The 70,237-nt window shown below is 34.3% G+C and overlaps 2 protein-coding genes across 2 annotated transcripts; both read right to left on the reverse strand.

The window, feature by feature from the left end:
* Positions 1–24,839: 24,839 nt before the first annotated feature.
* Positions 24,840–27,117, reverse strand: LOC116144358 (protein ACCELERATED CELL DEATH 6-like). Its single transcript, XM_031429810.1, has 4 exons — positions 26,754–27,117; positions 26,259–26,615; positions 25,613–26,133; positions 24,840–25,394 (listed from the first exon to the last, which is right to left on the reverse strand). Exons 1-4 carry the CDS (start codon positions 27,115–27,117, stop codon positions 24,840–24,842), a joined length of 1,797 nt encoding a protein of 598 aa, XP_031285670.1.
* Positions 27,118–60,257: 33,140 nt separating this feature from the next.
* Positions 60,258–61,735, reverse strand: LOC116144359 (uncharacterized mitochondrial protein AtMg00810-like). The gene is made up of 2 exons (XM_031429811.1): positions 61,632–61,735; positions 60,258–61,176 (listed from the first exon to the last, which is right to left on the reverse strand). Exons 1-2 carry the CDS (start codon positions 61,733–61,735, stop codon positions 60,258–60,260), a joined length of 1,023 nt encoding a protein of 340 aa, XP_031285671.1.
* Between the last annotated feature and the right edge of the window lie 8,502 nt (positions 61,736–70,237).

The raw sequence follows: 70,237 nt of genomic DNA on the forward strand, positions 1-70,237 counted from the left end.
AATCAGAATTGGTAAAGAAATTCACAATTCTTTGATTTATACTAAAGAGCAATATCTGAAATCTGAAGGGAATAAGAATAAAACCATGTGTCGGTATTTCCGACAATGTTGAAGTAGTAAATAAGCAACCCTTTTTAAAGTCAATAAGCAACCATTTTTAAAATCATTCTTCCATTTATTTTTTGCCACATCAATTGGTATTATATTATATTATACAAGATATTTTATAAAATCAAGAGCTTAGTTTTAGTATTTTTTGTTATGAGTTTTATATGAAATTGTATTGCATTTATCGTATCTTATTATGTTATCCATAGCTGGGAAATTGAATTCAAATTATTCCACTTTTCATTATTTCATGAATGATTTCGAATTACAACTATAAGATTAAAAAAACTATGGGAAAAAAATTAAAAAATTTTTTTATAGTTATTTTAGAAGTTAAGGTGAAATCCACGTTACACCTGTCCTACATGACAAATCATTTTATTATATTTTAAAGAATAATTGCAATCATAAGGTAAGAATAAATTATTTGAATTCAAAAGGAAAATTGATAAGCACTTTAATAATTAAAGAGAAAAAGAAAAAGAAGAATAAATGAGAATTGGTAAAGAAATTGGCAACACTTAGATTTATAGTAAAGAGCAATATCTGAAATCAAAAGGGAAGATTTAGATTTATTAAGACGAGAACATATTCAAAGACATAAATTTCATTAAAGTAATTAAGTTTAGGTTATAAGGGTAAAATGAGAAATTCATATGTCAAATCAGTAATAGCTTTGAATTGCTCAAGCTAGTTTTTTATGTTTTAGACCATCTCCAATGATGTTCTTTATTTTAAAGAATATATTTCATATAAATAAAGAGTATATTCATTAATTTCTAAATATAAATAATAAAATTTTTATTCAAATCCAATAAATTCTTTAAATTTTAGGAGAGATAATACGTTTTTTTCAAGAAAGAGATTTAATAGGAGAGATAATTAATAAATACAATGCATATAAACTTGTAATTTATTAATACGAATTAAGATAGAGAGTGAAATTTGACTTTCTAGATATAAAGAACTAAAGTCACTTTTTAATTTATATTTAAAGAATAAAAAGTTTATTGGACTCTTATTTTTATAAATAAACTCTTTATAATAAAGAGTTTGGGTCATATAAAGAATTAATTAGAGATGCTCTTGTAAGATAAACTAATTGTCAAAACTTATCAAACATATTCGATCAAAGACCCAAGAACAAAACCCAAAGAAGGGCATTGTGATTATAGATAAGAGTGGTATTATTAAAGAGCAATGTTATGCTTACTAGTGAGTCATACAAACAGACAAAAAACAAAGGAAGAGTAATCATTTTATATAAATTTTGCGCAATTTTTGTCATTTATATAATTCAGTTGTAAGCAAAACATTATTAATTATTAAAGCCCCATAAATCTTTAACTAAGCCCCAACAATACTTTTTTATAAAAGAGTAGATCTATTAGCATCCTACAAATGGACTAAAGAAACCTAGGGTGTGTTTGGTTTATTATTTTGGAAATAATATTTGATAGTTGAATAGAGTGATTATTACTAGGTAAGATTTAAAAATTTACCGAAAAACCTCATAGGTTTGCTAATTTAACTAAACACCTCAATATATAAAATTTTTATAAAATAACAAAAACATCCCCACCCACCCACCCATAGTACCAGATTCCGGCCACCACCGTTGGAATCTGGCGTTACGATGCAAATTACGTGGATCTGGTTGGACGTGCGTCGATCTGGCCATCAACGGTCGCAAAAGACTAGATCTGGCCATCAGCGACAGCCAAAGATATGTCTGTCATTGTCAGTCAACGACGGCAAGATCCATAAAGCCAGATCGATTAATTATCCTCCATTTTCGATTGTTTTTAGGCTGTTGAGACAGATTCCGACTACCACCGATGGTGGCTATTGGAATCTGGCAACTATGGGTAGGTGGGGGTGTTTTTGTTAATTTTCAAACTTTTTTCTGGGGGTATTTATGAAATTAATAAACTTAAGGGGTCTAAAAATACTTAAAAAATATATAATAGTATTTCCTAAATAATTAAACAAACAAATATTTTGGGAATAGGATTGGAAAAATAGATAGAAATATTAAACCAAACGCACCCCTAACTTTTTAATAAATTTTAAAATGACAAATTTAACCTTATATTAAATAATTAAAATTAACTTTAACTTCCTATTTTTTTTACAAATACTTTAGACATCTCACTATTATCGTAGGAACCCAATTTTTTTTTTTTTTTTTTTATGCTATAAAGAATAAAAAGATAATTTAATGGACGAAGAAGGTTTGCAATAGAATCAAGTTTGTAAGTTTTTAATTGCTTCACGTCTAAATTTTTTTTATTTTTTTTATAGTATTGGTAGCTATTTTATTATATATATTTTTTGTTTTGTTAAACTATAATATATTCTTGGGATTACTTGTACAAATTTTTTTTAGCTTTAATTTTTATTGAACTTTCATTTAAATATCTAAAATTTTATTTAGGAAGAAAGATGGTGGCGGTTTATATCACAAGTGAAGGGAATGAAATGTTAACTGTTTTAAAATATATATAAAAAAAAAAAAAAAAAAATGAAGAGCATTTATGGAATTGATGGAGTTTCATAAGGGAAAATAAATGTAATTTTAAAACTTTCAAATGGGGTGTCTTAAGAAATGGGGCTTTTTTAGTCCATTATTGGGGTGCCAATAGCTCTACTCTTTAAAAAAATATATTTTAAAAAAAAAATTAATTACCAAAATGACATTTGATCTTTTAGAAGACCCAAAATATTAAAAAGCTCATTCTTTCTTAAAACTTTACCTTTTTTTGTTTAATTTTGTATTAGGTTCAGAATTTTAAATTTTATTTTTAACATTAAAAATTTTAAGTTTCATACAAATTGGACATGAAAATAGTGTTGTTGTGTGTGATTTTTCCACCAAGCTCGGGCTACCGCAAGGATATAGCTCAACTATAACGATTGTCCGACCCAATATAAGCTCGTTGAAATTTAGCTCAACCCAATACAAGCTAGTCGCGAACAACCCGAATGATTATTCAATCAATTTCCAGATAACTTTTGATCCTAGATATTGTAGGAATGACCAGATCAACAGCAATCTCTGCGCAATCATAGTGTCCAATCACGAGAATGTCGAAATTGTAGTTCAGATCAATTGTAATCCCTTTATTTTCGCTCTTTCATTTGTACAAACCTTGTATATAAACCCCCTCAAATGATGGAAAATGAGCTACAAACTTTCACAGAATTCTCACTATAAGCTCTCACAATAAATACAAGAACAGTGGATGTAGGTTCAAGAGTTTACCTCGCCGAACCACTTTAAAAATTCTCTTTGTCATTTACTTTATTGCATTCAATACTTGTCTATCGCTGATTATCCGTAATCACGCACACATCGGTTTTGATCCCGCCAAGGTTGATCGGATCACTCTACTTGGTGCAGATTTTTGTATCAACATTTTTCATAGCCAATACCCCCCACTTTTTCACCGCCTCAAGTAAAGGTGGTCGATGGCCACCAAATATTTTACAACATTATTAGTATTATTATTGAATTTTTTTTTATTAAATGCTTTTTTTTTTTTTGTAGTGCTTTTTGAATCTTAAGCATGTTTAATATAGAATTTATAAATTTTTTATGTAAAAGACTTAACAAAAAGAGAAGCTCGATAGGAGAGTTTTCGATAAAGTTGTCGTGAACATAAAAGAATGTAGGCTTAGAGCTTTTTTTTTTTTTTTTTTTTTTTTTTTGTCCTCCTTTTATGCTAATCGATTTTGGTTCCAGTTGAAACTTAAACAATCTAAAATGTTTAAGACATAAGATTTGTTTGCTTTTCAAATTGATCATGTCTAAATACAAGTTTCCATAGATTATTTTACTAATTTTATCCTAATATTTATTATACTAATTATAGGTTATAATTATATTCATATATTAATATTCAATTTCAATAATCATTATATCAATTGACATAGTTTAACATTATTATTGATTTCATTTATATATATATATATATATATATATATATATATTATATATATATATATATATATATATATATATATATATATATATATATATATATATATATATATATAATTACTAATTATATACATTATTATAGGTTATAAATTGCAAGTATTTTTGTCAATTTATGAAGTTGTGTGTGCACATTCATTTATGATGTTTGCACATCTATTTAATTAAGCACAATCATTTCTGTAGTTTACACTTGTCATGACACTTTGCATTGATGTGTGCACATTTCCTTAATCTGGTTTTATTGTAAAATATGTGGACACATTAGAAGTCAGATGTGTAAACAGTCATCTAGTTAAACCTTAGTACAAATGTCGAATTTTCATTGGTTGTTAGAATTTTATGACTAAAACATGTATGAGTGGTCCAAATAAAGGTGTCAAATATTTCAAATGTGGTCTTGGAAATTTGTTTTGCCTTTTCAGAAGTGATTCTAGCAAGTAGGTGAAAAGTAAGACTTTATCGGTTGGTTGTCTAAGGATTTCTTGCGCAAGGTTTCTTTATAATTTTCTTCATTCTTGCATTTACTGTTTGAACCTAAATATTCCTTATGTTGTTCTTTGAAAATACTTAGAGGTTTTATTCATCTTAGGTCAAGTTCCATTGTTGCTCAAAGTTCTTATCTAATCTTGGTTGTTTGAGTGTGTTGGAATATGGTTCCATCAATGAAAGCTTGAAAGGATTTCAAGTTGTGGAGTTGAAGGGTGACTTCGACATTAAAGCTTAAGTGGAGCTCAAGCCATTCAAGAGGTTTTTTGGATTCAAGCAAGCTGTGGTAGAACATTGGATCATCCGAAGGGCGGAGTTAGAGTGTCATGAAATAGGGAGAGTTTTACATTTGTTTATGATTAACTTCAACTTTGTAATGAACCATGAATGTTTGTTATAATGGATTTGCTTCGTTTAGACTAGGTCCCATGGATATATATATGTTGTTGGCCGAACTATGTAAATATGCTTGTGTGCTATTTTATGCTCATGGTTGATATGATGATTATGTTGAATAACTATGCCCATAAGCACTAATGAACACAATCAATCTTTTCTGCAAACTTTCAAGAATCTTGAAATGAGCCATTGATTGTTGAAATCTGGTGACTAAAAATTTATTTTATGAGTTTTTATAACAATATTAGTATTAAAAAGTTCATCTCTAGATGATATATATATCAAAGATGAAAAAAGTGACGTTTGACCAAGACTTGATGGAGAAAGTTTTGGTGACAAAATGTCGTTGCTAGATTTAGGGGTGGAAAAAGTTGGAAACCGAACCGAATAGAAAAACATGATTGAAACCGAACCAAAAAAGTAGTTTTTTATTGAAACCAAGTCGATTTCGGTTTGGTTACTGGTTAACCCCTCAAAAAATTCAGTTAACCGTAACCGTTTTTTTAAACCATAGATTGTACAATGGATTGTACAAACTGGTATACTAACTTAAAGTATAGTACGGGTATCATGTGTATAGTACGAGTACTATGTGTGATTTTAACAAAGGTTAGTACATTGGTTAATAAAATCTGTTACGAGTACTATGTGTGATTTTAACAAAGGTTAGTACATTGGTTAGTAAAATCCGTTAGTACGCACAATATTATTCATAACAAAAGACCTAAAATAGTAAAATCCCTAAAGAGTAAAACCCTAGGTCCCTAACATTCAACTAAGTGTCTGTGTGCCGCCTTCAACTTCGAGTGAGAGACAGAGTGGTACAATGCTTACACCGAGAGTCACCGACTACCGTCGATTGCCAAACGGCAGCTGTCGATTCACCGACAAATCGAAAACATCACCAGGGGTTCCTCGATTGATCACTGATTCCCTGATTTCCAATTTTCAACCTCCGTTATCATCGCGTCTTGCTAACATTTGGGTGACCATTCTTCAGATTTTCGATTTTCGATTCTTCACCTGCCGACTGCCGCCTCCGCCGACTGAGCAATGTAAGTCGAAAGTTTTAATAAATAAAGGTTTCATAAAGCAGTTGTGAATCCCGATTGTGTATGCTGGGAAAGAATTCATAAATTGTTTGTGAATTGGTCGTTTGCTTCGACCTTTGAATCTATGTTCAGTTATATATCTAAATGTTTGTTTATATTTGAAATATGATCAAATTAGACAGATTTTTATTTTGATTCAAAGTAAGAACAATGCATCTGAATAGTTCGTTGCAAACAAAAAGGCCGGATGTCTTTGGGTATTATTGATTACTTGTTTAAGATGAATCAATGTCCAAAAAATCAGTGATGGAGAGTTGTTAGTTTATGACTTTATGCACAAATATTATATGCAGAAAAGAAGAGAATTTTGCGGAAGAGGGAGAGGGCGGGGATGGATTGGGAGTGTTTGAGAGGGAGAATTTAAAGGGCGAAGAAGAAGAAAAGAAGAGAAAGAGAAAGAGAAAGAAACAGGGCGAAAGAATAGAGGTAAGGAGATGAAAACATGATCTAAAAAACAGAATATTTGTTTTTGGATTGGTTACTGGGATTGTGGAGAAAGATAGGAGAGGAGTTGAACAGTTCTTGTTTAGAAGAAACTAAGTAAAAGTTTAATCAAGAATTGAGATAAAAAAGATTTAAAATAATGAAAGAGACATGAGAGATTAAAGAAGGAAGTGAGAAAGAAGAAAATAAGAAGAAAGCTTAAAGGCTTGCGTAGTGAGTGAATTGAAGGACAGAGACACAGATAATAAAGAAAAGAAGATTGTTGCGATGGGGATCATCTCTCATGACTTGTTGCTTCTATTCTTCTTATTCTTTTCTTTGTAGAAAATTAGTGAAAATTTTTTCACAAGTAAGCGTATTCGAAAAGCACTGACTTTATGTCATTTATGACTCTTGTTACACAATCAAATTATTCAAATCAGTATCATCATTTGTACTTTCTAAAGATTGATCTTAGTACGAAAAACACTAGAAGGAAGAAGATCAAGCCAATGAAACAAGTGGTAATGGCCAGCCCTAAAGAAGGTGCTAACACTGCATATGTGCCTGTAATAAATGCAATTACCATTGCTCCCATGGCAAATATGGTGAGAATGAAGGCAAAAAACAACAATAAAAAGAACAGTTCCTCCAACTTATAGATATCTTTAAAGGACAAAAAAAGATGGATAAAAACAGCAGAGAGGGAGAGGGTCATGGCAATTGTATCCGTTATTATAAACGCTTGAAAAGCTGAATTTCTACCTAAAATTGCGGTGCCTTGGTTTGGTCCCTTTTCACTATTATAACCACCAGGAAAGGTGAAAGCCGCAGCAAAGGTTACAGTTGCTATGAGTGTAGCCACTACCAAATGTGATGCTCTTGTTTCCTTTTCGTCTTCTGCAGATAAATCCTCAATTTTTGTTCCTTTTCTAATGTGGATTACACCATTCGGATATTGATTTCCTTTACCAACATCTTTGGACAATTCTTGAATTTCTTTCTGTAAACATTGATCATTATACGTTAGAATATATACATTCTTATACATTATCCATATTATAATTTTTTGAGATATTAACTTGTGATTTGTTTTTGCGAAATGTTCACAAAAGTTTATTCTATTCCTCTTTTTGAGATGAACCATTTATGAATTTCTTAGTTCCATCTATATTACTTTTATAATACTAAATTAAGGAGGCTATATTAAATTTACCTCAGCTCAAGTAGCCGTACTTTATTATGTCTGACCACTGACATTTTGGTGTTGACAGCCTTCCTGTCCGCCAATTATTAACCAATGGAAAGATCTACGATGGCAGCTGCCCAGATATGGAACGGAGTGTTACCTTTTGCATCTTTCTTATTTAAAGACTCATTATTAATGAACTCTCTAGAAGATGTTTCAAATCCTCTTTATTTAAACTAAGCATGGCAAAGTGAAGAACATTCCAACCTCTATCTCCTCCAATTCGTAACATTCATTATCCAAATAATTTTTTATACCATATGAATTTGATTTTCTTTTTCTAATAATTTCAATCAAACATGTTTTTTTCTTAAATTTTTCTAACTTGTAGAATATAAGATTGTATTTAATTGTAAAATTTAAGTGAAATATTCATTTGGGTTAATTGGAAGAATTAAAAAGTTAAATAATAGAGTGATTTTATTGGCCTCCATTTTTTATCCTATTGACCCCAATCTAAATTTACCTCATTAATTTTAGACATATATAAAACTATAATATTTATATGAACCCCACCTATTCAAATATAGCCATTTTATTTATATTTCAATTCCACATATTACACTTTTCAAATCTACGTTTCATCCATATTCTTATCCATTACTTTACCCAATACTCATCACTTAAAGAAACAATAATCAGTAACTTCTTAGCCAAACTTAAAAAAAATTATCACTACATTACAATTGTAAATATAGTTTATTTAAAAATATATCAAATAAGATGAACTCACAATTAAAAAATGTAGAGAAGACAAACATAATCAAATTAATTAGCTTATCTTTTATGTCTTATTTAATAATTTTCATAAAGATAAAATTGAATTAAAGACCAATAGTAATTAGGGAAAAATAACATTACTCTATATTCCGTTATAATGTTTTTTCCTCAATGAAATCATCATTTTATAGAATTTTCTAGTGTTTGAACTTAACCAACTTACATGGACAACACTCGACGATTACCAAATGCCAAATGCAATACTAGTTTTATTTTTTTATTTTTTTTAACAAAAAACTAGAATTGTTGTAGGGTCAATAAGATGACTCTAAAATTAAAAACAAAAAAGATTTTATACTAAAATGTAAAGAAGACAAACATTATCAAATTAAATAGCATTAGCTTTTATGTCTATTTACTATTTTTATAAAGGATAAAATTTTAATTAAAATGTAATTATTGGATAAAAATTGGAAAATTTTGAAATTAAATCAACTTACTTGGAGAACACATGATGACTGCCTCATGCAAAGCCGTTTTTCCACTGGGTCCTTCATGGGCTGCTGTTGTGCAACTTTCTAATATTTGTGTCACTATTCTGTTATATCCTCTGGCGGCAGCAAGATAGAGTGGAGTTTCCCCCAACTATTAGCCGAATGATGAAAATCAGGGTCTCCTTCCTCTGTTAATATTTTTACCACATCGAGCGTCTATTTCGCACAGCCTCATGCAATGCAGTGTTTTTTTCATAATTGGTCATCTTCAGCATCCCCACTCAGGTTTTAGCCCACTCTCAAATCTATCTCTCGCTCTTATTTTCGCGCGTTGAATAAGAGTTGCACTATAGTAGAACGGCCGCTTTAGCCGCACATGAAGTGGAGCATCACCTTCCGCATGACTTGTAGTAATAGTGATGGACACATTTCAAGTATTTGTGTCACGAATTCTGTTGATACCTTTTGGGATTTGATGTTGATATGCAAGATTGTATCCTTGAGAATTTGTGTGACAATCTGCTGAAGCTCAACATGTGGCGCTCTAACTCCTTGAAAGTTTCAATATTACCTCAGCTGCAGCGTCGAACAATTTAGGATCCATGTATAGGAAATGTTGAGAGGACATAATTTAATTATGTGGAGAGTAGAAGTCGATATGGGTGATATAGACTTTTGAGTGTTGTTGATATTAGAAGAAGAGGAACTGAAATAACCATAAATACACGCCATCATCTACATTTAAATAATTTATTTTTATATTTTATTAATTAGTAATTCGTTGTATTAATTTTATAACGTGCCAATAAATACAAATATTCTCATTTGATTAAATTATCTTTACCTTTTACAATAGTTTTAACTTTTTATCACGTTTTAAAAGTATATATAAATTAAAAAAAATGGTTAATTATTGGTGCTTTTAGTAATTCCTTAAGGTTCAATGTTACCCTTTCTGCAGCCTTGAATAAATCCACATTTTTTTTTTTTGTTGGTTAAAATAACGAGTGACATTCTCTTGATTCTGCACCCTCACTCATGTTATTGGTAACACAATCCATTATTGGCTTGATAGATCTAGGTTTTGGAGGAGGAAACTATTATTATAAAGATGGTACGTATCTTATATATTTATCATCACTCAACCGATTTGGAGTTTCTTTGTTATTCCATCGGACCAAGATCCTCTCTTGACTGAGCTCATCTCTAAGCTTTCAAAAGCTTTTAATTGGTAGTTACAAAAAAACCCTAAACCCTAAATAAATAAACACATAAATGTCATGAGATCCTTAAGCTGGTCATCTCAGGTTAAGAGATGATCTTGACCTCAAATCATAATTATATAAGATGCTTGATTCAATATATATAATATTTTCTAAAAATCAAGTGCTTATTTTATTTATTTTTTGTTGTTAGTTTTATTAAAACTGTTTTGTATTTATCATAGTTGGGCGCTACTTGATCGGGTCGGTTAAAAACAAAAGGTAAAATCATAAGAAAACTATAAAAGACTAAAATGGGAAATGGATAAGACAAGCATAAAAACTGTAAGGGGAAAAAATTCTGAAACAAGAATGAACAAGCAGTTGAGTAAAAATTAAGCAATTGTATTGGTATGAAGAAAAAATCTTTAGGAATCTTTCAAAACTTCTTCCCAGTTGAGTTTAATGGAAAAGAATGGTATTCTTAAATCTTTAGAAAAACTTAATATGGTATAGAAGCCCGAATTCAATAAGTGTATGGGAAACTTTAGTATGGAAAGATAAAAGTTAGAAGGCAAGAATAGAGACAATTCTTCTTTTCTGCTTAGAAGTAATTTTCAAGGAACAAATAAATTTTTATATTCTTTTATTACCATGTTGGAAATCAACGACTTCCAACGAAATTGTGGCATGATTTAATTTTAAAGTAAACTTTTTAATAAATATAAATATAAAACGATATGATGAAATTTATAAAATAATATTTGTATACTTATAATAACTAAATTATTTTTAGATGGAAATTCTTAGTAAAAGTTGTTTGATTTGGCTCAAAATTATAGTTTGAATCATAGGTGATAATGAGAAGAAATGAAGAGGTGTCTCTACCTTGTCTTGGTTCTGTACATTATCAAGCTAAATCAAGAAGTCAAGTCCAGTTTATATAAATGCTTAAGTAGTTAAATGATAGTCTGTCAGCTTCTGTTGACATAACTGTTAAGATTAACAGAAAATACTAACGGTAATTAGTTTAGCAAGTTAAGCTTAATCAAGCTTAAGAAATGTGATTTTTTGCTTTGAAGTGTTAGAGGTTGGGATGAGGGGAGTTTGGTATTTAATTGAATAAGTTGGTTGTATGGGTATAGGGTTGGGAGAGTTGTTTATATATATAACCCTTTATTTTTTGCTAATTTATGAATTTCCCTTAAAAAATAAACAGATCAATTACAAACAAATATACAGTTAATAGTCATAAATAAATAAATAAAACTTCTTTTAATAGTCATAAAGGATGGGTACTGTATCTTATATATTATACCTCACTCAACTGGCTTAGAGGTTTCTTTGTTAATCCAATCTGACTCATCTTATATAGTGTACAGAGCCCAAAAGAATTTCCAGTCACTGTCTTCCATGTCATCTCTCTTTCAACTGAGCCTTGACAAGCTCCTTGACATCAACAAAATGACTGAAGCTGATTCTCTTTTGGTCTGAACTCATCTATTAGCTTTCAAAAGCTTGTAATTGGTAGTTATAAAATGTGAATATACTAAACAAAAAACTCTAAACCATAATAAATAAAAATTTATAAATGTCATAAGATCCTTAAAAGTTAAAAGTTCAGGTGATCTCAGATCAAGAGAGTATCTTGATCTCAAATCATAATTTTTATAAAATGCTTGGTATCATATTATATTATACTAGATATTTTCTAAAAAACAAGTGCTTATTTTTATTAATTTTTTGTTGTGAGTTTTATATAAAATTGTATTGCATTTATCGTATCCTATTATATTATCCAGAGTTGGACACTATCTGATTGGATAAGGGAAATTGAAGTCAAATTATTCCTCGTTCCATTATTTAATGAATGATTTTGAATTACAACTATACCATTAAAAAAATATGGTAAAGAAATTAAAAGCTTTTTTTAATTATTTTAGAAGTCAGTGAAACCCATTTGACACCTATCCTACATGTCAAAGCATTTTATTCTATGTTAGCAAAGAATGATTGAAATCATATGGTAAGAATAAAGTATTTGATAATTAAAGCGAAAAAAGGAAAAGCACGACAAGAATAAATCAAAATTGGTAAAGAAATTCACAATTCTTTGATTTATACTAAAGAGCAATATCTTAAATTAGAAGGGAATAAGAATAAAACCAGGTGTCGGTATTTCCGACAATGTTGAAGTAGTAAATAAGCAACGCTTTTTAAAATCAATAAACAACTCTTTTTAAAGTTAATCTTCCATTTATTTTTGCTACATCATTTTGTATGAAAATCTTTGTAAAATTTCTTTGTAACTGTAATATTACTCTTTTAAAGTAATTAAGTTTATGTTATAAGGGTAAAATGAGAAATTCATAAGTCAAATATGGAGTAATAGCTTTGAATGGCACAAAATAGAGTAGGTATATATTCTTTTGGTTCACTATTCTGATACTTTTTAGAATAATATTTTAGAAAAAATAAAGTTGTTATTTTTATAAGAAATGTAATTGTTAATGTTTTGAGTTAAATAAATTAGGATTGAATTTTAAGAATATTAAAACAAACACATTTTTTTATTTTTAGGATAAAATAGTAAAATATGATAATAGAAAAATATTGAAACAAATGGAGCCTCGTAAGTCCTGTCCTAGGCTAAGTCCCAATTTGTGGCTTGGGAAACCGGGGATTTTTTAGGTGTACATGCAAAAATAATATAATATCCATGATATAAGGAAACTGTACTAATAAAAAAATTATTTGACATAATAAATTTTATCATTTAAAATATACTTTTATTTTTAAATAAAAATAAAGATCCTTAAAAGCTTAAAGTCATTCTTCCATTCATTTTTTGCTACATCACTTTGTATTTATTAGCTTTCAAAAGCTTGTAATTGGTAGTTATAAAATGTGAATATTCTAAACAAAAAACTCTAAACCATCATAAATAAAATTACATAAATGCCATAAGATCCTTAAAAGCTTAGGTGATCTCAGATCAAGAGAGTATCTTGATCTCAAATCATAATTTTTATAAGATGTTTGGTATCATATTATACTATACTAAATATTTTCTAAAAAATAAGTGCTTATTTTTATTAATNAAAACTTTTTAATAAATATAAATATAAAACGATATGATGAAATTTATAAAATAATATTTGTATACTTATAATAACTAAATTATTTTTAGATGGAAATTCTTAGTAAAAGTTGTTTGATTTGGCTCAAAATTATAGTTTGAATCATAGGTGATAATGAGAAGAAATGAAGAGGTGTCTCTACCTTGTCTTGGTTCTGTACATTATCAAGCTAAATCAAGAAGTCAAGTCCAGTTTATATAAATACTAAAGTAGTTAAATGATAGTCTGTCAGCTTCTGTTGACATAACCGTTAAGATTAACAGAAAATACTAACGGTAATTAGTTTAGCAAGTTAAGCTTAATCAAGCTTAAGAAATGTGATTTTTTGCTTTGAAGTGTTAAGAGGTTGGGATGAGGGGAGTTTGGTATTTAATTGAATAAGTTGGTTGTATGGGTATAGGGTTGGGAGAGTTGTTTATATATATATAACCCTTTATTTTTTGCTAATTTATGAATTTCCCTTAAAAAATATACAGATCAATTACAAACAAATATACAGTTAATAGTCATAAATAAATAAATAAAACTTCTTTTAATAGTAATAAAGGATGGGTACTGTATCTTATATATTATACCTCACTCTCAACTGGCTTAGAGGTTTCTTTGTTAATCCAATCTGACTCATCTTATATAGTGTAAAGAGCCCAAAAGAATTTCTAGTCACTGTCTTCCATGTCATCTCTCTTTCAACTGAGCCTTGACAAGCTCCTTGACATCAACAAAATGACTGAGGCTGATTCTCTTTTGGTCTGAACTCATCTATTAGCTTTCAAAAAGCTTGTAATTGGTAGTTATAACATGTGAATATACTCAACAAAAAACTCTAAACCATAATAAATAAAAATTTATAAATGTCATAAGATCCTTAAAAGTTAAAAGTTCAGGTGATCTCAGATCAAGAGAGTATCTTGATCTCAAATCATAATTTTTATAAGATGCTTGGTATCATATTATATTATACTAGATATTTTCTAAAAAAACAAGCGCTTATTTTTATTAATTTTTTGTTGTGAGTTTTATATAAAATTGTATTGCATTTATTGTATCCTATTATATTATCCAGAGTTGGGCACTATTTGATTGGATAAGGGAAATTGAAGTCAAATTATTCCTCGTTCCATTATTTAATGAATGATTTTGAATTACAACTATACTATTAAAAAAATATGGTAAAAAAATTAAAAGCTTTTTTTAATTATTTTAGAAGTCAGTGAAATCCATTTGACACCTATCCTACATGTCAAAGCATTTTATTCTATGTTAGCAAAGAATGATTGAAATCATACGGTAAGAATAAAGTATTTGATAATTAAAGAGAAAAAAGTAAAAGCACGACAAGAATAAATCAGAATTGGTAAAGAAATTCACAATTCTTTGATTTATACTAAAGAGCAATATCTTAAATTAGAAGGGAATAAGAATAAAACCATGTGTCGGTATTTCCGGTAATGTTGAATTAGTAAATAAGCAACCCTTTTTAAAATCAATAAACAACTCTTTTTAAAGTTACTCTTTCATTCATTTTTTACTACATCATTTCGTATGAAAATCTTTGTAAAATTTCTTTGTAAGTGTAGTATTACTCTTTTAAAGTAATTAAGTTTATGTTATAAGGGTAAAATGAGAAATTCATAAGTCAAATATGGAGTAATAGCTTTGAATGGCACAAAATAGAGCAGGTATATATTCTTTTGGTTCACTATTATGATACTTTTTAGAATAATATTTTAGAAAAAGTAAAGTTGTGTTGTGTTATTTTTATAAGAAATGCAATTGTTAATGTTTTGAGTTAAATAAAATAGGATTAAATTTTAAGAATATTAAAATAAATATATTTTTTGGTTTTTAAGATAAAATAGTAGAATATGATAATAGAAAAATATTGAAACAAACAGAGCCTCATAAGTGATATCCTAGGCTAAGATCCCAATTTGTGGCTTGGGAAACCGGGGATTTTTTAGGTGTAGATGCAAAAATAATATAATATCCATGATATAAGGAAACTGTACTAATAAAAAAATTATTTGACATAATAAATTTTATCATTTAAAATATACTTTTATTTTAAAATAAAAATAAAGATTCAATAATTACAAGAAAAATAGGCTTTTCAGGTGATAAGGACAGTTTTTGGACTGCGTATAGTAAGTAACACAAGTTTTAAATTTGGCATCACAAAAGGTTTTTGAAATTTAGGCGGGATTTTTCCCACAATTTTTTTTTTTTTTTTTTTTTGAAAGTATGTAATGCGACACACATTCAACTATGTCGCAAAAAACAACAGTATATATAAATGTATCATTCTCTAACAATCTAAAAATTTATTTTCTTTATTACTTCTTTGTCTCCTCTTTCTTACATTATTTTTAAAAAAAAAAAAAATCTAAAATCTAAATACTTAAATTTTAATTTTTTGCATTTATGTTTGGTAACAATTTACTATATTTTTATTTATAAGTGTATATTTTATAGTAATATCAGTTCTTTAATTTTGTGTTTTGCTGTCAATAGAAGATCTTTTGAAGATCAAGATTGAATGATGGAGTTCAGAACTTTGGTTTATGTTTTTTTTTTCTTATGTAAAAAAAGGTGTCATAAAACTCATAATTTCTAATTTTGTATTTAGGTATCTTTTTTATATGAATTAATAAGTTTTATAAGAATTTTATTGTATTCACATAAACAGATGTCGAATCTATAATAGCAATGCAAAACTACATGACCAGGTTTGTTGTAGAGTTGGTGAACTAGTTTGCCACGACCACGACTACCACCACCAAATTTGCCATGACCATAACCTCCTCATGAAGAAAATTGAGAAGTAGATTGGGAAAACTGAGGAGAAGGAGGAAGCTTTGTGGCAGCATAAAGAGCTAAGCTGCCATGTACATTAGAATAGTAAAGAGACTGTTGTCTAGCCTATCAATTCTCAAAGGCTTGGCGTTGAGCTTCTTCTAACGTAAACGATCACAACGAGAAGCCATAGAGGTCAAATTAACCACAACATCAAATTCGGGCCCCAAACCACCTAAAATATGCAAAATAAAAAACTTAACAGTATCTGTTAAGCTTGGCGTAATAGCAGCTTAACAAACTACTAATTCCTTTACTGACTAGACACACACATCTACCAAGTCTAGCAAGATGCTTGGTATTATATTATATTATACAAGATATTTTATAAAATCAAGAGCTTATTTTTAGTATTTTTTGTTGTGAGTTTTATATGAAATTGTATTGCATTTATGGTATCTTATTATATTATCCATAGTTGGGCACTATTTGATTGGATAAGTGAAATTGAATTCAAATTATTCCACCTTTCATTATTTAACGAATGATTTCGAATTATAACTATAAGATTAAAAAAACTATGGGAAAGAAATTAAAACCTTTTTTTTTATAGTTATTTTAGAAGTTATAGTGAAATCCACATCACTTGTCCTACATGACAAATCATTTTATTCTATGTTAAAGAATAACTGCAATCATACGGTAAGAATAAATTATTTGAATTCACAAGAAAAATTGATAAGCACTTTGATAATTAAAGAGAAAAAAAGAAAAAAAAGAAAAGAAAGAAGAATAAATGAGAATTGTTAAAGAAATTGGCAACACTTTGATTTATAGTAAAGAGCAATATCTGAAATCAAAAGGGAAGACTTAGATTTACTAAGACGAGAACATATTCAACGGCATAAATTTCATTAAAGTAATTGATGAAACTTTTCTTTTGTCACAAGGCAATAAGAATAAAATCAACTTTTACTTCTTCTCTTTTGTCCGTATTTCCGAAAAAGTTGAAGTAATAAATAAGCAACCCCTTTCAAAGTAATTAAGTTTAGGTCATAAGGGTAAAATGAGAAATTCATATGTCAAATCAGTAATAGCTTTGAATTGCTCAAGCTAGTTTTTTATGTTTTAGATAATCTCAAATGATGTTTTTTATTTTAAAGAATATATTTCATATAAATAAATAATATATTCATTAATTTCTAAATATAAATAATAAAATTTTTATTCAAATCCAATAAATTCTTTAAATTTTAGGAGAGATAATACGTTTTTTCAAGAAAGAGATTTAATAGGAGAGATAATTAATAAATACAATGCATATAAACTTGTAATTTATTAATACGAATTAAGATAGAGAGTGAAATTTGACTTTCTAGATATAAAGAGTTAAACTCACTTTTTAATTTATATTTAAAGAATAAAAAGTTTATTGGACTCTTATTTCTATAAATAAACTCTTTATAATAAAGAGTTTTAGTCATATAAAGAATCCATTGGAGATGCTCTTATAAGATAAACTAGTTGTCAAAACTTATCAAACATATTCGATCAAAGACCCAAGAACAAAACCCAAAGAAGGGCATTGTGATTATAGATAAGAGTGGTATTATTAACGAGCAATGCTATGCTTCCTAGTGAGTCATACAAACAGACAAAAAACAAAGGAAGAGTAATCATTTTATATAAATTTTGTGTCATTTTTGTTAAGAGTAGATCTATTAGCATCCTACAAATGGACTAAAGAGACCTAGGGTGTATTTGATTTATTATTTTGAATAAGATTTTGGAGATAGTATTTGATAGTTGAATAACGTGATTATTATGAGGTAAAATTTAAAAATTTACCAAAAAACCTCATAGGTTTGCTAATTTTAACTAAACACCCCAATATATAAAAATTTTGTAAAATGACAAAAACACCCCCACCCACCCATAGTGCCAGATTCCGGCCACCACTATCGGAATCTGGTGTTACGACGTAGATTACGTGGATCTGGTTGGACGTGCGTCAATCTGGCTGTCAACGGCCGCAAAAGGGTAGATCTGGCCATCAGCGACGGCCAAAGATATGTCCGTCGTTGTCAATCAACAACGGTCAGATCTGACAGGAAAAAGACAGATCAGCAAATTACCGACCATTTTCAGTCGTTTTTAGGTTGCTGACATAGATTCCGGCTACCACCGATAGTAGCTACCGGAATCTGGCAACTATGGGTGGGTGGGGATGTTTTTGTTAATTTTCAAACTTTTTTTATGGGGGTATTTAATGAAATTAATAAACTTAAGGGGTCTATAAATAATTAAAAAATATATAATAGTATTTCCTAAATAATTAAACAAACAAATATTTTGGAATAGGATTAGGAAAATGGATAGAAATATTAAACCAAATGCACCCCTAACTTTTTAATAAATTTTAAAATGACAAATTTAACCTTATATTAAATAATTAAAATTAACTTTAACTTCCTATTTTTTTACAAATACTTTAGACACCTCACTAATATCGTAGGAACCAAATTNTTCTCAAGTATACATAAGATGATTAGGATTATGAGTGGTGTTATTTAAACCCCACTAATTTGTTTAAGTAAGCCTAACACTGTTAAACGAATCGAGCAGCTAGCAAGCCGGCTTGATTCGACTCAATTAAGGCTCGTCAAAGGCTTGGCTCGAGACGTTTGGTTCCAATTATTTAAGAGTGGTGTTATTTAAACCCCACTAATTTTGACCAATGAAAAGTGTGGGACAAAGCATGTGGTCTGACTGACTAACTGAGAAGTTTGGTTCCAATTATTTCGTCTTAAAAGATTGGGTTTCTAGCCTGTCAGTACTTGAACATATAGTTCTGAATTTTTGAGGAGGCACTCCACATATTTCCATGCAACATTTCATCTAGTAGCATTTTTTTATTCAACTTTATCTCCACATATTCTTATTTATTGTTGAATTAATTCCAGATTTGTAGTGGCCATATCTTATGTTTTTGGACTTTTTGTTGCTGGATTTGTTTGATTTCATCGGGAGTGTTTCATTAAATATCAATAAGAAAAGCTAACACCTTTGTTTTTATTTTGTATTATAGGTTTGAAAATAGATAGCAGTACCTCAAGCAATCCTACAGTTAAAATTATACTGGGCAATAAGCGTACCTTGAATGAGACCACTACAAATATGAAACACAGTGTTAGTAGCCTAAATAATGGTAGGCAAAATGAAAATCCAATTCAAAGAAAAAAGGGCTAAAACATCAGTGGTTTGGACAGAGTTTAAGGAGGTGGTTCTCTTGGGTGGTACAAGAAAGGCAGAGTGTATCCATTGCAAAGCCAAGTTGTGTATTAATGCCACCAGAAGCACCACCCAGTTTAATAGACATTTAAAATAGTGTTCAAAGATAATAGCTTCCATGAGGCAACGCAACATTACTTTTCCCGTTGTCGGTTCTGAAGTTGGAAAGGACCACTTGATGTATGAATAGATCCACTTATGTCCCCTTGAATTCTTTGTAAAAATGATGAGGATTCTGCACCAACTTTAGTGATGGATGGCTTAAGTGCCAATTTGCCTTGTGAGCAAGCAATAAAAGCACTCTTATTAGGTGACAAAATCTTCAGGTTCTTTAATGGGTGCCACGTGAGTTTTCTATGATCTTACACATCATAATAGATCTTGAGTGTCCAAGACGATCGTGCCAAATTTTAAAAAGTTCAGGATCAGCGAACTTCTGGTTCATAACTGCATAGACTTCAACATTCTTCAGGAATGTGTAATATAACACTGATGAGAAAGTAGGGAGTTTCTCCGGTACATGTTTTTAGCATGAAATATTAGCAGTGATGCATAAAAACTCTTAATCCTTTTCACTCAAAGTTTCGATGTAGTATCCATTGAGTCATATATCTTTGAAACTAAGAAAATTTTTTTCTGGATTTGTTAGAATATAAAGCATCATAATTTTTTTTTCTGGATTTGTTAGAATATAAAGCATCATGGATACTTAATTTAATTCTGCTTGGTAACACGAGTTTTGCTCTTCCGGAGCTCTTAATAATGTTTGTAGATCCTGATATGGTATATATTTTAGTTTCAGTAAAGGTTAAACCTGAGAAATATTTTCTATCACAAAGGATGGTGTTGTTGTTGCACTGTCTACTATACAAATGTCTCCACCATTATTGGATATCGATGTCTCAGTTTCAAAGTCCATCTTTCAATAGGCGTGCATCATTACACTTGATAAGCTCTTCGTGCTGATAACGTGTTATAACTTAGTGGTGCTTTTTAATAATAACTCAAGAAAGGTAAAGTAAATAATAGGAAAATAAATGAGAGAATTGAGAGATTCCTCAAACTTTTGCATTTATTTCAAATGAAAAGGGATAAATTGAATCAAAGGGATATACTTATTCGATTTTGGTTCCAGTTGAAACTTAAACAATCTAAAATGTTTTAAGACATAAGATTTGTTTGCTTTTCAAATTGATCCTGTCTAAATACAAGTTTCTATAGCTTATTTTACTAATTTATCCTAATATTTATTATACTAATTATAGGTTATAATTATATTCATATATTAATATTCTATTTCAATAATCATTATATCAATTGACATAGTTTAACATTATTATTGATTTCATATATATATATTACTAATTATATACATTATTATAGGTTATAAATTGTAAGTATTTTTGTCAACTTATGAAGTTGTGTGTGCACATTCATTTATGATGTTTGCATATCTATTTAATTAAGCACAATCATTTCTGTAGTTTTCACTTGTCATGACACTCTACATTGATGTGTGCACATTTCCTTAATCTGGTTTTATTATAAAATATGTGGGCACATTAGAAGTCAGATGTGTAAACAGTCATTTAGTTAAACCTTAGTACAAATGTCGAATTTTCATTGGTTGTTAGGATTTTATCTAGGACTGAAATATGTGTGAGTGGTCCAAATAAAGATGTCAAATATTTCAAATGTGGTCTTGGAAATTTGTTTTGCCTTTCAAAAGTGATTCTAGCAAGTAGGTGAAAAGTAAGACTTTATCGGTTGGTTGTCTAAGGATTTCTTGCGCAAGGTTTCTTTATAATTTTCTTCATCTTTGCATTTACATTTGAACCTAAATATTCCTTATGTTGTTTTTTGAAAATACTTAGAGGTTTTATTCATCTTAGGTCAGGTTCCGTTGTTGATATTGTTGCTCAAAGTTCTTATCTAATCTTGATTGTTTGAGTGTGTTGGAACATGGTTCCATCAATGAAAGCTTGAAGGGATTTCAAGTTGTGGAGCTGAAGGCTGACTTCGACATTAAAGCTTGAGTGGAGCTCAAGCCATTCAAGAGGTTTCTTGGATTCAAGCAAGTTGTGGCAGAACATTGGATTATCTAGAGGGTGGAGTTTACATTTGTTTATGATTAACTTCAACTTTGTATTGAACCTTGAATATTTGTTATAGTGGATTTGCTTCGTTTAGACTTGGTCCCATAGATATATATAGGTTGTTGGTTGAACCATGTAAATTTGTTGTGTGCTTTATTTTATGCTCATGGTTAAAATGATGATTATGTTGAATAGCTACGCCCACAAGTACTAATGAACACAATCAATCTTTTCCGCAAACTTTCAGGAATCTTGAAATTAGCCATTGACTGTTGAAATCTGGTGACTGAAAATTTATTTTATGAGTTTTTATAATAATATTAGTATTAAAATGTTCATCTCTAGATGATATATATATCAAAGATGAAAAAAGTGGCGCTTGACCAAGACTTGATGGAGAAAGTTTTGGTGACAAAATGTCTCTGTTAGATCTAGTGGTGGAAAAAGTTGGAAACCGAACCGAATAGAAAAACAGGATTGAAACTGAACCGAAAAAGTGGTTTTTTTATTGAAACCGGGTCAATTCGGTCTAAAAAAATCTGTGAACCGGTTTTTCGGTTTGCGTACCGGTTAACCCCTCAAAAAAATCAGTTAACCGTAACTGTTTTTTTAAACCGGTTTATAACAAAAGACCTAAAATAGTGAAACCCTAGGTCCCTAACATTCAACTAAGTGTCTGTGTGCCGACTTCAACTTCGAGTGAGAGACTGAGAGTGTGAGAGTGCTTACACCGAGAGTCACCGACTACCGTCGATTGCCAAACGGCAGCTGTCCATTCACCGACAAATCGAAAACATCACCAGGGGTTCCTCGATAGATCACTGATTCCTTNTTATTTATTTATGAAATTAATAATAATGTTAAACTATGTCAATTGATAATATACATTATTATAGGTTATAAATTGTAAGTATTTTTGTCAACTTATGAAGTTGTGTGTGCACATTCATTTATGATGTTTGCACATCTATTTAATTAAGCACAATCATTTATGTAGTTTACACTTGCCATGACACTCTACATTGATGTGTGCACATTTCCTTAATCTGGTTTTATCGTAAAATATGTGGGCACATTAGAAGTCAGATATCGGTTGGTTGTCTAAGGATTTCTTGCACAAGGTTTCTTTATAATTTTCTTCATCCTTGCATTTACGTTTGAACATAAATATTCCTTATGTTGTTCTTTGAAAATACTTAGAGGTTTTATTCATCTTAGGTCAGGTTCCATTGTTGATATTGTTGCTCAAAGTTCTTATCTAATCTTTGTTGTTTGAGTGTGTTGGAACATGGTTCCATCGATGAAAACTTGAAGGGATTTCAAGTTGTGGAGATGAAGGGTGACTTTGACATTAAAGCTTGAGTGGAGCTCAAGCCATTCAAGAGGTTTTTTGAATTCAAGCAAGCTGTGGCAAAACATTGGATCATCCAAAGGGCGGAGTTAGAGTGTCGTGAAGCAGTGAGAGTTTTACATTTGTTTATGATTTACTTCAACTTTGTAATGAACCTTGAATGTTTGTTATAATGGATTTGTTTTGTTTAGACTAGATCCCACGGATATATATAGGTTGTTGGCCGAATCATGTAAATATGCTTGTGTGCTTTATTTTATGTTCATGGTTGATACGATGATTATGTTGAATAGCTATTTCGTAAACACTAATTAACACAATCAATCTTTTTTGCAAATGTTAACTTTTAGGAATCTTGAAATTAGCCATTGACTGTTCAAATCTGGTGATTGAAAATTTATTTTATGAGTTTTTATAACAATTAGTATTAAAATATTCATCTCTAGATGATATATATATCAAAGATGAAACAAGTGGTGTTTGACTAAGACTTGATAGAGAAAGTTTTGGTGACAAAATGTCTGTTAGATCTAGGGGTGGAAAGAGTCAGAAACCGAACCGAATAAAAAAACAAGATTGAAACCAAATCGAAAAAGTGGTTTTTTATTGAAACTGGGTCGATTTTGGTTTGAAAAAAATCCGTGAACCGGTTTTTCGGTTTGGTTACCGGTTAACCCCTCAAAAAAACCAGTTAACCGTAACCCTTTTTTTAAACCGGTTTATAACAAAAGACCTAAAATAGTAAAATCCCTAGTAAAACCCTAGGTCCCTAACATTCAACTAAGTGTCTGTGTGCCGCCTTCAACTTCGAGTGAGAGACTTGAGAGTGTTAACAGTGCTTACACCAAGAGTCACCGACTACCGTCGATTGCCAAACGGCAGCTGTCCATTCACCGACAAATCGAAAACATCACCAGGGGTTCCTCGATAGATCACTGATTCCTTGATTTCCGATTTTCAACCTCCGTTATCATCGCGTCTTGCTAACATTTTGGTGGCCATTCTTCAGATTTTCGATTTTCGATTCTTCACCTGCCGACTGCCGCCTCCGCCGACTGAGCAATGTAAGTTGAAAGTTTTAATAAATAAAGGTTTCATAAAGCAGTTGTGAAGCCCGATTGTGTATGCTGTGAAAGAATCCATAAATTTTTTGTAAGTTGGTCGTTTGCTTCGACCTTTGAATCTATGTTCAGTTATATATTAAATGTTTGTTTACATTTGAAATATGAGCAAATTTAGACTGATTTTTATTTTGATTCAAAGTAAGAACTATGCATCTGAATAGTTCTTTGCAAACAAAAAGGCAGGATTTCTTTGGGTATTATTGATTACTTGTTTAAGATGAATCAATGTCCAAAAAACCAGCGATGGAGAGTTGTTAGTTTATGACTTTATGCACAAATATTATATGCAGAAAAGAAGAGAATTTTGCGGAAGAGGGAGAGGGCGGGGATGGATTGGGAGTGTTTGAGAGGGAGAATTTAAGGGGCGAAGAAGAAGAAAAGAAGAGAAAGAGAAAGAAACAGGGCGAAAGAATAGAGGTAAAGGAGATGAAAACACGATCTAAAAAACAGAATATTTGTTTTTGGATTGGTTCCTGGGATTTTGGAGAGGAGTTGAACAGTTCTTGTTTAGAAGAAACAAAGTAAAAGTTTAATCAAGAATTGAGATTAATAAGATTTAACATAATGAAAGAGACATGAGAGATTAAAGAAGTGAGAAAGAAGAAAAGAAGAAGAAAGCTTAAAGGCTTGTGCAGTGAGTGAATTGAAGGACAGAGACAGAGATAATAAAGAAAAGAAGATTGTTGCTATGTGGATCATCTCTCATGACTTGTTGCTTATATTCTTCTCATTCTTTTCTTTGTAGAAAATTAGTGAAAATTTTTTCACAAGTAAGCGTATTCGAAAAGCACTGACTTTATGTCATTTATGACTCTTGTTACACAATCAAATTATTCAAATCAGTATCATCATTTGTACTTTCTAAAGATTGATCTTAGTACGAAAAACACTAGAAGGAAGAAGATCAAGCCAATGAAACAAGTGGTAATGGCCAGCCCTAAAGAAGGTGCTAACACTGCATATGTGCCTGTAATAAATGCAATTACCATTGCTCCCATGGCAAAAATGGTGAGAATCAAGGCAATACCCAACAATCTACGGAACAGGTCCTCCGACTTATGGATACCTTTAAAGGACAAAAAAAGATGGATAAAAACAGCAGAGAGGGAGAGGGTCATGGCAATTGTATCCGTTATTATAAACGCTTGAAAAGCTGAATTTCTACCTAAAATTGCGGTGCCTTGGTTTAGTCCATTATCACTATTATAACCACCAGGAAAGGTGAAAGCCGCAGCAAAGGTTACAGTTGCTATGAGTGTAGCCACTACCAAATGTGATGCTTTTGTTTCCTTGTCGTCTTCTGCAGATAAATCCTCAATTTTTGTTCCTTTTCTAATGTGGATTACACCATTCGGATATTGATTTCCTTTACCAACATCTTTGGACAATTCTTGAATTTCTTTCTGTAAACATTGATCATTATACGTTAGAATATATACATTCTTATACATTAATCATATATACTAATTTTTTTGAGATATTAACTTGTAATTTGTTTATGCGAAATGTTCACAAAAGTTTATTCTATTCCTCTTTTTGACATAAACCAATTTATGAATTTCTTAGTTCCAACTATAATTACTTTTATAATACTGAATTAAGGAGGCTATATTAAATTTACCTTTAGCTCAGAGTAGCCGTACATTAATATGTATAGCACACTGACATTTTCGTTGTTGACAGCCTTCCGGTCGCCCCATCCACACACGAAATATCGACGGGCAACTACCCCGATATGACACGGAGTGTTACCTTTTGCATCTTTCTTATTTATAAGACTCCTTATTAATGAACACTCTCTCAGAAGATGTTTCAAATCCTTTTTATTTAAACTAAGCATGGCAAAGTGAAGAACATTCCAACCTCTATCATCCTCCAATTCGTAACAATCTGGACAATTGAAAATAATACTATTAATTGCTTCTTCATGCCCTTGGCTAGCTGCCATATGAAGTGGTGTCATCCTCCGATCTTTGTCACCAATGTAGGCAGTAGATCTATCACATTTTAATAACAATTCTACCACATGAGAGCTTTCCCATCGGCGACGATAATATGCAGCATAATGAAGTGGAGTCCATCCATGTTGATCAGTGACTTTTGTCAAGCTCTTCTTTTTCTCTAACATCTGTTCTACTGCATCTAAAACAACAAAATAATAAATTAACCACACCGTATCCAGAATAATTATTTTATACCATATGAATTTGATTTCTTTTTCTAATAATTTCAATCAAACATGTTTTTTTCTTAATATTTTTTTATACTTNTAAGACTCCTTATTAATGAACTCTCTCTCAGAAGATGTTTCAAATCCTCTTCATCTAAACCCAGCATGGCAAAGTGAAGAACATTCCAACCTCTATTATCCTCCAATTCGTAACATTCTGGACAATTGGAAATAATTGTTTTCATTGCTTTTAGATTCCCTCGGCCAGCTGCCATATGAAGTGGTGTCATCCTCCGATCTTTGTCACCAATGTAGGCAGTAGATCTATCACCTTTTAATAACAACTCTACCACATCGTTACCATAATATGCAGCATAATGAAGTGGAGTCCATCCATGTTGATCGGTGACTTTTATCAAGCTCTTCTTTTTCTCTAATATCTTTTCTACTGTACCTAAAACAACAAAACAATAAATTAACAACACTGTACCAGTTAGCTTTTATGTCTTATTTAATAATCTTTATAAAATTTTAATTAAAATAATAATTATTGGAATAAAAGTTTGAAAATTTTGAACTTAAATCAACTTACTTGAACTACAGGCGATGGCTGCCGCATGCAGAGCCGTCTTTCCATTGGGTCCTTCATGGGCTGCTGACGTGCATCTTTCTAATATTTGTATCACCATACTGTCATCCTTATATCCTCTGGCGGCAGCAAGATAGAGTGGAGTTTCCCCCAAATTATGAGCCGAATAATGAAAATCAGGGTCTCCTTTCTCTGTTAATATTTTTACCACATGGAAGCGTTTATGTCGCACAGCCTCATGTAATGCAGTGTTATTCTCATAATTGGTCATCTGCAGCGTCTCCCACTCAGATTTTAGCCCACTCTCTAAATCTATCTCTTCCTCTTCAGTTTTCGCATTGACTTGCAGTAGTAGTGATGGACACATTTCAAGTATTTTAATTTGTGTCACGAATTCTGTTGATACCATGTCTTCCCTTTGGGATTTGATGTCAATATGCAAGATTGTATCCTTGAGAATTTGTGTTACAATCTGCTAAACACACTGGTGTAGTGTTTGTCGTAAGCACTGCGACGCTCAAGTCAGTAAGACTGAATATGACTATTTAGTAATGGCTAAGAGAAGAAAGGGTTACTAGAAGTTTAGTCGAAGACTAGAATGTATTATGACGTAGGTTTATAACTCTTAAGAGCAAATATGTGGTATTGAGATTGAATGCCTAATGAGAGGCAGGACCCCTCTTTATATAGTGGTAACAGGATTTTCGAATCCTAGTAGGACTTTGAATCCGTAATGACAGAGTACTGCTAAATAGGAAAATCTCTGATTTACTTACCTTAGTAGGATCAAGAGTCCTAACTCACATAAGATACAAGATCTTGAGTGAATTAGGACAAAATCCAAATAAGAAGTAAGTGTATTAGGGTTTTAGTGAGATTTTGTCCCCCTAGAGGTTATCATGAACCAATGGGTTTATCCCTAGGTAGGCTAATGGTGATGTCCAACCTGGAGAAAGGCTGGTTTGGGCAGTGGGTTTGACCCATGACACGAATTATGTTGTAGACCCAACCAAGATTGGGCACAACCTTGGGCCTACATAGTAAAAGTTGCCTACTTGGGCCTGATAAGGCCCAAGATGATTTTTGACCCATACAATATAAAATCAAATAAAAATAGATATTTTTATTAACTTTTTGTTATGAGTTTTATATAAAATTGGTAGTTACAAAATATGAATATCTCAGACAAAAAACTCTAAACCACAAATAAAAAACAAAAGATAAGTGTCTTCAGATCCTTAAAAACTAATAACTAAAAAAAGATAAGTGTCTTGGGATCCTTAAAAACTCAAGTAATCTCAGATTAGGAGAGGATTTTGATCTTAAATCATAATTATATAAGATGCTTGGTATCATTTTATATTATACTACATATTTTCTAAAATCAAGAGCTTATTTTTATTAATTTTTTGTTATGAGTTTTATATAAATTGTATTGCATTTATCGTGTCCTATTATACTACCCATAGTTGGGCACTATTTGATTGGATAAGTGAAATTGAAGTCAAATTATTCCACCTTCCATTATTTAACTAATGATTTCGAATTACAACTATATGATTTAAAAACTATAGGAAAGAAATTAAAAGTTTTTTTTAGTTATTTTAGAAGTCATAGTGAAATCTATTTTATACTTTTCCTACATGATAAAGCATTTTATTTTATGTTAAAGAATAACTGAAATCATATTGTAAGAATAAATTACATGATAATTAAAGAGAAAATAAAGGAAAAACAAGACAAGAATAAATTAGAATTAGTAGAGAAATTCACAACACTTTGATTTATACTAAAGAGCAATATCTGAAATCAAAACGGAATAAGAATAAAATCAAGTGTCACTTTTTTTCCGAACAATGTTTGAAGTGGTAAATCAATCCCTTTTAAAGTAATTAAGTTTATGTTACAAGGGTAAAACGAGAATTTCACAAGTCAACTGTGGAGTAATAGCTTTGAATGGCTCAAATTAGAGCGAGCATGTATACTGTCTGATATCCCTCATATCCAAGGCCAAGGTCCCAATTTGAGGCTTGGGAAACCAGGAATTCTTTTCGAAAGGGTCGAAAAACTTTTTTTAGGTGCAGATACAAAAATAATATAATATTGATGAATTATTTAACATAATAAATTTTATCATTTAAAATATATTTTTATTTTAAAATAAAAATAAATATACAATAATTACAAGGAAATTAACTTTTGGGATGATAAGGAAAATTTTTGCACCTAACTCAATTAATTTGTGCGTATAGTAACACAAGTTTGAAATTTCACTTAGTTAAATAATTTTGAAATGTATAATATAATACTATACTTACAATTTAATCTCATAAATTTTCTCTCACAATCTTGACATGGTAGCTAGCAATTGATTAGTTCAAAAATGAGTCTCGCTTGCTCACTATGAGTCCTGTTACCCAATTACAAACTAACCAATTGTGAGCTATCATGTCAAAGTTGTGAAAGAAAGTTTATAAAGTTGAGTTGTAAGACAATCTTTATTATTTTGAAATGTATGCGAGATTTTTCCCACATTTTTTTCTGGAAGAAAGTAAAGGGACACACATTTCACTATGTCGCAAAAAACAACAGTTCTCTCTAACATTCTAAAAATTTATTTTCTTTATTACTCTTTCTCTCCTCTTTCTTACATAATTTATAAACATTCTAAATACTTAAATTTTTTTTTTTTTTAGTTATATTTGGTTAGGGGTGTATACGAATCGAGCCAAGTATCTGGATACTCGAGCTCGGTTAGTGACGAACATTGTTAAGTTTGAGTTTGAGCCAAGCTCGTTCGAGCTTGAATACTTAAGCTCGAGCTCGAGCTCGCGGGTATGGGTGGGTATTCGAGCACAAGCTTTGAGTTTATTGTGAGAAGGGAGTTGTTTGTCATTTTAAAAACTTGAAATAAAAAAGTTACAAAACTTGCGATTTGGCCCTCTGAGCACGATGAGGCTCGCAAGTCTACCAAGCCGAGCTTCATCTAGATCGAACTCGGCTCGACCCCTTAAATGAGCCACTTGAACTCAACTCGATTGACTTCGAGCTTTTTACGAGTCGAGCTTACGTGGCTCGCGAACTGCTCGACTCGCTTCTTATTCCTATATGTGGTTACCATTTACTATATTTTATTTATAAGTATATTTCTTATACTAATATCAGTTCTTTTGTGTAATTTGCTGTCAATAGGAGATCTTTTGAAGATCAAGTAAGAGTTGAAGATGAAGATTGGATGGAATTCAAAATTTTGGTTATGTTTTCTTTTTTTTTTTTTTTTTTTTTTTTTTTTTTTTGGGTTAGCTTTTGTAAATTATTAAAATTTAAACTAAATTTAAGCTATTAGATATTAAAAAATAAAAAGCCTAAATAGACTTGTCCCTAAAGAAACTTCCAGAAAACTTCAACCGTTTATTAAAATGAAAAACTTAACGATTGATGAGTATCTGCTTGAGTGACTGCCGTAGGGCCCTGAAAACAGATGTCGAATCTATGATAGCAATGCAGAACAACATGACCAGGTTTGCTGTAGAGTTGACAAACCGCCACCACCAAATCTGCCACGACGGCGAACTCCTCGTGAAGAAAATTGAGAAGCAGATTGGGTAAACTGAGGAGGAGGAGGAAGCTTTGTGGCGGCATAAAGAGCTAAGCTGCCACGTACATCAGAAGAGTAAAGAGACTGTTGTCTAGCTTATCAATTCTCATACGCTTGGAGTTGAGCTTCTTCTAACGTAAACGATTCACAACGAGAAGCCAAAAAGGTCAAATTAACGGCGACATCAAATTCGGGCCCCAAACCACCTTAAATATGCAAAATAAGCTCTGAATCTGAGATCTAAGTGCTTGAAGCATACAGCATGTCTACAACATCCTTCATCTTTTGGACATATTCTTGAACAGATAGTGATCCTTTAGTAGTGGTTTGAAGTAGATGCCTTAGATGCATTACTTGTGACTTGGCTTGATTGATGTTTAGTTTTTCCAAAGTAATCCCGATATCATAGGTTCAGACGTAGAAGAAATCAGCTAATTCAATAACAATTGATCCATTCTACACCAAGCAGCAAATACTGGATTCAGTCTGGTAACAACAGACCCATTACTAGTAGTTATTGAAACAAATTCACATGAGTTTAGACGCGGTAAGAAACTGCTCAAGATCAAATGCGCGGACAGCAGAAACTACTGGTGGACACCAGTAGGTATAGTTTTTCTGAGCAAGTTTTAGTGTAATTGGAGCCAAACTGGAAGGAGTAAGAGAAGAAAGCGATGTAACCTGAGCAGTAAGAGCTTGCGATGTTAATCTAAGAACTTCATCTTGTTGTTTCACAGAATTTTGAAGATTTTCTAAGAAAATATTTATGTTTGGTAACGGAGAATTGCCAGGAAATTTCTTAGTGGCTCTGATACCATAAAGAAGTTTATAAACTTCTAGAAACATCGACTTTTTATTAAACAGTTTATAAGTATCTGCTGCTACACATACTGTCCAAAAGCTTGGCGTAATAGCAATCAGCTTAACAAACTACTGATTCCTTTATTGACTAGACACAAACGTCTCTACACTAATTAGCATCAGACCAAAGCTTGTAAGGCTATTGTGACGTATGATTGTGTAGGAAAAGGCCTTATCATAAGAAAGCCTTTCTTGACGCAAGCTTCCCGTAGAGATAGGCCTTTTTTTTTTTTTTTTTTTAAACACCGGAATAAAGCTTCCAGTGCTATATATTATACCGCCCAAAAAATGGTTTAATAACACATTTCCACCCATTTCCACCTTCTGACTTTAAGATATCATTTTATCACCTAAAAATTATTTTCCTTTAAAAATTTTCATTAAGTTCATTGTGAGGACAAAAATAACCCCACCAAAGGTTAACCCTCAATCATTGGCGATCGCAACACAACCAAATTTCTGCATCAGAAATCAGTGGTGTCAGGAAAGCAATCAAGGTTTGGAAACTATGGGGTTTTGTAGGAGAAGGGTCGATGAGTATGTGGGTGGTGATCAGAGCGATTTTGGTTGTTAGAATCGGCCGAATATAGCTTGAATAGAGAGAGGCGCATGTTTAGGGGGGGGGGGGGGGGGGGGGTGTGGCTCACGTTAGCAACATCACAGTCGGTGGTTCTTTTTTTTTTTTTTTTTTAGCCTATTCTGGCATCCAAAATCCCTTCCAAGACCACCTAGAGACTCCTCACAACCTCATTTACAAAGCCCACACCTCCTTTTCTCTCCATATCTCCTCTTTGTCATCAGTTTTGCGCTTATTTCTACCCTTAATTGCCACTTTCAAATCCAATTCTGGCCAACTTCGACCACCAAAATCTGATCTACTACCGCCAAAAGACTCACCAGCCTCTCTACTACAAAAACTCCAATAAGCCAGACCATGCTCACTCACTTTTTGTCGAGGGTAGACAAAAAAAGGCTAGGAAATTGCGACAAAACCCTAGGGAAGGAGGCTTCAATAGGCGGTGTTAGGGAAGCAATTGGGGTTGGGAAACTTGGGATTTTGATGAGGGCACAATAGTGAGTCGAATGGTGGGGTGGGGGATGATTTCTGACGAAGAGGGCGGTTGGAAAAAGACCGAGAAATTGCTAAAGACATTCGATGTTTTAGGAGTGATTGTTGAAGCCAAAATACCATATTGTCCTCATTTATAATTGACTTTTGACCATCCTGCCCTTCCGCGCAATGAAAATTGCTAATGGTGGGTAGCAAAGCAGTATTTTAAAAGTTTGAGGTGGGCAATGTCATTGAGCCATTTTTTGATATATATATATATATATATATTTAGAAAAAAAAAAAAGTCAATTACCAAAATGGTCATTTGATCTTTTAGAAGACCCAAAACTTTACCTTTTTTTTTTTTTTTTTTTAATTCTAAATTATGTTCAGAATTTTAAATTTTATTTTTAAGATTAAAATTATCAATCATAAACTAGAGCTTTAAAACCTAAGCTTGGGAGACTGCTTGTTGCCTTGTTTGTACGCCTTTACCCTTCAGCTTGAGTTGATTATGAGCATGGAAAAGGAATTTCCATCAGGGAGGGGCTAATATTTTGTTGATGCGAAAATTTGCACCAAACTGGAAGTTGCAATCTTGCCCTTTGGAACACATTGCCTTAACGATCTTGCCCTTAATTCGTTGACTCTTGACTTCTAAAACGCTAGTTTGACTGCAGCGCCAATCTTTGTCCCTGGAAGAAAACAACAAAGGTTTCATGCAAGATCGCAGGGTTAAACAGGGATGGAGGCTAATAATGGCGACTGTCAGCTTCGATTTGGAATGCTTAAGTATGAACCTTTTCCATATGAATGTTGAGATTATCATTCCTTGCCCCTTTTTATATAGTGAAATATAATAAAGTTTGAGAGAGTTAGTTTCTTTGTCGTTGTAAGATAGAAAGATTTTTGGAGTTTTAGGAGAACGCAGGATCATTTTCCTTATTTAGGTCGTATCTTGTCCATATTCACTTCTTAATTTAACTCACATTCCTTTTCCTTTTAGATTCTCTATTTAATTGAGTGAGCAAGTAATATCAAAGAGGGAATTATCATTTTAATTCTATTTAATTTTTTTAATTCTATTCAATTAAAAACAATTACATTTCACAATAAAAAGTTTATAAATTAATAAAAACACCTCCACCCATCCACCAAAGCCACTGCCGGATGCCAGCAATCACCGCTAGCCAGCGTTGGTGCCGGAACGATGCATGACTTGTCAGATCTAGTCAATCGTACGCCGATCTTGTTGTTTCCAACCAAATCTATGATCAGATCTTTGGTCGTCAAGATCGGCCATCGTTGATGGCTAGATTTTGGCCATTAATAGCAACCTTATCGCCATTGACGATGGCCAAATCACGGTTGACAACGACCAATTTAAATAAAAAACCTATCAAACAGGCTCAATTTAAAAAAAAAATATATATNAATGGAATATTTCAAAATTGACTGACGTCAATTTCAAGACGCTTGCGCCCACAATTGAGTGCCTTTCTGCTAGATACATTAGTGTTAGAATCCAAAACTTCATTTTCTTTTCCCCGTTGCCAAATGCATTGGACTGTACACATACTAATTGAAAATAATTGAGCCACCTCAGATGTAGTGTTTTTCTTCAATTGTCCATTAACACTTCGCTTCAATAGAGATTCAAAAATTGCTTGTCTTTGTTCATTTGTAAGGTTTTTTCGACTCACATGTGTATTAACTTTCTCGGTTATGTCATTAACTTCATCCGTAGCTTCTAATGTTGGAAGAACATTTAAATCAATTTCCCCAAGTACACCTCTACTATTACATTGTTCGGCCATGGTGATTGACCGAACAAAATCAAAAAGAATAGAAACGAGTGAGGGACGAAAAAATTAAAGAACTGGAGCAGCATGAAAGAAAAGAAACAGATGAAGTTGGTGGGAGAAACAAATGCAATAAGACAAAATTGTTAAAAATGTTATTTAAATAAGCGGGAGAGTTTCCCACTTTCAAAGTCTCCCCCACCTGCAAAATCTGGAAAAAAAGTTGGTGGGAGAGAGAAATTTTTTTTTATTAAAACCTGTGCCCACACCTAAAACGTCACTTAAAAAAAACGGAGGGAGTATTATTTTGCCCCTAAGAAAATTCGGGTACCACGTATTTAAAACTTTATTGAGATTCCCCTTTCAATAATGCATTTTATTCAATCAAGCAATGAGATGAACCATAGCACGAGAATTAAGGCATGACAAGCCCAAGCTTATAATTAAAATGAAAGATAGATTACAAGCATGAAATCGCTAATGGATGAATGAGCAATGTATTCAATCGGGAAGAACAATAATCATGAAAAAGTAATCTTCGTGTTTGTTTCACTCTTTGAAATCATTTTTCTGTTATCCTATGTGGATTAAAAAATAACATATGTGTTTGTTTACTTATTAGGATCATTATTCAAATAAGATTTTTTCTATTGAAAATGAAAAGTGGGTGGAACTTGTTTTTTATTATCCAATTCTAACATTTTTCCAACTATATTCAACTAAAAACAATTACATTTCACAATAAAAAGTTTATAAATTAACAAAAACACCTCCACCCACCCAAGCCACTCCCGAATGCCAGCAACCACCGCTGGCCAACGCCGGTGCCGCAACGATGCACAACTTGCCGGATCTGGTTGGTCGTACGCCGATCTTGCCGTTTCTGGCCAGATCTTTGGCCGTCAAGATTGGCCATCGTTGACGTCCAGATTGCCATTGACGATGGCCAGATTTTGATCGTCATTCACGGCTTCATTTTTGGGGGGGTGTTTTTGTTAATTTTTAAAGTTTTGTTTTGGACGGATGTTAGCTAAATTAACAAATGTAGGAGGTTAAAAAACAATCTAAATATTTTCAAAAAATGCTTTCAAAAAATGTACCAAACAATTATTCAGCATTTTATTCAACTCTGATATAATTTTCAAATATTATACCAAACACATTGTCAGAATCATATCTTATTCTATGTAATCCTACCTTATCCTATTTAGATAGTTTTTCAAAAGAACATTTTTTTCGAAAAACCTATCAAACAGGCCCAATTTAAAAAAAAAAATATATATATATTTTGTTTGAGTTTTTTATCTTTGTTTTCTTGATTAAAAAAAAAATGAAATCTACACAAGAAAAAGAGGAAAAATAATTATTTCCACATTTATCCGTTGCCAAGAGATATGCTTAATGGAAAGTACATATAGTTTTCAAGTCTCAATTTCTCATGGAAGTTGTAGATACCAAATTCTGCTAGCGAAAAGAGTGGGCCATGTGGATATTATCCTATATATTAAAGGTGCAATTGGTTTGGACTAATCTTCCATTTACAAGGTAATACCATGTTATTTTACTTAGATTACCATGTTTGATTATCAAGTAATATAAAATTCTGGTAATCTTATAAAACCAATAATAATTACTATTGATTATAGAAATGGTAATATTATAAACATATGAATATTAAAAATCTTGAAGGCGCTTTATGAAATTAGCCCATAAAAAATCAATTGACAAATTAATGAGTTAATGACAAAAATACCCCTAAGGTGTAAGTAAATAACAAATATTCCCTTAAGGTCATTAAATAACCGAAATCCCAAACCGTTATGCTTTAACTGTTAAAATAAATGGCTAGATAACAATTTGGTAAATATTTATAAGGGTTATTATCAACTAAAAGACATTTTCATCAAAAACTTACCGTTAAAGATGATATGTGTATGTGATTTTATTGTTTTCAAATTAAAAAAAAATAGAATATAACAATATATAAATCATTGAATTTTTTTTTTTAAATAAAATATAATTATACCAATTAAAACATAAATCAATATATATTAAAAAAAATGTAAATTAATATATAAAGTATAGTTTCAAATTTTTGTCCATAGTTTTCTATTTTTTCTATTATTTTCTAATGATATGTCCACATTTATTTTTATTTTAACACGTGTCATTTTCTTAATAATTTTTTTTTCAAATTATTGTTGTTTGAAAATAATAATTTGAAACAACTTATTTCATATGAAACTATATACACATAAAATTAGCTTAATACCCTTAATAAAGTTAAAAGTTTTAGATCGTCAAGTGTCTTTTAACTTTATGATAAAAGTGCCGTGATGCCGTCTTCTCAACCTTATTTATAAACTCATAACAATATATATTTAAACAACTCACTAACGCTCCACTAACGATATGAATTATCAAAACTTCAGGGGGACTTGGTTATTACATTAAATCTTAGGGTGCAACTCGAAATTTAATAGAAAAAAGCAAGTAAGCGACAAAGATTATACTTTCTACACTAATTTTTACTTCCTTTTATTTTTATTTTTTATTATGCATTGGATGAATACTGATTAAATGATGTTATTTTGGAAATTGAAGTTAACCCAGCTCCAGATTCAGTTATGGAACTCTTATTCTACTAATTTTTCTAGGATTTAATCATGTTAATTAGTGGCCTTTTGTCATATGTAATTCTTAGTGTTCAGATAATGTATCATTTTAGTTTGGTTTCTGATTTTTACCATACTGGTATATTATGTGCATGAGTCACAGGACTTATATTAAAATTGCCCTAAATTTTTTCATCACAGTTTGGCTGACAAATGATTTTGCAATTCTTAATTTCTTAACTACACGGTGTCATTGTTCATATAATGTAAAATCAGTTTGGGATGAAATAGTTTAGTATTGCCACATGTGCACTTGTTTGGTTAGATTCTGCTTCATCCACAGTCAAGTATTGTTCCCATTTTAGAAAAGGTTGCGAAATGATCAGACATAGCTTATTGTTTGGTGAAGTCTAGGGTCTTGATAATCTGTGGTTGATGTTTCAGATTTTTTATTTCTTAATCATGCCATCTTTAATCTGCAGTTGTTATTTTCCCTCAAAATTCTTACTTATCATGCATATTTTAAGCACGTGCTAGTTATGTCCATTTTGATTATCCATGTAATCTATTCCAGGTATATCATTAAGTCTCTAAACACCTTATGCTTTTCTGTAATGTTTATGTCGGAAATTTATTAATATTATTATTTCCCCTGGTTCAGTGGATCATGTGGAGGCTATTGACAGAGCGCTTGGTGAATCTTAGGTGCATTAGGAGGGTATGTTGATACTTGTTTGTTTGTAGATGGGAATCTTAGGCTTCTCCTTTTTGGTTGTTGGTGGATCTTCTGATACTTGAGGAATGATAACCGTGGTTTTGGTTTAATTTGTGCCATGGAGCCACCCGTTATTTATGTGGTACTACTAATGTTTTGGTGATGAGCTCTACTTGTTACTGGTTGGAGGTTTAACAGGGTTCCTCATCTTGATGACAGTTTTAACCTCACAACTCCTAAAGTTTCCCAGTTTATATGGGGCATTTTTGATATAAATTAAAATTTTAGGCGTATTTGAGTTAAATGTTAAAATTTAAGGGACTGATTATTTTTTAACAATAATTTATTCCTGACATTACCAATCCAACTGGTCAGTTCAACTGGTTGGACCTAGTTACTTTGTTGGGTCTCACAGCGAAATTTAAAGTCTCACTCAATGTTCTTATCGTAAGTTTATATTTATTATGAAATAAGCATATTTCAGGTAATTTAGTTTATGTGTTTTTTATATATTTTTAGATTTTAGATTTAAAAAATTAAATTTAACATCTTCTACTCATTGTATATGGATTTGAATAAAATATTTTTATAATAAAAATTAATTGTTAATTGTGTTTTGCATTATACAAAAACTAAATATTATACTTTGCAATTCTATTAAAACAATAAATGAACACTTGCCTCACAATTTTCAAGGCAAAAAAATAATAAGAAAAAAAAACATAAACAAACGGGGCCTTTTGTTATTGGAAATCATTTAACGTAAAAGATGTTGCTGCTCATTCAATATCACTTTTCCTCCTTTTAATTTATACCACTACATCTCATTCACAAAATATTTATAAATATTATTAAATTTTGTTTCAATATATATATATACTCTAAATTAATATAACAATAAGCCAATGCTAATAATACAAAGAGAAGAGGATTTTATAGTCTTTCCCTTAGACCATATCATTCATCTTATTCACTTTTGAGGATGAATCTTAGTACCCAAAACACTAGAAGGAAGAAGATCAAGCCAATGAAACAAGTGGCAATGGCCAGGCCTAAAGAAGGTGCTAACACTGCATATGTGCCCGTAATAAATGCAATTTCCATTGCTTCCATGGCAAACATTGTGAGTATCTAGGCAATAGTCAACAATCCAATAGACATTTCCTCATTCTCTTGGATAGGTTTAATTGTAAAAAAAAGATGGATACAAACAGCAGTGAGGGAGAGGGTCATGGCAATTGTATCAGTTATTATTAAAACTGTAGATGTAAAAATCTATCTGTACGAAAGGGGGGTTTGATCCCCTTCTTTGGTACATTCTGTATAGATCGGCCAACAACTTCTCGAGTTTCTTGCTGCTGGCGAACTGCTCCACAAAGGTGTCGATGAGCTGGGCGAATGAATCGATGGAACCGTTAGATTTGTGTACCACTGGAATGCTGGACCAGATAGGCTCGAACCGAAACTCTTGCACATGCAGGCTTCCCTCAGCGGTCGAGGTATTGAGACAGTGAACATCCGCTGCTTGTACGAGGCTATGTGATTATCTGGGTCGGTTGTGCCGTCGTAGGGTTTCATGCTGGGAATAGTAAACTTTTGGGGCATGTCGGCTAGGGCGATCTTGTCCACAAAGGGTGAATTCGCGTAACAGTGAGGCTTGCTCTTCTTGGTTGGACCGGCATTCTTGGGATGTGCCTCATCACTGCCTCTACATCAGCCAGCTTCTTGGCCAGTACCTATTCCATAGGAGAGGGAGATAACACTAGGTCATCCCGTTTGACTAGGTCAACCATTGCATTCGTCCTTGGCATATTCAGTTGGGTCATCTCGTGCGGTGTGGTCTGGTGGATCATTCCTTCGTGCACACCCTGGTAGCCCGGATCTCCGTTCATTCCCTTCGGTCGGATGACTCCCATGGTAACTGATTTGGTGTTTTGCCCTACATGAATGGTCAGGGGGGTTGTTTGATATTCGTTTGGTCTGTCAGGATGGGTGGGCTCGAGTGCTATAGTTGGCTGGGTTGGCCATTCAACCCGTGAGGGTGAGCCGAGCCTAATGGTGTTTGTGTGGGGATGGTTGACTGGATGTGAGGCTAGATGGTAAGAATGGGTTGGTCTTGCAAGTGTGGGCTCTCTGTCTTTGGGATTCCTTTTAGATACGTCAAAATATGGAGAACCGCATCCTAATAAGAGGTCCTAGGAGATGACATAAATTGACTCACCACTCACTGAAAAAGCAATATCTGGATGGGTTACTGTGAGGTAGTTTAACTTTCCAACTATCCGTCTGTATCTCTCTAGATCACCAAACATCTCTCCATCCTCAACATTCAATCTCACATTAGGAACCATAGGAATGTCGCAAGGCTTAGCCTCACTAAGACCCATTTTGGTCAACACATCTAACACATACCTGCGTTGAGAGAGAAAAATCCCTTTCTTACTCGAGAAATCTCGACTCCCAGAAAATACCTTAAAGTGTCCAAATCTTTTGTGTGAAATTTGGAAGCCAAAAAGTTTTTCAAACTCTGAATGCCAACATCATCACTGCCAGTGATTACAATGTCATCAACATAAACAACCAAAAGAATGATGCCAGAAATATATTGCTTATAAAAGACAGCATGATCATAAGCACTCCTATGTAAACCAAACTGAGTCACCACTTTGCTAAACCTCCCAAACCAAGCCTATGGAGATTGCTTTAAGTCATATAAAGATTTCCTCAATTTGCATACCTTTCCTAACTTCCCCTGAGCAACAAACCCCGGAGGTTGCTCCATATAAACCTCTCCAAGAAGATCACCATGTAAAAAGACATTTTTTACATCGAGTTTGTGAAGAGGCCAACAATATGAAGCTGCAAGAGAGATGAATAGTCAGACAGAGGTCATTTTAGCCACTGGGGAGAATGTCTCAGAATAATCAATACCATACGTTTGGGCATAACCCTTAACAACCAACTGAGCTTTTAACCGAGCCATAGTCCCATCAAGATTAGCCTTTTACTGTGAAAACCCATTTGCACCCAATAGCTTTTTATTTTCAGGCAAATCCATTAGAACCCATGTATCATTATGTTCTAGAGCCAACATCTCCTTTTCCATAACCCTTCGCCACCCATCATGAGTAATTGCTTCAGACACAGAGTCTAAAGAGGCAATAAAAGACTTGGAAGATGAAGACAAAAGAGTGATAGGAAACATATGAGGAGATAAGATAGGTACAACAGCGTTTACCTATACGAAAAGCAATGAGAAGATCATGATCATGGTTAGAGGAAGGAGGAACCGGATCCGAGGGCGACGCAGTCGATAGAACCTGTGGATCAGATGTTGTTGCAGGTGTCTCATGGTGCTAGTGAACCCTGCGAGAGTATACCTAGGTGATAGGAGGACAAGATGGTAGAGGACTATGATGGGTACTCTTGTAAACAAGAAGATCACCAGGGGGTGCTTCAAGAGAAGTAGATGAAATAGAGGACTCAACATATGGAATGGTTTCAAAAAAGGAGACATCAACTGAGATAAGATACTTACCTAGGATAGGAGAAAAACAACAATAACCCTCAGATATCGGGAATAACCCAAGAATATGCACTTGAGGGACCTAGGTTCAAATTTGGATACATGAGATCTAACATCTTGAACAAAGCACATGCATCCAAACACTTTAGGAAGAAGAAAAGATAAGGTTGTGATGGAAAAAGGATGGAGAACGGGATTTGACCACCCAAAACAGAAGAAGACATGCGATTGATCAAGTGACATGCTATAAAGATAACATCTGCCCAAAATTCTGTAGAGAATTTCATGTGAAAAAGGAAAGTATGAGCAACTTCTAATAAATGAAGATTTTGTGTTCAACAACTTCATTTTGTTGAGGTGTATAATCAGATGATGATTGATGAATAATACCCCTAATAGACAAAAAGGAGGAGAAAGAAGCAAAAAAGTATTCTTTGACATTATCCCTTCTGAGAATTTTAATAGATGAAGTAAATTTATTTTGTATTTCAACATAAAAGGTACAAAATATGGAGAATAATTCAGAACATTTTTTCATAAAGTACAACCAAGTTACACGTGAAAAATCATCTACAAAAATAACAAAGTATCGATATCCAGACTTAGACAACACATGGCAAGGACCCCAAACATCAGAGTGTATAACATCAAAAGGGATTATGGCTCTTTTGTTTATCCTAGGGCTATATGACACTCTATGGTGTTTTCCAAACTGACACGCCTCACACTCAAGGTGTGACGTTGACCTTAAACTAGAGCAAAACCTTTTCAAAATGGGAAGGGGAGGATGACCAAGGCGACCATGTAATATAGGTAGAGATGAATCACTGGTACACACAACAGGTTAAGAGACAGGAGTGGGGACATCATCGAGCATATACAGGCCACTTGATACACGACCCCTACCAATAATCTGTCTCGTCCCAAGATCCTAAAATATACAATTGAGTAGGAAAAAAAGTAAACATCACAATTGAATGCATTAGTAATTTGACTAACAGATAAAAGATTAAAGGGAAAATGAGGAAGACATAAAACAGAGAAGAGAGACATAGATTTGTTGAGATGGGCAGTACCACTTCCAATAATAAGTGCATGTTAGCTAAGGTAACCCAAGACAAATTGGGAGAAGGTGTAAATGAGGAGAGAATACCTGTGTTGCCCGTCATATGGTGGATAGCACCAAAATCAATGATCTAGTTACTGCTGGAAGTGGACAAACAGATTATAGGATTACCTAACTAGGTTAATGTAGTAATTGATGGGATAGATGACTGGGAGCAAGAATTCTGAGTGAGATGAGCATATTTTCCTATAGAGATAGTAACCTGTGATGGGGTGGATAAGAGACCATCTTGAGTTGCAACATGAGCAAACTTCTGAGTGCCTTGCATATTCAAAAGTTTGCCATGGAGCTTCCAACAATTCTTTTTTACGTGACCATCAGCACCACAATGAAAGCAAGTACGAGGGCCATTACCACGATTATTCCCGGTATCACGACTTGTCCCTTTGTTACCTTTGTCATCACCAAGCTTCACGCTAGCTAGGGCCGCATGATCAACATTAGGATCCTTAAGAGTTTTTTTGTCCTTAGACACCATTAGATATTGTTGTTTGTGGGTTGCTTGTTGTATTTGTTTGTATTTTGAGAACATATTATTGTGTTGAGTTACGACTATTTAGTGTGATTAGCATAGTGTTTCAGTTGAAATAGTGGGATTCCATCAAATTGGTACTAGAGCTCGTGGATTATCTGGGGTATGGTTGATACTAGAATGGAGAAAGAGTTGATAATGTCGAGAAGGATATAGGTTGGTTCAAAGAGACGTTGTGTTTCATTTTCTATTTTTCTTTTCAATAGTACAACCTAACTAAATATATAACACCACTCGACAATTACATATATACCCTTTACACTACATATACAAGTTTCCAACACTCCCCCTCAAGCTGGAAGATATATATCTATCATGCTCAGCTTGTTACAAATATAGGTTACTCTTTTACCAACGAGCGACTTCGTGAAGATGTCAGCTAGTTGTTCCCCTATTTTAACGTGATTAGTAGCAATTAGCTTTGTTTCAAATTCTCTCGTACAAAGTGACAATCCACTTCTATATGCTTAGCCCTCTCATGAAATACTAGATTGTTTGCTAATGTAGGCTGCTTGGTTGTCACACCAGACGTCATAGTCCTAAGTCACCAAACCTAATTCTCTGAAGAGTGTCTTGTCCATATAAGCTCACAGTAACTTGTGCCCTAACTCGATACTCAGACTCTACGCTTGACCTAGCTACAACCGATTGCTTATTACTTTTTCATGAAATAAGATTTCCTCTGACAAAAACACAAAACCCAGTCACAGACCGTCTATCCACAGAGGATCCTGCCTAATCTGCATCTAAGAAACCTTCTCTCTTATTATGACCATGATCACTATAAAGAATCCCACGTCCGGGGCTCCTTTTAGTACTTCAAATTGGAGGATCGCATCCTAATGGGATGTCCTAGGAGATGACATAAATTGACTCACCACTCACTGAAAAAGCAATATCTGGACGAGTTACTGTAAGGTAGTTTAACTTTCCAACCATCCATCTGTATCTCTCTGATCACCAAACATTTTCCATCTCAACATTCAATCTCACATTAGGAACTATAGGAGTGTTACAAGGCTTAGCCTCACTTAGATCCATTTCGTTCAACACATCTAGCACACACTTGTGTTGAGAGAGAAAAATCCTTTTCTTACTCCGAAAAAACCTCGATCCCAGAAAATACCTTAAAGTGCCAAATCTTTTGTGTGAAACTTTGAAGCCAAAAAGTTTTTCAAACTCTGAATGCCAACATCATCACACCAGTGATTACAATGTCATCAACATAAACAACAAAAGAATGATGTTAGAAATAGATTGCTTATAAAGACACAAACGATCATAAGCACTCCTATGTTAGAATAGGGGGTGAATTTAATTTTGAAAAGCAGTGTTAGGGGGTGAATTTAATTTTGAAAACCCAAAACGACGTAGTTTAGCAAAATCCGGATCGGATACGGATATCCGATTTTTTTATTATCCCGATCCGGTATCCGATCCGAATATTCGGATTTTGCTAAATTCTGATCCGTATCCGATCCGAATTTTCGGATATCCGAATTTTTCGGAGCGGAGCGGAGCGGAGCGGATTAGGATCGGATATCGGATTTTTTTGCACAGCCCTAAACTCTATCCCACAAAGAAGGGATGTCTTCCTCTCTGTTAATATAAAGAAAACCTTCAATTCCTCAATCCAAATTACCCAAAACGACGACAAAACAACACATTTCCACAACTTTAGCTTTATTAATCCTACCAAAAGAGTCCAAGAACTTGAGAAAAAGAATTTATCAGAGGCTAGAATGACCCAAGAAATTTTAGCTACTTGAATCAGTTTAAACCAAAAACCAACAGCAAGGGACAATGATGGAATAAACAGTCTTTGTTTAGCTTCTTTTAAATAACACACCAAGAGGGAGTCAAGAACATATTAAGGAATCTTCAGTTAAAAACTTCACCTGTATTGATTCTATTGTGAGCTAAGGCCTAAGCAAAAATTTGAGCCTTACAAGGGACTTTGGCCTTTCAAATATTTCTATCCAACAAAGCAGAAGAGTAGGAGGGATCATTAATCAACCAAGAGAAATAAGATTTACATTAAAAAAAAAGTCAATCCAACTGCAAATCTCTCCGATCCTCTTTAAGCCCATTAATAGATACATTATCCACTAAAACCAATAGAACATAAAGATCCTAGATATCTATCTCATTCAAATTCCAAAAAAGGTCAAAATTAAACTTTGACTGTGGAGAGGGCAACCAAGTAAACCACTCTGGATTTGATAGAGACATTATAAGATCTCGAACATCCATAAAGATAATAGTACATGCAACACAAAGGATTATCCTACCGCCAAGCATATTCCAAAAGGCAAATTATATCCCAATTCCCTACGTTTAGCATAAAATGAGAAAGAAATACATAATATTATTTCGATATAGATTCCAAGGGCTTCAAGGGAACCCATTAGCCACCATCTTAGAATCCTAACCATTTACATAAAGACCATATTTACTCTTGATAACCACATACCATAAGGAGGACTTATGACAATATAAGATAACAAAATGAAAGAGCTAAAAGTTGAGACATGTTAGAACATGTCTTTTAGCCCACTCCACTTTTACAATTCAATATTTTTCTAGTTGCTTTCTCCAATTAATTGACATTTTAAACAGAGAATATTTCCAAACGTCCTTAGATTATACCTAAATTTATATTTACTAGGGGAATCAAAAGGACTTTAGGTTATAAAAATATAGACTAGTGAAGGCCAACAAAGAGGAATAAGATTGCTTTACAATTACCAAAAATGGTCTAGGTTTTGTAGTGAGAATGGTTATTCTACACTTGAAACTAGGAAACTTTTGAGATATGATATCCCCAATTACTTGGTCCTAAAGAGATCTAAACCCCCCGACTTCTTAGCTGAAAACCAAGGGTCAAACCATTCAAGCTTTAGGAAGTATGAGCATAATCATCATGGAAGATATTAGGATTAGAAATTTTTGAGAATATACAAGAAATCATGCTGTCATTCTGCCTAATGGAGTCCCACATGACAACCTAAAAGACACCATACAAAGTTGATATCAACTTTTCACTAGCACTAATCCATCACTTTAGAGAGCAAATCAGTCAGGACAACAATAGAACAACTACCTCTTCTAATAATAGGAACTTTAGCCGCTAGCAATAACAATGACCCTAAATATTACTCTTACAATAAATAAGATACTGAACATGTTTAGATAGTTTAATTGTGTGATGATACAGGTAATTGCAACCATTGCAAAAATCCATACTTGAAAATATTTGGCTTGGTCTATTCCCTCTAATGTTAACTTTATTGCAATGCCAATGGCTTTAACACTCATAACCTGTGCCCCAAAGGAACAAAAAAAAAAAAAAAAAAAAAAAAAAAAAAAAAAAAAAAAAAAAAAAAAAAAAAAAAAAAAAGAAGACTCATTAAACCATGGTTCTTTAAGTGCATTGGGATGATCTAAAAATGTGAGGATCCATAAACACTAACTGTCAACTTCCCAATTACGGAGCAAATTCCTATATAGATTGATGGACTCGGGATATCCAAATGGCATTAGTGTAAGACAGGAAATGGGAGGAAAGGGCAAAAGGGGTAAAGCATATGGGGACAGGTGTCTTATTAGTTATTAGAATCTTGGTATTAGAATACAAGGGAGGGATAGCAGGGGCAAGGGATCTTTTGCTTTTGTGCATGAATTTTGTCTGGGAGGTGCTGGCCCTCGAAGACCAGCTAGCGATACTGTTTTATTCCAAAACTGAATGTCATCTTCTCCATTTTTTCTTATTAATCAAGTCTGAATATATTACTCCCTTAGATATTGTTGTTTGTTGGGTTGCTTGTTGTATTTGTTTGTATTTTGAGAAGCATATTATTGTGTTGAGTTACGACTATTTAGTGTGATTAGCATAGTGTTTCAGTTGAAATAGTGGGATTCCATCAAATTGGTACTAGAGCTCGTGGATTATCTGGGGTATGGTTGATACTAGAATGGAGAAAAGAGTTGATAATGTCGAGAAGGATATAGCGTTGGTTCAAAGAGACGTTGCTGTTTCATTTTCTATTTTTTCTTCACTTTCAATAGTACAACCTAACTAAATATATACACACACTCGACAATTACATATATACCCTTTACACTACATATACATAGTTTCCAACACTCCCCCTCAAGCTGGAAGATATATATCTATCATGCTCAGCTTGTTACAAATATAGGTTACTCTTTTACCAACGAGCGACTTCGTGAAGATGTCAGCTAGTTGTTCCCCTATTTTAACGTGATTAGTAGCAATTAGCTTTTGTTCAAATTTCTCTCGTACAAAGTGACAATCCACTTCTATATGCTTAGCCCTCTCATGAAATACTAGATTGTTTGCTATATGTATGGCTGCTTGGTTGTCACACCAGACGTCCATAGTCCTTAAGTCACCAAACCTAATTTCTCTAAGAAGATGTCTTGTCCATATAAGCTCACACGTAACTTGTGCCCTAACTCGATACTCAGACTCTACGCTTGACCTAGCTACAACCGATTGCTTATTACTTTTTCATGAAATAAGATTTCCTCTGACAAAAACACAAAACCCAGTCACAGACCGTCTATCCACAGAGGATCCTGCCTAATCTGCATCTAAGAAACCTTCTCTCTTATTATGACCATGATCACTATAAAGAATCCCACGTCCAGGGGCTCCTTTTAGATACTTCAAAATATGGAGGATCGCATCCTAATGGGATGTCCTAGGAGATGACATAAATTGACTCACCACTCACTGAAAAAGCAATATCTGGACGAGTTACTGTAAGGTAGTTTAACTTTCCAACCATCCATCTGTATCTCTCTGGATCACCAAACATTTCTCCATCCTCAACATTCAATCTCACATTAGGAACTATAGGAGTGTTACAAGGCTTAGCCTCACTTAGATCCATTTCGTTCAACACATCTAGCACACACTTGTGTTGAGAGAGAAAAATCCTTTTCTTACTCCGAAAAACCTCGACTCCCAGAAAATACCTTAAAGTGCCCAAATCTTTTGTGTGAAACTTTGAAGCCAAAAAGTTTTTCAAACTCTGAATGCCAACATCATCACTACCAGTGATTACAATGTCATCAACATAAACAACTAAAAGAATGATGTTAGAAATAGATTGCTTATAAAAGACAAAACGATCATAAGCACTCCTATGTAAACCAAACTGAGTCACCACTTCACTAAACCTCTCAAACCAAGCCTGTGGAGATTGCTTTAAGCCATAGAAAGATTTCCTCAGTTTGTATACCTTTCCTGACTCCCCCTGAGCAACAAACCCTGGAGGTTGCTCCATGTAAACCTCTTCAAGAAGATCACCATGTAATAAGACATTTTTTACATCAAGTTGGTGAAGAGGCCAACAATATGAAACTGCAAGAGAAATGAATAGTCGGCCAGAGGTCATTTTAGCCACTGGAGAGAATGTCTCAGAATAATCAATACCATACGTCTGTGCATAACCCTTAGCAACCAACCGAGCTTTCAATTGAGCCACAGTCCCATACGGATTAGCCTTCACTGTGAAAACCCATTTACACCTAATAGCCTTTTATTTTCAGGCAACTCCATTAGAACCCATGTATCATTATGTTCTTTCGCCAACATCTCCTCTTCCATAACCCTTCGCCAACATCTCCTCTTCCATAACCCTTCGCCAACCATCATGAGTAATTGCTTTAGACAGAGAGTTGGGAACAGACACAGAGTCTAAAGAGGCAATAAATGAAGACAAAAGAGTGATAGGAAACATATGAGGAGATAGAATAGGTACAAGAGCGCTTACCTTTATGAAGAGCAATGGGAAGATCATGATCATGGTTAGAAGAAGGAGGAACTGGATTCGAGGGCAAGACAATCAATAGAGGCAGTGGATCAGATGTAGCTGCAGGTGTCTCATAGTGCTGGTGAATCCTGCAAGAGTATACTTGAGTGATAGGAGGACGAGATGGTAGAGGACTATGATGGGTAATGTTGTAAACAAGAAGATTATCAGGGGGTGCTTCAAGAGAAGTAGATGAAATAGAGGACTCAACATATGGAGTGCTTTCAAAAAAGGAAACATCAGCTGAGATAAGATACTTACCTAGGATAGGAGAAAAACAACGATAACCCTTCTGATATTGAGAATAACCCAAGAATATGCACTTGAAGGACCTAGGTTCAAATTTGGATACATGAGGTCTAACATCTTGAACAAAGCACGTGCACCCAAACACTTTAAGAGGAAGAGAGAATAAAGACTGATGGAAAAAGGATGGAGAACGGGATTTGACCAACCAAAACAAAAGAAGGCATGCGATTGATCCAGTGACATGCTATAGAGATAACATCTACCCAAAATTCTGTGAAGACTTTCATGTGAAAAAGGAGAGTACGAACGACTTCTAATAAATGACGATTTTTGCGTTCAACAACTCCATTTTACTGAGGTGTATAAACACATGATGATTGATGAATAATACCCCTAGTAGACAGAAAAGAGGACAAAGGAGTAGAAAAATATTCTTTGGCATTATCACTTCTGAGAATTTTAATAGATGAAGTAAATTGATTTTGTATTTCAACATAAAAGGCATAAAATATAGAGAATAATTCAAAACGATTTTTCGTAAAGTACAACCAAGTTACACGAGAAAAATCATCCACAAAAATAACAAAGTACCAATATCCAGACTTAGACAACATAGGGCAAGGACCACAAACATCAAAATATATAACATAAAAAAGGGTTGCGGCTCTTTTGTTTATCCTATGGCTATAGAACACTCTATGATGTTTTCCAAACTCACACGCCTCACACTCAAGGTGTGACGTTGACCCTACACTAGAACACAACCTTTTCAAAATGGGAAGGGGAGGCTGACCAAGGTGACCATGTAATATAGGTAGAGATGAATCACTGGTACATGCAACAGGCTGTGAGACAGGAGTGAGGATATCATAAAGCATATACAAGCCACCTGATACACGTCCCCTACCAATAATTTGTCTCGTCCCAAGATCCTAAAATATACAATTGAGTAGGAAAAAAGTAAACACCACAATTGAATACATTAGTAATTTGACTAACAGATAAAAGATTAAAGGGAAAATGAGGAAGGCACAAGACAGAGGAGAGAGATACAGATTTATTGAGATGGATAGTACCACTTCCAATAATAGGTTTAGTAGACCCGTTAGCTAAGGTAACCGAAGACAAATTGGGAGAACATGTAAATGAGGAGAGAATACCTGTCACCCGTCATATGGTGGGTAGCACCAAAATCAATGACCCAGTTACTGCTAGAAGTGGACAAACAGGCTGTAGGATTACTTAACTAGGTTAATGTAGTAGTAGTCGATGGGATGGATGACTGGGAGCAAAAATTTTGAGTGAGACAAGCATATTCTATTGCAGAGATAGTAACCTGTGATAAGGTGGGTAAGAGACCATCTTGAATTGCAACATGAGAAACTTTTGAGTGCCTTGCATATTCAAGGGCTTGTCATGGAGCTTTCAACAATTCTTTTTTATGTGACCCTCAGCACCATAGTGAAAGCGAGTATGAGGGCCATTACCATGACTGTTCCCGGTATCGCTACTTGTCCCTTTATTACCTTTACCATCACCAGGCTTCATGCTAGCTAGAGCTTTATGATCAACATTAGGATCCTTAAGGGTTTTTTTGTCCTTAGACACTCCTCGATCTTCCCCTTTACTAATTTTGAGAAATCAAGCAAAGACATTTGTAAGAAAGGGAAGTGCACTACCATTTGTTCTTCTTGTGTTTGCATCATCTTCACATCAGTAGGGACAAGAAACATAACCCTTTTTTCTTCAAAGGCTTGTTTTATCTCTGTATAATATTCGAGCAACGTCTTTTCTTGCATATTTGCTTGATAGATCTTCAATAACAATTCATGGGCATGAGACAGGTCTTGTTTACCAACATACAAGAACTCTAGATACTCCCATAACTCCTTGACAGTATCACAGTGACCAATCACATCATCCACTGACGAATCGAGAGTGTTATAAATCTGATTGAAGAGCTTATCATCTTCCGTGAGCCATTTTCTTTTAGTTTTATTATCACTTTCTGTTGCCTCAAGTGGATCCTTGATTAAATGGTTTCCCATATCAATGCTGGACACATATCGTTGGATAATCTGCTTCCATTGAATATAATTTCTTTTTCCCAATAACTTTTGATTAGTAATTTTAGTTGAGGAAATGACAATTTCAGTCACCATCTTCTTACCGTCCTCTGTCATACTGTCTAGCAAATAACTCCCAACTCCATAGATTTAAAACAATCTCAACACCAAACAACCCAAGCAAACACAACATCGTCCCAATCTCAAACAACCAGGATTCACAACAACTCCAAGCCAACACAAAATGATTCACAACTCCAAGCAAACACAAAAGGATTCATAACTCCACGGTCACTGCACCAAACAACAACAGAGAAGAGAGACTGGAACAAAATCAGCATTTCTGAAAAAAAAAAGAAACAAAGGTCGTCGGAGATAACGGAGGTTGTCAGAGATAATAAGAGGAACAAAGAACAATAATGAACAGATTCAGACGTCGCCGGAAAAAGGGAAGCTAAGGGCAAACGTCGTCAAAGAGAGAGAAACCATGGACAAAGACGTCACCGGAGATCGCTGGTCGTCGAAAAACAGAAACAAAGAAATGGGTTTAAGGTTTAAGGGTTCACACGTCGTCCAGGGGCTCTGATACCATATTTCATTTTCTATTTTTTCTTCACTTTAAAAAGTACAACCTAATTAAATATATACATACACTCAGCAATTACATATATACCCTTTACATATACATAGTTTCCAACAGTTGCCAAGGTGACTAAGAAGTGAACTCAATGAGAGAAATTCTAATGGACATGCAGAATTGGGTTCGAAGAAAGGACGAGGAAGAAGAAGAGCGACAGAGGAACTTAACTAAGGAACCCAATTGAGACAGAGGTGGACACACTGAACACGGCCTCACAGAGGACAGGGAGACCAAGGTGGAGAAGGATTGAACCCAGGCGGGCAAGGGTGGAATCGTCGTGACTTGGATGGTCGAAAACTGGAGCTACCCCTTTTTTTGATGAAAACCCTTATGGGTGGATCTTTCGAGTGGAGCGTTACTTCTTGATAAATCAGATCCCGATGAGAACAAGGTTTCGTCGACGTCTCTTTGCATGGAAGGAAAAACACTCCATTTGTACCAGTGGACAGAGTCGAGAATGACGATGATGACATGGCCAATGTTCAAGGTCGCACTACTACAGAGGTTTAGTAGGACATAACAGGTTAGCCCCTTAGAGCTGTTGATGTCGATAAGGCAAGGAGGATCGATGCTGGATTTTCGTCGATGGTTTGAGGAGGTTGCAACGCTAACACAAGGGGAGAGAAAAGACGTCCTAACAGCAACTTTTCCAAACGGGTTAAAACCAGAGATCTGGGCAAAGATAAAGTTGCAGCAACCCTATTTGTTAACCCGACCCAATTCATTAATCCAAGTGACCTTGCTGGCCCAACGCGTAGAAGAGAGGAATGTTGTGCTGGAAGAAGCCTATGCAAACTTGAGCCGAATAGGTAACTTCTTGGCCTAAATCTATTTCTAATTCATTTAGACAGGATGAAAGTTTGAAAGCCCACTCTTCAAATAACCCATATAACTTACCCAAATCTGATAACCAAACCCACACCTTCTCCCAAAATACAACTCCCACTCGAAGAATTCCATATAAAAGCTATGGCAGCTCAAGGTCAACAGCTTCAAACAACAGTAGAACCGGCACATTCCACCAAAAGTTTCCTTTTAAGAAATTGACGTGAACGAGATACAAAGAAAAAGAGAACGAGGCTTGTGTTATCAATGTGATGCAAAATACTCGCTAGGGCATAAATGCAGGGAAAAGCAATTCCAAGTACTGTTGATTGACGAAAAGGAAAATAGGGAAGAACAGGTAATGAATGAAAAAGAAATAATGGAAGAAGAGGTACCCAAAGAGGCTGAGTTGTCGATTAGTTCGATAGTTGGGATCCATTGACGTAAAACCATGATGTTGAGTGGCGAAATTAAGGGAAAAGAGGTTATGGTTTTAATTGATAGCGAGGGTCACATAACTTTATAAACATGAGCCTAGTCTATAATAATTGCATTCACATTGTAAACCTTTTAAGTTTCCAAAATTAAAAAGAAGTCCTCACTGATTATATTCTTTTCAATTATAGAAAAAATCGATTGCCCAGATCATCATCACGACAACAAACCATAAAAGTCGCAAAAGGACTCCATAATAATGATTTTCTAGAGTTAGAACAAAAAAAAAAATCTGAGACAAACAAACATTACAGTCAATGAAAAAAGATGCTATTATCATGTCACTTTGTCTATATATATTTGTGCAATTAACGTGATAATGAGGATGAAACTTTTAATTTAGAGAAATCATAAATGGATACTTCAAAGTATTGTTACATATGAATGAGTTAAAAGAAAGTTAATGATGAATAATGGAAAAAGTTCATTAGTTCACCGAAAATACCTGGGTCCAATTTCCTTAACACGTCACTGCCGTTGACAAGTTTAACATGATAATGAGGATGAAATTCTCAATTTCGACCAATCAAAAATGGATGCTTTGCTGTATTGTTACATAGCAATGAGTTAAAAGAATGTTAATGATAAATAAAGGAAAAGGTTAATTAGCTCACCAAAATTCCAGCATGAGGGCAATCCCATTAGGTCCAATTTCCTTAACCCACCACTGCCTTTGACAAGTTCATATTCTCCCCAACTGATCTACCCTACGAACAATTCATCTTTTTGGAATGTAAACTAATAAAATCGATCTTCACACAACAACGAGTAAATTAGACTTAGAACTCATACTAAATAATCATGCAACTCTCCACAACCCATATGTCTAACCATACTCCAACATTAACCACTAGCTAAGCTTGATATCCAAATCTCTAACTTGATAACATCATATAAACTTAAATCCATTAAAAAAAAAAAAAAAGAACAATTCATAAGGCATCATAAAATTAAAGCTAAATTCAAGAGTTACACTGTCCCAAAACTTTAACAAATTACTAAATGCTTGAACCAAGCATCTCAATAAAACCCCACCTTTCTATCATACTCAAGTCCAAGTGCAAGACTCCACATTTGGATACTAAAACAAGAGATGACAAAAATAGGATGAGAAAATATCACGACATACATATGCAAAATATACCAGCAGCAAAAGAAAAATAACAGGATCGATAAGGTGTGATATTTTTCAGAAAAGAACAAAAAAGAACTTGGAAGACATCCTATTCTTGTACCATTACAATGGCAAGAATGATATATGTACATTTACAATATAAATGTTTGATTCAAGGTTGGACCATCATAAACAAATCATTTTCACTCAAACGTATGAAGGAGGACATTGGAAGCATCCTTCAACAAACATACAATAATTTCAAGAACTGATTAAAAATCATGAAAACAACTAGCAAATAGACTTATGAAATGGCCTTCGATTACAACTCAAAGATACAAAAGACTTCATAACCAAAAGTTGATATGATTCTAATAATGTCTATAGAATCAACAAAGAAAAACAAAAAAAAGTCCAATAACCAAAAAAAGACATTAAACTTAAGTCTAATTAAGAAGTCAAAAAAGTGAGAAAAATACTTTATCCTAGTTTTCTTGCCACTATGCACCTGTGCACACAAAACGAAGAAAATCAGAATAACTTACTAGTTTGTTGTTGCTTGTATGATTCACTGCAACTCATTTCCCCATTAAGATGTTGGAACTTGAGGCACATAGAGTTTAGTCATTCACAGAATCTCTATAATCTGTCCTTTGTACAAAGAATTCACACATTATTACAAAAAATAAAGTTGAAGAACAAAAATATGAGTGCGAACACTTAAATTCCAAAGTAGAAATTATAAGAAACAGCCGAGGATACAAAAATTGAAAATGCAAAGAATTAAAAAATCAATAGCCCACTTTTTTTCCCACCATATTGAAGTTGGAGCAATGGCACTTTTAAACCAATCTAGCTTTTTCAAGCAACTCTCACTATTATCCTTAGTACAAGATTCAGTAGAAAACTTCAAATGAGGTATCTCATTGCCTAGATGCCTATAGGAGAAATAACAAGAAGATAGTCTACAGAATCAAAAAACAAAAAGAAGTCCAATAACCAAAAAGAGACATTAAACCTAAGTCTAATGAAGAAGTCAAAAGGTTGAGAAAAATGCTTTATCCTAGTTTTCTTGACACTACGCACCTATGCACACAAAAAGAAGAAAATCAGAGTAAATTACTAGATTGTTGTTGCTTGTACAATTCACTGCAACTCGTTTGCCCATCAAGATGTTGAAACTTGAGGCGCACCGTGTTTAGTCATTCACAGAATCTCTACAATATGTTCTTTATACAAAGAATTCACACATTATTAAAAAAGATATTGAGGTGATCATTATTATTCTCCCCCATAGAATAATAATGATCACCTCAATATCTCCAGGACCACAATTTCCACCACTTGCGGCCAAGTTATGATTCTTGGACATAACTAAAATTTCAAGTATGTACAAATTGGTTGTGCAATACCGAACCTAACAACCAATGCATGTGAACATACTTGAAATTTTAGTTGAATTAAAAGTTCACATTCTATAAATTTTAGAATAAACGTCAACAGTACAACCTAACTAAATATATACACACACTCAGCAATTACATATATACCTTTACACTACATATACATAGTTTCCAACACTCCCCCTAAGCTGGAGAGTATATATTCATACCATTGTTACAAATATAGGTTACCCTTTTACCAACGAGAGACTTCGTGAAGATGCATAGTTGTTCCCTGTCTAACATGATTAGTAGCAATTAGCTTTTGTTCAAGTTCTCTCGTACAAAGTGACAATCACTATATGTTAGCTCTCGTGAAGACTGGATTGTTTGCTATAGTGATGGTTTGGTTGTCACCACAAGTCCTAGTCCTGGTCACCAAACCCAATTCTCTCAGAAATGTCTTGTCCATTAACTCACAGTAACTTGTGCCATAACCGATACTCAGAACTCTGCGCTTGATAGCTACAACCGGTTGTATTACTTTTAAGAAATAAGATTTCCAACAAAAACACAAAAACAGTCCAGACGTCTATCCACAGAGGATCCTGCCCAATCCATCTGAAAAACCTTCTACCTTATTATGACCATGATCACTGTAAAGAATCCACTCCAGGGTTCCTTTTAGATACTTCAAATATGGAGGACCGCATCCCAATAGATGTCCTAGGAGATGACATAAATTGACTCCACACTCACTGAAAAAGCAATTCTGAGGGTACTGTAGGTAGTTTAACTTTCCAACTATCGTCTGTATCTCTGATCACAAACATCTCTCATCCTCAACATTCAATCTCACATTAGGAACCATAGAAGTGTCAAGGTTAGCCTCACTAGACCTCATTGGTCAACACACTACTTGGTTGAGAGAGAAAAATCCTTTCTTACTCGAGAACTTCGACTCCCAGAAAATACCTTAAAGTGTCCAAATCTTTGTGTGAAATTGGAAGCCAAAAAGTTTTTCAAACTCTGAATGCCAACATCATCACTGCCAGTGATTACAATGTCATCAACATAAACAACAAAGAATGATGCAGAAATAATTGCTATAAAAGACAGAATGATCATAACACTATGTAAACCAAACTGAGTCACCACTTCGCTAAACCTCCCAAACCAACCTATGGAGATTGCTTAAGTCATATAAAGATTTCCTCATTTGCATACCTTTCCTAACTTCCCCTGAGCAACAAACCCGAGGTTGCTCCATGTAAACCTCTTCAAGAAGATCACCATGTAAAAAAGCATTTTTTACATCAAGTTGGTGAGAGGCCAACAATATGAAGCTGCAAGAGAGATGAATAGTCGCAGAGGTCATTTTAGCCACTGGGGAGAATGTCTCAGAATAATCAATACCATACGTCTGGGCATAACCCTTAGCAACCAACGAGTTTTAAGAGCACAGTCCCATCAGATTAGCCTTACTGTGAAAACCCATTCACCCAATAGCCTTTTTTTTCAGCAACTCCATTAGAACCCATGTATCTTATGTTCTAGAGCCAACATCTCTCTTCCATAACCCTTCGCCACCCATCATGAGTAATTGCTTCAGACACAGAGTTGAGAGATGTGCAGCGCTAACAGAGTAATAACATACGTTGGAGACGATGTTGGATTTTCGTTGAGGTTGAGGAGGTTGCAATGCTAACACAAGGGAGGAGAGACGTCAACAGCAACTTTTCTAAACGGGTTAAACCAGAGATCTGGCAGAGATAAAGTTACAAACACGATTTGTAACCCGACCCAATTCATTAACCCAAGTGACCTTGTGGCCAACGCGTGGAAGAGAAGAATGTTGCCTGGAAGAAGCCCATGCAACTTGCGGAATAGGTAACTTCTGGCCTAAATCTATTTCTATTCATTTAGACAGGATGAAAGTTTGAAAGCCACTCTTCAAATAACCCATACAACTTACCCAGATCTGATAACCAAACCCACCTTTTCCCAAATACAACTCCCACCGAAGAATTCCATTGAAAGCTACAAACTCAGGGTCAACAACTTAACAGCACAGAACTAGCACATTCCGCGAGAGGTTTCCATTTAAGAAATTGACTGTGATCGAGATACAGAGGAAAAGAGAACGAGGCTTGTGTTATCATGTGATGCAAAATACTCCCCAGGGATAAATGCGGGAAAGCAATTCCAAGTACTGTTTTGATGAAGAGGAAATAGGGAGGAGAGTAAGAATGAAAAAGAAATAATGGAAGAGTACCCAAGAGGCTGAGTTGTCGATTATTCGAGTTGGGATCATGGACCTAAAACATGAAGTTGAGTGGCAAAATTAAGGGCAAAAAGGTTATGGTTTTAATTGATAGGGGGCTCACAAACTTTATAAACAACCTAGTCTATAATAATTGCATTCACATTGTAAACCTTTTAAGTTTCCAGAATTAAAAGAAGTCCTCACTGATTATTTCTGTTACTCTCCCAATTTAAATGAATTATAAATGAAAGAAGAATCTCTAAATTATTGTCAATGACACTCAAAGGGAAGCTAAATTTCAAACTCTATCCCACAAAGAAGGGATGTCTTCCTCTCTATTAATATAAAGAAAACCTTCAATTCCTCAATACAAATTACCCAAAACAATGACAAAACAACACATTTCCACAACTTTAGCTTTATTAATCCTACCAAAAGAGTCTAAGAACTTGAGAAAAAGAATTTATCTGAGGCTGGAATGACCTAAGAAATTTTAGCTATTTGAATCAGTTTAAACTGAAAACCAACAACAAGGGACAATGATGGAATAAACAGTCTTTGTTTTGCTTCTTTAAAATAACACACCAAGAGAGAGTCAAGAATATATTAAGGAATCTTCAGTGAAAAACTTCACCTGTATTGATTCTATTGTGAGCTAAGGCCCAAGCAAAAATTTGAACCTTACAAGTGACTTTGGCCTTTCAAATTATTCTATCCAACAAAACAGAACAATAGGAGGGATCATTAATCAACCAAGAGAAATAAGATTTACATAAAAAAACGAAGTCAATCCAATAGAACAGAAAGATCCTAGATATCTATCTCATTCAAATTCCAAAAAAGGTCAAAATTAAACTTCAACTATGGAGAGGGCAACCAAGTAAACCACTTTGGATTTGATAGAGACATTATGAGATCTCGAATCCATAAAGATAATAGAACATGTAACACAAAGGATTATCCTACCGCCAAGCATATTCCAAAAGGCAAATTGTATTCCAATTCCCCACGTCTAGCATAAAATGAGAAAGAAATACAGAATAGTATTTCGATATAGATTCCACGGGCTTCAAGGGAATCCATTAGCCACCATCTTAGAATCCCAACCATTTACATGAAGGCCATATTTACTCTTGATAACCACATACCATAAGGAGGACTTATGACAATATAAGATAACAAAATGAGAGCTAGAAGTTGAGACATGTCAGAACATGTCTTTTAGCCCACTCCACTTTTACGATTCAACATTTTTCTAGTTGCTCTCTCCGATTAATTGACATTTTAAACATAGAATATTTCCAAACAATGTCCTTAGATTATACCTAAATTTATATTTACTAGGGGAATCAAAAGGACTTTAGGTTATAAAAATATAGACTAGTGAAGGCCAAGAAAGAGGAATAAGATTGCTTTAGAATTACCAAAAATGGTCTAGGTTTTGTAGTGAGAATGGTTATTCTACACTTGAAACTAGGAAACTTTTGAGTTATGATATCCCCAATTACTTGGTCCTAAAGAGATCTAAACCCTCTGACTTCTTAGCCAGAAACCAAGGGTCAAACCATTCAAGCTTTAAGATAATGTTATCATGTTATCACAGACCAAGGAGTATGAGCATAACCATCATGGAAGATACTAGGAATTGAAATTTTTGAGAAATGTACAAGAAATCATGCCCTAATTCTGCCTAATGGAGTCCCACATGACAACCTAAAAGACACCATACAAAGTTGATATCAACTGTTCACTAGCACTAATCCATCACTTTAGAGAGCAAATCAGTCAGCACAACAATAGAAAAGCTACCTTTTCTAACAATAGGAACTTTAGCCGCTAGCAATAACAATGACCCTAAAAATTACTCTTACAATAAATAAGATACTGAACATGTTTAGATAGTTTAATTGTGTGATGATACAAGTAAATGCAACCATTGCAAAAATCCATGTCGAAAATATTTGGCTTGGTTTATTCCCTCTATTGTTAACTTTATTGCAATGCCAATGGCTTTAACACTCATAACCTGCACCCCAAAGAAAAAAAAAAACTCATTAAACCATGGTTCTTTAAGCGCAATGGGATGATAAAAAAATGTGAGGAGCCATAAATACTAACTGTCAACGACCCAATTACAGAGCAAATTCCTATATAGATTGATGGACCTAAGATATCCAAATGGTATTCGCGTAAGACAGGAAATGAGAGGAAAGGGCAAAAGGGGTAAAGCATATGGGGACAGGTGTCTTATTAGTTATTAGAATCCTAGTGTTAGAATAAAGGGGAGGGATAGCAGGGGCAAGGGATATCTTTTGCTTTTGTGCATGAATTGAGTCTAAGAGGTGCTGGCCCTCGAAGACCAGCTGGCGATACTGTTTTATTCCAAAACTGAATGTCATCTTCTCCATTTTTTTCTTATTAATCAAGTCTGAATATATTACTCTCTTAGATATTGTTGTTTGTTGGGTTGCTTGTTGTATTTGTTTGTATTTTGAGAAGCATATTATTGTGTTGAGTTACGGCTATTTAGTGTGATCAGCGTAGTGTTTCAGCTGAAATAGTAGGATTCCAACAAATTGGTATCAGAGCTCGCAGATTATCTGGGGTATGGTTGATACTAGAATGGAGAAAAGAGTTGATAGTGTCGAGAAGGATATGGCGGTGGTTCAAAGAGACATTGCCGTTTCATTTTCTATTTTTTCTTCACTTTCAACAGTACAACCTAACTAAATATATACACACACTCAGCAATTACATATATACCATTTACACTACATATACATAGTTTCCAACACTCCCCCTCAAGCTGGAGCGTATATATCTATCATACCCAACTTGTTACAAATATAGGTTACCCTTTTACCAACGAGAGACTTCGTGAAGATGCCAACTAGTTGTTCCCCTGGTCTAACATGATTAGTAGCAATTAGCTTTTGTTCAAGTTTCTCTCGTACAAAGTGACAATTCACTACTATATGCTTAGTCCTCTCGTGAAAGACTGGATTGTTTGCTATATGTATGGCTACTTGGTTGTCAGACCACAAGTCCATAGTCCTTGGGTCACCAAACCCAATTTCTCTAAGAAGATGTCTTGTCCATATAAGCTCACACGTAACTTGTGCCATAACTCGATACTCAGACTCTGCGCTTGACCTAGCTACAACCGGTTGCTTATTACTTTTCCAAGAAATAAGATTTCCTCCAACAAAAACACAAAACCTAGTCACAGACTGTCTATCCACAGAGGATCCTGCCCAATCCGCATATGAAAAACCTTCTACCTTATTATGACCATGATCACTGTAAAGAATTCCACGTCCAGGGGCTTCTTTTAGATACTTCAAAATATGGAAGACCGCATCCCAATAAGATGTCCTAAGAGATGACATAAATTGACTCACCACACTCACTGAAACTGCAATATCTGGACGGGCTATTGTAAGGTAGTTTAACTTTCCAACTATCCGTCTGTATCTCTCTGGATCACCAAACATCTCTTCATCCTCAGCATTCAATCTCACATTAGGAACCATAGAAGTGTCACAAGGTTTAGCCTCACTTAGACTCATTTCGGTCAACACATACTTGCGTTGAGAGAGAAAAATCCCTTTCTTACTCCGAGAAACCTCGACTCCCAGAAAATACCTTAAAGTGCCCAAATCTTTTGTGTGAAATTTGGAAGCCAAAAAGTTTTTCAAACTCTGAATGCCAACATCATCACTGCCAATGATTATAATGTCATCAACATAAACAACTAAAAGAATGATGCTAGAAATAGATTGTTTATAAAAGACAGAATGATCATAAGCACTCCTATGTAAACCAAACTGAGTCACCACTTCGCTAAACCTCCCAAACCATGCCCATGGAGATTGCTTTAAGCCATATAAAGATTTCCTCAATTTGCATACCTTTCTTAACTCCCCCTGAGCAACAAACCCTACAGGTTGCTCCATGTAAACCTCTTCAAGAAGATCACCATGTAAAAAAGAATTTTTTACATCAAGTTGGTGAGGAGGCCAACAATATGAAGCTGCAAGAGAGATGAATAGTCAGCCAGAGGTCATTTTAGCCATGAGGGAGAATGTCTCAGAATAATCAATACCATACGTCTGAGCATAACCCTTAGCAACCAACCGAGTTTTCAATCGAGCCACAGTCCCATCGAGATTAGCCTTCGCTGTGAAAACCCATTTCCACCCAATAGCCTTTTATTTTCAGGCAACTCCATTAGAACCCATGTATCATTATGTTCTAGAGCCAACATCTCCTCTTCCATAACCCTTCACCACCCATCATAAGTAATTGCTTCAGACACAGAGTTTGAGGAGATGTTGCAGCGCTAACATGAGTAATAACATACGTTTGGGATCGATGTTGGATTTTCGTTGACGGTTCGAAGAGGTTGCAACGCTAACACAAGGGGAGAGAGAAGACGTCCTAACAGCAACTTTTCTAAACGGGTTAAAACCAGAGATCTGGGCAGAGATAAAGTTGTAGCAACCCGATTTGTTAACCCGACCCAATTCATTAACCCAAGTGACCTTGTTGGCCCAACGCGTGGAAGAGAAGAATGTTGCACTGGAAGAAGCCCATGCAAACTTGGGCCGAATAGGTAACTTCTAGGCCTAAATCTATTTCTAATTCATTTAGACAGGATGAAAGTTTGAAAGCCCACTCTTCAAATAACCCATACAACTTACCCAGATCTGGTAACCAAACCCACACCTTTTCCCAAAATACAACTCCCACCTGAAGAATTCCATCTGAAAGCTACGACAACTCAGGGTCAACAACTTCAAACAGCAACAGAACTAGCGCATTCCGCCGAGAGTTTCCATTTAAGAAATTGACTGTGATCGAGATACAGAGGAAAAGAGAACGAGGCTTGTGTTATCAATGTGATGCAAAATACTCACCAGGGCATAAATGCGGGGAAAAGCAATTCCAAGTACTGTTGATTGATGAAGAGGAAAATAGGGAGGAAGAGGTAACGAATGAAAAAGAAATAATGGAACAAGAGGTACCCAAAGAGGCTGAGTTGTCGATTAGTTCGGTAGTTGGGATCAATGGACCTAAAACCATGAAGTTGAGTGGCAAAATTAAGGGCAAAAAGGTTATGGTTTTAATTGATAGCGGGGCATCACATAACTTTATAAACAGGAGCCTAGTCTATAATAATTGCATTCACATTGTAAACCTTTTAAGTTTCCAGAATTACAAAGAAGTCCTCATTGATTATATTCTGTTCAATTATAGAAAAAATCGATTGCCCAGATCATCATCACGACAACAAACCATAAAAGTCGCAAAAAGACTCCATAATAATGATTTTCTAGAGTTAGAACAGAAAAAGAAATCTGAGACAAACAAAGATTACATTCAATGAAAAGAAGATGCTATTATCATAACACTTTGCCTATATATAGTTGTGCAATTACCGTGATAATGAGGATGAAATTTTCAATTTCGAGAAATCATAAATGGATGCTTCGATGTATTGTTACATATGAATTGAGTTAAAAGAATGTTAATGATGAATAAAGGAAAAAGTTCATTAGTTCACCGAAAATTCTAGGGTCCAATTTCCTTAACACGCCACAGCCTTTGACAAGTTTAACATGATAATGAGGATGAAATTCTCAATTTCGACCAATCATAAATGGATGCTTCAATGTATTGTTACATAGGAATGAGTTAAAAGAATGTTAATGATAAATAAAGGAAAAAGTTAATTAGCTCACCGAAAACTCCAGCATGAGGGAAATCCCATTAGGTCCAATTTCCTTAACCCGTCACTGCCTTTGACAAGTTTATATTCTCCCCAGCTGATCTACCCTACTACAAATTCATCTTTTTGGAATGTAAACTAATAAAACCGATCTTCATAGAACAACGAGTAAATTAGACTTAGAACTCATACCAAATAATTATGCAACTCTCCACAACCCATATATCGAACCATACTCCAACATTAACGACTAGCTAACCTTGATATCCAGATCTCTGACTTTATACATCATATAACAGTAAATCCAATTAAAAAAAAAAAAAAAAAAAAAAAAAAAAAAAGAACAATGCATAAGGCATCATAAAACTAAAACTAAATTCAAGAGTTACACTGTCCCAAAACTTTAACAAATTACTAAATGCTTGAACCAAGCATCTCAATAAAAGCCCCACCTTTCTAACATGCTCAAGTCCAAGTGCAAGACTCCACATTTGGATACTAAAACAAAAGATGAGAAAATATCACGACATACATATGCAAAATATAAGAGCAGCAGAAGAAAATAACAGGATCGATAAGGTGTGATATTTTTCAGAAAAGAACAAAAAAGAACTTGGAAGACATCCTATTCTTGTACCATTACACTGTCAAGAATGATATACGTACATTTACAAGATAAATGTTTGATTCAAGGTTGGACCATCATAAACAAATACTTTTCACTCAAACGTATGAAGGAGGACATTAGAAGCATCCTTCAACAAACATACAGTAATTTCAAGAACTGATTAAAAATCATGAAATCAACTAGCAAATAGACTTATGAAATGGCCTTCGATTACAGCTCAAAGATACAAAAGACTTCATAATCAAAAGTTGATATGATTCTAATAATGTCTACAGAATCAACAAAGAAAAACAAAAAAGAGTCTAATAACCAAAAAAAAGACATTAAACCTAAGTCTAATAAAGAAGTCAAAAAAGTGAGAAAAATGCTTTATCCTAGTTTTATTGCCACTATGCACTTGTGCACACAAAACAAAGAAAATCAGAGTAACTTACTAGTTTGCTGTTGCTTGTACGATTCACTGCAACTCGTTTCCCCATTAAGATGATGGAACTTGAGGCACATAGAGTTTAGTCATTCACAGAATCTCTACAATCTGTCCTTTGTACAAAGAATTCATACATTATTACAAAAAATAAAGTTGAAGAACAAACATATGAATGCGAACCCTTAAATTCCAAAGTAGAAATTGTAAGAAAACAGCCGAGGATACAAAAACTTAAAATGCAAAGAATTAAAAAACCCATAGCCCACTTTTTTTCCCACCATATTGAAGTTGGAGCAATGGCACTTTTAAACCAATCTAGCTTTTTCAGGCAACTCTCACTATTATCCTTAGTACAAGATTCAGTAGAAAACTTCAAATGAGCTATCTCATTGCCTAGATGCCTACAGGAGAAATAACAAGAAGATAGTCTACAGAATCAAAAAACAAAAAGGAGTCCAATAACCAAAAAAAGACATTAAACCCAAGCCTAATGAAGAAGTCAAAAGGTTGAGAAAAATGCTTTATCCTAGTTTTCTTGACACTATGCACCTATGCACACAAAAAGAAGAAAATCAGAGTAAATTACTAGATTGTTGTTGCTTGTACAATTCATTGCAACTCGTTTCCCCATCAAGATGTTGAAACTTGAGGCACACACTGTTTAGTCATTCACAGAATCTCTACAATATGTTCTTTATACAAAGAATTCACACATTATTAAAAAAGATATTGAGGTGATCATTATTATTCTCCCCCATAGAATAATAATGATCACCTCAATATCTCCAGGACCACAATTTCCACCACTTGTGGCCAAGTTATGATTCTTGGACATAACTAAAATTTCAAGTATGTACAAATTGGCGGAAACATGAGAAGGCACAAGACAGAGGAGAGAGACTAGATTTGTTGAATGGTAGTACCTTCCAATAATAGGTGTATAACCCGTTAGTAAGATAACCGAACAAATTAGGAGAAGTGTAATGAGGAGAGAATACCTTGTCCCCGTCATATGGTGGGTACACCAAAATCAATGACCCGTTACTACAGAAGTGGACAAACACTATAGATTACCTAACTAGGTTAATGTAGTGATAGTCGATGGCATGGTACGGGAGCAAGATTTGAGTGAGACGAGCATATTCTTTGCAGAGATAGTAACTTGATGGGGTGAGTAGAGAGACCATCTTGAGTTGCAACATGAGCAAACTTCTGAGTGCCTTGCATATTCAGGGGCTTTCATGGAGCTTCAACAATTCTTTTTACGTGACCCTCAGCACACATAGGAAGCAAGTTGAGGGCATTACCACGTTGTTCCCGTACGACTTGTCCCTTTATTACCTTTACCATCACCAGGCTTCACGCTAGCTAGGCCTTCATGATCAACATTAGATCCTTAAAGGGTTTTTTTGTCCTTAATACTCATCAACTCCCCCCTTACTAACTTTGAGAAGTCAAGCAAAAACATCGGTAAGAAGGGAAGTGTACTACCACTTGTTCTTCTTGTCTTGCATCATCTTCCATCAGTAGGGGGAGAACTAGCCCTTTTTTTCTTCAAAGGCTTGTTTTATCTCTGTATAATATTCAGCGACGTCTTCTCTTGCATATTGCTCGATAGATCTTCAATAACACTCATAGGCATGAAACAGGTCTTGTTTACCACATACAAGAACTCTAGATACTCCCATAACTCCTTGACGGTATCACATTGACCATCACATCATCCACGGACGAATCGAGAGTGTTCTAAATCTGATTAAGAGCTTATCATCTTTCGTGAGCCTTTTTTTTCGAGTTTTATTATCACTTTCTGTTGCCTCAGTGGATCCTCGATTAAATGGTTCATATCAATGCTGGACACATCGTGATAATCGCTTCCATTGAATATAATTTTTTTCTCAATAACTTTCGATTAGTAATTTTGGTTGAGGAAGTGACAATTTCAGTCACCATCTTCTTACTATCCCTGCCATACTGTTTAGCAAATAACTCCCAACTCCATAGTTCAAAACATCTCAACACCAAACAACCCAAGCAAACACTCAGCTCCCAATCTCAAACAACCAGATCAGAACAACTCCAAGCCAACACAAAGAATAGCCAAATGATTCACAACTCCTCCAGCACACCAAAAGGATTCACAACTCCACGATCACACTGCACCAACAACAATAGAAAAGAAAGACTGAACAAAATCAGCGTTTCCAGAAAAAAAACAAAGGTCGCGGAGATACACGGAGGTTGTCGAGATAACAGAGGAACAAAGAACACAAAGAACAGATTCAGACGTTCGCGGAAAAAGGGAAGCTAAGGGCAAACGTCGCTGGAGAGAGAAACCATGGACAAAGACTCACCAAAGATTCGGTCGCTGGAAAACAGAAACAAAGAAATGGGTTTAGGTTTAAGGGTTCACACGTGTCCAAGGGCTCTGATACCATGTTTCATTTTCTATTTTTCTTCACTTTCAACAGTACAACCAACTAAATATATCACACTCAACATTACATATATACCTTTACATTACATAGTTTCCAACAGTTGCCAAGGTGACTAAGAGTGAATCGATGAGAGATTCTTATGGACATGCAAAACTGGGTGCGAAGAAGAGAGGAGAAGAAGAGGCAAGGAACTTACTGAGGAACCCAACAAGCAGAGTGGACACTGAACACGGCCTCAGGAGGATAGGGAGACCAAGGTGGGAACCAGGGTGGGAGAAGGATTGAACCCAGGCGGGCAAAGGTGGAATCGTCGTGACTGGTGTGGCGGAAACTACAGCTGCCCTCTTTTCCATGAAGACCCTTATGGGTGATCTTTGAGTGGAGCGTTACTTCTCGATAAATAGATCCCGTGAGCACAAAGTTTCGTCGATGCTCTTTGCATGGAAGGGAAGCACTCCACTTGTACCAGTGGACAGAGTCGAGACGATGGCGTGACATGGCAATGTCAAGGTCGCACTACTGAGAGGTTTAGGGACACAAGAGGTTGGCCCCTTAGAGCTGTGATGTTGATAAGGCAAGGAGGATCGATGCTGAATTTTCTCGACGGTTTGAGGAGGTTGCAAGCTGAACACAAGGGGAGAGAAAGACGTCTAACAGCAACTTTTCAAACGGGTTAAAACAGAGATCTGGGCAGAGATAAGTTTACAGTAACCCGATTTGTTAACCCGACCCAATTCATTACCCAAGTGACCTGCTGGCCCAACTCTGGAAGAGAGATGTTGCGCTGGAAGAAGCCCATGCAACTTGGGCCAATAGGTAACTTCTGGCCAAATCTATTTCTAATTCATTTAGACAGGATGAAAGTTTGAAAGCCCACTCTTCAAATAACCCATACAACTTACCCAGATTGATAACCAAACCCACACCTTCTCCCAAAATACAACTCCCACCGAAGAATTCCATTAAAGCTAGCAGCTCAGGTCAACAGCTTCAAACAGCAGCAAACTGACACATTCCAAGAGTTTCCATTTAAGAAATTGACTGTGATCGAGATACAGAGGAAAAGAGAACGAGGCTTGTGTATCAATGTGATGCAAAAATCCCAGGGCTAATAGGAAAGCAATTCCAAGTACTGTTGATTGAGAAAGGAAAATAGGAGGAAAGTAATGAATGAAAAAGAAATAATGGAAAAGAGGTACCCAAAGAGCTGAGTTGTCGATTAGTTCGGTAGTTGGGATCAATAACCTAAAACCATGAAGTTGATGGGAAATTAGGGCAAAGAGGTTATGGTTTTAATTCCAAAACTGAATGTCATCTTCTCCATTTTTTCTTATTAATCAAGTCTAAATATATTACTCTTAGATATTGTTGTTTGTTGGGTTGCTTCTTGTATTTGTTTATATTTTGAGAAGCATATTATTGTGTTGAGTTACAGCTATTTAATGTGATTGGCATAGTGTTTCAGTTTTAATAGTGGGATTCCATCAAATTGGTATTAGAGCTCGCGGATTATTTGGGGTATGGTTGATACTAGAATGGATAAAAGAGTTGACAGTGTCGAGAAGGATATAGCGGTGGTTCAAAGAGACGTTGTTTCATTTTCTATTTTTTCTTCACTTTCAATAGTACAACCTAACTAAATATATACACACACTCAGCAATTACATATATACCCTTTACACTACATATACATAATTTCCAACACTCCCCCTCGAACTGGAGCATATATATCTATCATGCTCAGCTTGTTACAAATATAGATTACCATTTTACCAACGAGAGACTTCGTGAAGATGTCAGCTAGTTGTTCCCCTGTTCTAACATGATTAGTAGCAATTAGCTTTTGTTCAAGTTTCTCTCGTACAAAATCACAATCCACTTCTATATGCTTAGTCCTCTCATGAAAGACTGGATTGTTTGCTATATGTATGGCTGCTTGGTTGTCACACCATAAGTCTAAGTCCTTGGGTCACCAAACTTAATTTCTCTAAGAAGATGTCTTGTCCATATAAGCTCACACGTAACTTGTGTCATAGCTCGATACTCAGACTCTACGCTTGACCTAGCTACAACCGGTTGCTTATTACTTTTCCAAGAAATAAGATTTCCTTTAACAAAAACACAAAACTTAGTCACAGACCGTCTATCCACAGAGGATCCTGCCTAATCTGCATCTAAGAAACCTTCTCTCTTATTATGACCATGATCACTATAAAGAATCCCACGTCCAGGGGCTCCTTTTAGATACTTCAAAATATGGAGGATCGTATCCAATGGGATGTCCTAGGAGATGACATAAATTGACTTACCACTCACTAAAAAAGCAATATCTGGACGAGTTACTGTAAGGTAGTTTAACTTTCCAACTATCCGTCTGTATCTCTCTGGATCACCAAACATCTCTCCATCCTCGACATTCAATCTTACATTAGGAACTATAGGAGTGTTACAAGGCTTAGCCTCACTTAGACCCATTTCGGTCAACACATCTAGCACATACTTGCGTTGAGAGAGAAAAATCCCTTTCTTACTCCGAGAAACCTCGACTCCCAGAAAATACCTTAAAGTGCCTAAATCTTTTGTGTGAAATTTGGAAGCCAAAAAGTTTTTCAAACTCTAAATGCCAACATCTTCACTGTCAGTGATTACAATTTCATCAACATAAACAACCAAAAGAATGATGCTAGAAACAGATTGCTTATAAAAGACCAAACGATCATAAGCACTCCTATGTAAACCAAACTGAGTCACTACTTCGCTAAACCTTTCAAACCAAGCCTGTGGAGATTGCTTTAAGTCATATAAAGATTTTCTCAGTTTGCATACCTTTCCTGACTCCCCCTAAGCAACAAACCCCGGAGGTTGCTCCATGTAAACCTCTTCAAGAAGATCACCATGTAAAAAGACATTTTTTACATCAAGTTGGTGAAGAGTCCAACAATATGAAACTGCAAGAGAGATGAATAGTCGGCCAGAGGTCATTTGAGCCACTGGGGAGAATGTCTCAGAATAATCAATACCATGCGTCTGGGCATAACCCTTAACAACCAGCCGAGCTTTCAACTGAGCCACAATCCCATAGGGATTAGCCTTCACTGTGAAAACTCATTTACACCTAATAGCCTTTTATTTTCAAGCAACTCCATTAGAACCCATTTATCATTATGTTCTAGAGCCAACATCTCCTCTTCTATAACCCTTCACCACCTATCATGAGTAATTGCTTTAGACACAGAGTTGGGAACAGACACAAAGTCTAAAGAGGCAATAAATGAAGACAAAAAAGTGATAGGAAACATATGAGGAGATAAGAGAGGTACAAGAGCGCTTACCTTTACGAAGAGTAATGGGAAGATCATGATCATGGTCAGGGGAAGGAAGAACTGGATTCGAGGGCGAGGCAGTCAATAGAGGCAATGGATTAGATGTTGCTGCAGGTGTCTCATGGTGTTGGTGAACCCTGCAAGAGTATACCTGGGTGATAGGAGGACGAGATGGTAGAGGACTATGATGGGTAATGTTGTAAACAAGAAGATCATCAGGGGGTGCTTCAAGAG

This window comes from Pistacia vera, unplaced genomic scaffold, assembly GCF_008641045.1.
Source record: "Pistacia vera cultivar Batoury unplaced genomic scaffold, PisVer_v2 Contig441, whole genome shotgun sequence".
Lineage (NCBI taxonomy): Eukaryota > Viridiplantae > Streptophyta > Magnoliopsida > Sapindales > Anacardiaceae > Pistacia > Pistacia vera.

Coding starts and splice junctions, on each gene's coding strand:
- LOC116144359 (XM_031429811.1), bottom strand. CDS start 61,735: ATGGAAGAGGAGATGTTGGCTCTAGAACATAATGATACATGGGTTCTA. Junction 61,177..61,631: donor AATGGGTTTTCACAGCGAAG/GCTAATCTCGAT, acceptor AATCATTGGCAG/TGATGATGTTGGCATTCAGA.